The 67,944-nt window shown below is 51.5% G+C and overlaps 5 protein-coding genes across 8 annotated transcripts; 2 read left to right on the plus strand and 3 right to left on the minus strand.

Annotated features, from left to right (window-relative positions):
* Positions 1-699: 699 nt before the first annotated feature.
* ECE2 (endothelin converting enzyme 2) lies at positions 700-14,186 on the minus strand. 3 transcript variants are annotated; one of them, XM_045903247.2, is made up of 19 exons: positions 14,148-14,186; positions 13,782-13,868; positions 13,299-13,434; positions 12,862-13,077; positions 12,276-12,400; positions 12,026-12,172; positions 11,804-11,869; positions 8,027-8,215; positions 7,183-7,325; positions 6,686-6,800; positions 5,215-5,325; positions 4,138-4,236; positions 3,956-4,033; positions 3,304-3,407; positions 2,985-3,095; positions 2,792-2,859; positions 2,444-2,634; positions 2,222-2,317; positions 700-1,504 (listed from the first exon to the last, which is right to left on the minus strand). In XM_045903247.2, exons 1-19 carry the CDS (start codon positions 14,184-14,186, stop codon positions 1,328-1,330), a joined length of 2,298 nt encoding a protein of 765 aa, XP_045759203.1. In that variant the 3' UTR covers positions 700-1,327. The 3 variants fall into 3 exon arrangements, with proteins under 3 accessions (XP_045759203.1, XP_045759202.1, XP_045759204.1); XM_045903246.2 differs by having other exon boundaries at positions 13,644-13,868; XM_045903248.2 differs by lacking the exon at positions 13,782-13,868.
* A 7,995-nt stretch (positions 14,187-22,181) lies between these two features.
* On the plus strand, positions 22,182-24,619 carry CAMK2N2 (calcium/calmodulin dependent protein kinase II inhibitor 2). Its single transcript, XM_045903253.3, has 2 exons — positions 22,182-22,803; positions 23,676-24,619. The coding sequence occupies exons 1-2, from the start codon at positions 22,635-22,637 to the stop codon at positions 23,744-23,746; spliced, it is 240 nt and encodes a 79-aa protein (XP_045759209.1). The 5' UTR covers positions 22,182-22,634; the 3' UTR covers positions 23,747-24,619.
* Positions 24,620-25,307: 688 nt separating this feature from the next.
* On the minus strand, positions 25,308-31,685 carry EEF1AKMT4 (EEF1A lysine methyltransferase 4). Its single transcript, XM_045903252.3, has 3 exons — positions 31,376-31,685; positions 26,191-26,474; positions 25,308-25,666 (listed from the first exon to the last, which is right to left on the minus strand). Exons 1-3 carry the CDS (start codon positions 31,647-31,649, stop codon positions 25,379-25,381), a joined length of 846 nt encoding a protein of 281 aa, XP_045759208.1. The 5' UTR covers positions 31,650-31,685; the 3' UTR covers positions 25,308-25,378.
* A 590-nt stretch (positions 31,686-32,275) lies between these two features.
* Positions 32,276-37,681, plus strand: ALG3 (ALG3 alpha-1,3- mannosyltransferase). Of its 2 annotated transcripts, none has more exons than XM_054504299.2 (9): positions 32,276-32,516; positions 34,216-34,315; positions 34,401-34,548; positions 34,657-34,817; positions 35,303-35,423; positions 36,051-36,256; positions 36,399-36,474; positions 37,145-37,290; positions 37,431-37,681. In XM_054504299.2, exons 1-9 carry the CDS (start codon positions 32,321-32,323, stop codon positions 37,591-37,593), a joined length of 1,317 nt encoding a protein of 438 aa, XP_054360274.2. In that variant the 5' UTR covers positions 32,276-32,320; the 3' UTR covers positions 37,594-37,681. The 2 variants fall into 2 exon arrangements, with proteins under 2 accessions (XP_054360274.2, XP_054360275.1); XM_054504300.2 differs by having other exon boundaries at positions 32,277-32,479.
* Positions 37,682-37,759: 78 nt separating this feature from the next.
* Positions 37,760-49,793, minus strand: VWA5B2 (von Willebrand factor A domain containing 5B2). The gene is made up of 20 exons (XM_064584417.1): positions 49,647-49,793; positions 48,629-48,774; positions 48,364-48,534; positions 46,304-46,523; positions 45,966-46,123; positions 45,287-45,418; positions 44,928-45,052; positions 44,346-44,519; positions 43,862-43,972; positions 43,548-43,756; positions 43,352-43,463; positions 42,646-42,831; positions 41,651-41,822; positions 41,247-41,560; positions 40,551-40,740; positions 40,090-40,446; positions 39,158-39,295; positions 38,984-39,067; positions 38,681-38,904; positions 37,760-38,594 (listed from the first exon to the last, which is right to left on the minus strand). Exons 2-20 carry the CDS (start codon positions 48,765-48,767, stop codon positions 38,046-38,048), a joined length of 3,765 nt encoding a protein of 1,254 aa, XP_064440487.1. The 5' UTR covers positions 48,768-48,774; positions 49,647-49,793; the 3' UTR covers positions 37,760-38,045.
* Positions 49,794-67,944: the final 18,151 nt, after the last annotated feature.

Consider the following 67,944-nt stretch of genomic DNA (forward strand, 5'->3'; position numbering starts at 1 on the left):
AGGCCTTGATGAGTATGTGTGGTGAGGTAAGTGACTCTCAGGGGTACTGGGCATTCAAGGCCATGGGGAAATGCATGTCTTCTCAGCCAGAAGCAGGGGCGTGTGCTCTGAGCCGCAGGTAATGGCAGGCCGCCTTGGCCAGGGCTTCCCTCCGTTGCAGGGTAAGGGCCACCCCTCTTCCAAGCTGACCTTGGCCCACTATTAGCCAGGCTCAGTGTTAGGCCTGGCTGCATGCACCAGTGGAGGGCAGAGGCAAATCCTTCCAGCTGTAGATCAGCCAGTGATGGGGATATGACCACAAGGAGGTACTCCACCCAGGTCAACTCAACTTCATTCCATTCTTCCATCCTGCCTCTCCTTCTCTGTCTCCTTGAGGCTTCACATCTCAGTCCCGTGTCTGCTGACTGAGTAAATGAGTATCTAGAAGAGTGCCTGGCATAGAGTAGGTGCTCAATAAATATTGGTGGAATGAGTGAATGAGTCAACGAAAACAGGACTGAAGGAAGAGACAGGCTGACTGAGGTGTGTCTATTTATTGGCATAGGGTCCTACAGGGCCAAGACCCCTCCCTCCCCACCCTCTTCCCTGTAAAAATAAACTCTGTCCTTCTCTCTCCCTGCTCTATCTGCTTTTCTGCTTGGGCCAGGGAGGACCAGTACAGCCCCTATGACTTATGCCCCAAGACACAGGAACCAGCATTCCCCTTCACATACACACCATACATAGTTCCCCTCTGAGCCCAGGGAAACTGGGAGGCAGCAGGTGGGCTTGTAAAGGCCCTCAGGCTTCCACTAGGAGCTGAGCACAGCTGGTCTGTCAGTGAGGGTTGGCAGCAGTATTGGGAGAAGCAGCATAAGGAACATGGGTTGGGGGTAGCCCCTGAGAGTGGAGCTGAAAGTGGCTGGGTCCACTCCCAAGTGGGCACTGAGCGGGCCTCAGAGAGAAGTATGGGAGGCACACCACCCAGGCCCTGCGTGGTCCGAGTGCGACAGGCACAGCAGGCCCCGAGGCCACCAAGTCAAGTGATCTTAGGACTAGAAGAGGCAGACTCCTTTCCGTGGGAGCTGATGCCTGCCTCCCCCCCAGGCCTCTTCCAGGCAGGGTGACATGGAAGGATGTCACAGTGAATGGTGGGGCTCTGCTGGAGGCAGGGGGTACCCCCAAAGCAGAGGCACAATGTGGTGTTTGAGGGAGGACCAGGACTCATGTCCCCTGTGGTATGGAGGGCATACCACATTTGCCTTCTCTAAACCTGGAGCAAACAGCCTTGCTGGGCAAGCTGCCCCAGGTCCTGGCAACAGCGAGCTATTTCTCCCCAGCCCCAGGTCTACCACACCTCACACAGCTGCCCTGGGTTCATGGGGGAGCCGACGGGGCAGCCGAAGTGCCGCAGGAAGTCACGGGAGTTGGAGAGAGTGCCCAGCACGCGGAAGCGGGCAGGGCTGTGGGGGTCGGTCACCAGCCCCTCGTGAGAGCTCTCGGGTGTGCGGACTGAGCACCACACCTGCGGGCCAGGACAGACATGGGGACATATGGTGTCTAGTGCAGGTAGGGCCCACAGACTGGGCTGCAGCAGAGCCCTCCTGGGGACACAAACCACCACTACCCCAGCCCCTCCGCTCAAGAGTCCTCCAGGACACGGCCAGCTTCTCAGCTACAACCCCTTGCTCTCAGCAGCGAGGGAGGGAAACGTGCCCTCCCTCTCAAATTCCTTGAAGGCCTTTCAAAGCTGCCCTGGACACTGGGTTGCCGAGGATGGATGCAACTGAGGGGAATAGCATGCCCCCCAGAGACTGCCTGGAGTAGTGCAAAGTGCCTTGAAGAGACCCTACCTGAGTCCTTGCTCTGCCACTTGCTTTATTCCTGGGTAGCCCTGGATGGACCACTTTGTCCGCAAGCTTTAGTTGCCTCCTCCAAAGCCACCTCACAGGAATGTGGTGGGGATCAATCCTGTACCCTACCCTCTGCCCCTCAAGCAGGGCAGCCCTCCCCTTTGGGATCTACAAAAGCCTCCTGAAGAGTTGTCCTTCCTCGGGCCTCCTGGCATGCTTCATGAGCCCCCGCTGAGAAGCTCTGGGCACCAGACCTTCCCAGACCACCTTCCACACCCCACCTTCAGCCCCATTTCCCAGTCCGTTTCCTGCATGCCCCAGACGTCTAACAACATGCCCAGGAGGGAGTGGGAGAGGGGCAGGCCCCAGATCTCCTAGGAGGGCAATACCTGGGCAAATCCCACAAAGAAGAGCTGGTGATTGGTGAGCCCCACAGCTGGCAACTGCTGTTCCTCCCCGTGCTTTCTCAGCCACGCTTTGTAAGCCTGGAGTCAGGCACAGGGGCGGCAAGTCCGTCAGGGCTTGCCCACCACCTCCACCCACTGCCCAGCCCCCCCCACCCCCCCTGGGCAGGTGGGCCTCAGCCACCGGAGGCCGGCCAGGCCACTCACGTTATAGGCAGCCTTAAGCCCCCCGTTGTCAGCGATGTTCTCCCCCAGCGTCTGGCGGCCGTTGAGCCTCTCCCCGTTGACCTGGTACTGGCTGTACTGTTCCTCCATGCAGGCCGTGTGGTTCCGGAAGGCCGCCAGGGACTCGTTCTGCCACCAGGGCCGCAGGTTCCCTTCCTTGTCATATTCGCGCCCTGAGGAGAACTAACCTTTGCGCCTCGCCGAGACTAGAGAAGCCTTCCACCAGCAGACTCCAGGCTCCCGGGGGGCCTGCTCCCAATATTCCAAGGCCTTCCAAGAAACACTGGGAATTCTAAGCTGAAGGGGGCAACTAACTCCAGGGGCCTCTACCTTGGTCATCAAAGGCATGTGTCAACTCATGGCCCATCACCACGCCGATGCCACCAAAGTTCAGGGCCCTGGTGGGTGAGGAATGCTGCATGAGGACATGGTGGGGGGACTTCTGGACCCCACCTCCAGCCCTGTGCCCGGCTTCTCCACAGGCCCAGGCCCCAGCACCCAGCCCCTCCTGCCTCAGACACACTTGGGGTGGTTACGGGTGTAGAAGGGGGCCTGCAGAATGCCGGCAGGGAAGACGATTTCATTCTTGGTTGGAAGGTAGTAGGCATTCACTGTCTGGGGGGTCATGCTCCACCTGGGAGAGCAAGAGGGAGAGGCTGAGGCTCCTGAGGCTCCTGACGCCCCACCCAGCCCAGCAGCCCTGACCTACCTCCTGCAAAGACCTACCTCCTGCAAAGACCTTGTGCTTCTGGTTTGAGATGTCTTGCCACCCCCTTCCCCAGCCCTGGAACTCTCCCCTACCTCTCCTGCTGCCCCAAGTGTCTACAGCCCCCCATTCTCACTGGTCCCGGCTGGGAGGCTTGCGGAGCTGGTCAGCCATCACCTTAGCAGAGAAATTGTACAAATTCAACATGTTCTGGAAGAAGGAATCTTCAGAGACTTCATACTATGGGAGTGGCGGGAAGCAGAAAGCAAGCAAGACAACATGTTGGAGAAGAGAACAGTCCCGGTTTGGCTACTAATTAGCACCTCTCTGAGCCTCAGTTTTCCTCAACGGCAAAATAAGAGTAAAATATTTAGGAAATAATAAGTGCCAATACTTAAAAGAGTATTTATGTTGCTGGTGCTTTATTGTTTTACATCCTGCCTCCTTCTTTTCTCACAACAACCCTATGAGGTTGGTGCCAATAGGATCCCCGTTTTACAAATGAAGATACTCAGGCCCAGAGAGATTATATAACTTGTCCCAGGTTACACAGGTAGGTAGGAGTAGAACCAGGATTTGTGAACACTGCATTCTACTGCTGCCTAGCCTGCAGCCTGGCACAGAGCCAGCACGTGAACAGTGTCCATTGCCCACACTTGCCTCTGAAAGGAACCAACAGGCACCTCCTTCCCTTCCAGGGCTTGAGCCCCAATTACTGATGGAGAATAGAGCCCTGCCTCCCACCACCTCAGGGATAAAGTTCAGCACTGGTGAGCCCAGGTACTCACCCCATCATAAACATCATCCAGCTCTTTGGGCTCCAGGATGAAGTCCGGGAAACCAATCATATCATAGATAGCGTCTGCCTGAAGAGACCAGGTTAAGGGTTTCCCTCCCCAGGCTCCCCCCCAAAAAACTGTATCATCCATCTCCACCTGAAGATGGCACCCCAACCCTGGCCATGGCTCACTTTCTCCTTGGCTGCCTGGCGGGTCTTCTCATCCATCCAAACCAGCTGCCCCAGGGCCTCCTCAAAGGCGGTCCGGATCTCGCTGATCATCCCCTCAGCCTAGAAGGAAGGGGGCATAAGTTGGCCTCCCGCTGCACTGATGCATTCTATCCCCCGCCGCCCCCCCAGTCCACCCCAGTGCCCCATCCCTGTCCTTCCAGGGGAGTGTGTGGGAGGGCCCCCAGACTCGAAGTAAAGCTGAGCATCTTGGGAAGATGAGAAGGAAACACCATTTGTGAAGATACTGAGATGGCGGGTGACTTTTTCTCTAATTAATAAAAAAATTTAACTGACAATAAGTTGGTTGAATTAATATAATTTAATATAGTGCGTTGATTTTTATCTGATTATGGAAGAAGGCATTAATAGCAGAAAATTTGGGAAATTGAGAAGAGGCGAAGAAGGAAACAGACCACTTATAATCCCATCACTCAGAGATAACTCCTTTTAACATTTTGATTATCTACTTTGAGATTGAGAGTCTGTCCCTGCCCTGATGTACATATATAACATGTAATTATGTTGTGCAACATACAATGGTAGAAACATTACACTGGCAACAGACCTATCCACAGAGACCTGGTATCTTGTAAACTACTCTTTTTTTTTTTTCACTTAACAATATATCATGAGTTTTAGGCTGCCTCATAATCCACCCTAACCATAATCTTTCTTCCAGTCCCTATGATTAGACATTTCGGCTATTTTCATTTCCGCCTATTATAAACCACACTGCAAGAAACATCCTTGCAGATAATACTTTAAGCACACTCATTATCATCTCCCAATAAATAAATATTATTTTCCTAACTCTATAGGCAACATATACTCATTATAGAACATTTGGAAAACACAGAGAACTTTAAAAGACAAAAAGAACCCCTCCTAATCCTACCACCCAAAGTAATTACTGTTCATTTACTGATGAATTTCCATTCAGTCCCTGCCCCCTTCCCCCCCCCCCCAGGTACACACATGAATGAATAGTGGATTTGAACTAACACAAGAACACTAGTTAGAAGAACCTCGAAGACTCACAATTTCCTTGCTTTGCCGGTCGAACGTGGCCTTCACAAAGAGGGAGCCCAAAGCGAAGCCAAGTGCATCGTCTGTGTTGGAGATGCAGGTCTGCCACCTTGGCATGCAGGACTGTAACGGACAAAGAGCCAGGCCTCCCAGAGATGGCTCTGTTCTCCAGTCTGAGGGCCCTTCTCTTCTCTGTCTCTGGAGCCAGCCCTCTCGGCTCTGAGCAATGGCAACCTGGGCTTGGGGTGCTGCCATCTCTCCCTCAGACTCCAGGGAAAACAAAGGGCAGAACTGAAAAGTGTGTCAACTCCAGCAGCAAAACCTCAGGAGGAACATGTGTGCTGCCCATTCTGCGCTCAGTACTCTCCTCCTCTTAAGTGTCTAAGGGGCCCACCGGGGGCCAGAAGTTTCTTTGCTCAGCTCCATATCCCAGTCTTATAACCAGTCAGTCCCCCATGCCAGAAACCCGCAAGTCACCAGCTTCCTCCAGCTCCCTACACCTACATTCAATCTATCACCAGTGTCTACGACCCCGACTTCTTGGTCCTCTCCCCTATCCACCCTTTTGCCACTTCCCTGCCCTACAACACTATCATCTCTGGCCCAAAGATTGCAGTCACCTCCTAACTAGACACTCTGGCTCCACTCATCCCCCTCCCATGTCCCTCCCCTCCATCTTCCATTCAGCTGCCAGAAAGATCATCCAATACATAAATCTAACTGGGTTATTCTGCTTAAAATCATCCCATGGTTCCGCATTGCTGAAAGAATCAAGGCCTGACTTCTTACCAAGCATTCGGGTCCCTTCATGGCCTGCCCCAGGCCGACCTCACCGCCCTCAGCCTCTAAGTCGGCCTGTTCCCAAGCTCATAACAGAGCACATGCAAGCCCATGATGTTCCTGGCCTCTGGGAATTTGCACCTGCTATTCTTTCTGCCTAGAATGCCCTTCTCCCTTGCTCCCTTGGTGAACTAATTCTTCAAATGTCACCTCTTCATAAAGGACTGTCCTGATGCCTCACCCTCCCCCAGGTAGGATGTGCTATCCCTTCTTCTGTTCTGTAGCACAAAGGTCTTTCACACAATGTGAGCCCTCATCACCCTAAAATACAGTGTTTGTTTACACGTCCATGTCCCTCACTTCATGGGGCATCTTGAAACTAAGAACTACATTTATCCCTCTTCTTAGGCATCATCATCAAAGCTGAGTGCCTCTGCATACAATGCACTGGCGCTTCACTTACATCAGCTCAGTCCTCAAGACAACCCTGCAAGCTATTCCTATTTCACACACCAGGAAACGGAGAGACCGGGTGACATGCCCAACCAAGGTCCCGTAGGCCAAAAAATGAAGGCGTTGGGATGGCAACCCAGGTCATCTTGATTCCTATGCCTATGCTCCACACTCTACCATGAGGCCATGGTGCCTGACACACAGGCACATTAGGCTGGACTGGAAGGTGGGGCAGAGTCAGAAATCCCACCTTCTTGGTGCCATAGAGGGTCTCCAGCAGTTTCTCCTGTGCAGACTCAAAGCGGTGGTCCAGGCTCGAGGTTGTCTTCTGCACCAGGTTCCAAATCAGGTAATTGTTCAGGATGCTGGCATCCAGACCAGAACGTAAGGAAAGGGCAGGTGCGGTACCATTTCCACCCCAAATCTGCTCCACGAATGTGCAGGCAACAGAAGTCCTGAGAGGCATATGTAGGAGCTGTCCCAGAATCCCTCTGTCTCACCCTGGGACCACACACCTGCCTGCAGAAGTCAGCTTGGAGCAAGGTGTGGGAATAAAGAGTGTAAATGGGCCCCCTGAAGCCCCAGCCTAGGGGAACGGCCTGCAGACATTCTCTTCGATGTCTGGAAGGTCCAAGGCCTTGTCAAATGCTGCTCTGTGTCTGGCTGTGTCAGACCCCATGCCCAGTCCCTGCATGGACCTGCGTGGAGCTTTGAGCCCCACCTCCCACACTTTGGGCTCTTCCCAACCTTGGCTCTGTGTGGTTGATGAGCTCTGACACCTGCTGCAAATAATCCGTCCCATACACCACCACGGGCTCAGAGTCTCCCAGCTCCAGCGGTGACAGCAAGAAAGACAGAAACTCCAGCCAGTCTATGGAGGGCGCCAGGGCCTACAACCAAAAAAGAAAAAAAAAAAAAATCTCAAGCCTCCTTGCCTGTCCTCCTGGCTGCCAGCAGACCCCTCCCCCATTGATATGCCAGAGCCTGGGAACACTTCCCACTGCCATGGCAACATCTAGTAGCTGCTTGGTAGCCCCTTCCTGCAATAAACCTTTTTCCAGGCCCAAGTGCTCCTCAATCTGGGAGCCCCATCACTTATTATACAAGAAAAACCACCCTATATAATATTCAGCTAGGGCACATTCAAATATTTTCACAACAGTTGATAAAATCCAACTCCCTTGACACCATCCAGGGTCCCTACATAACCGGTCTCTCCTTCAGAACTCCCCACCCCCTTACCCAGCCTCTCCATCATCCAGCTGAAGGGTTGGTTCCTGGCACAGTAAGGACCCTCCAGGAGATGCTTCCAAATTTCTTTTGATTGTTTTGCGGACATCTTGTACAAACTGTTATAGATTTCTACCATGATCCCTCTGTGCATTCCCTAGGCAACACGAAAGGGGACCAGGGGATGGCCTAGTGAGAGGTGACCTAAACTGGATAGTAACAGAGTGGCTGGGAAGCTCTCAGGAAAGCAAGCAAATGCGGAAAGGCCTGGCTGCCACAGGAAGGCGGCAGGAAGGAGGGCGGGGAGGTCTGCTCCAGGGGCTGGGCCCTGCCGGCTGACTCTGCTCCCCGGCTGCCCCACCTGCAGCTCCACGATGCTCATCTTATGGTAGATCTTCTCCTCATCCCGCCTCTGGTCCTGGGGCACTGTGATGCTGGCCAGCTGCACCTCCAGCTCTAGCACCCGCCGCATCTGCTCCCGTGTGGAGGCGGGCCGCCCGCCCAGCAACATCCCCAGGTCCTCCATGTAGTCCAGGTAGGCGGTGAGGACCTGGCAAGGCCTGGAGTCATCCTGGGAGCCCAGCAACAGGTCCTGCCCAAGGCTGAGAGGGCCTGTTCTGGCCCCTGCCTCTACTTACCACCTCCTCTGCTGACCCTCCTCTCAGAAGCTTTCTTGGACAGTCCTGTTCTGTTTCTGTTATACTGCTTACCACCATCTGCTAGGATCTTGTTTATTTATTTGTGTACTTACTTATCATCTATTTCCCCAAAGAGAAGGTAAGTTCAGGAGAGCACTGTTGCAAGTTACAGCAGCTTATTCACCCCTCCACCCCTAGGGCCTAGAACGGGGCCTAGCACAGAACAGGTGTCCCGTAAGTATTTGTCCGGTGGATGAACCTGCTTCCCGCATTGCTCTGCCTTCTCATTTCCTAAGGCCCTTCTATTTTTTTCAGCACATTGATGACCACATGCCTTCACTTAACAGCTGAGTGGACCCCACAGGGAATTTGGTCCATAGCAGCTTTAATGGCCTTCCATCTCCCATCCAGCCAGGCCTCAACCTTGCTGCTTTCTCAGCTCCCTTCTAGTCTCCAAGTGGGAGAAAGGTGCAGAAGAGAAATACTTAATGACCACATGTATACACATGTATCAGACTTTGCTGGGGCCCTACAGGTAATGTATCTTTCTTCCCTCTCATAGCGACTCCATCAAGTGGGTATAAGTCCCACTTTACAGATGAGGAAATGCGCTTGAGAAGGTTACATGACCTGACTCCTACCACAAACTAGCAGGTGCCAGAGTCCGCATGTGGCTCAGGCCTGGCAGTTCCGGCCATGGCCCCAGCTCTACGTGGGCCCCGTGTGAACTCCTGTTGCTTCAGCACCTGCTGGCACTCCAGCTCAGGTGAGGTAGGGGCTGTTTTTCTCTGTTCTCCACCGTAGCCTTCGGCTCTAACATAGCATCTGGCACATAGTAGGTGCTCGATAAATATTTGTTGAATGAAGGGATGAGAATCCGCAAACAGACCCTCAGCACTGCTCAGCACCAGCTCCCTGGGGCCCTCCTCCCAGGGGCCACTACTCACTCTGCCCCTCAAGCCCCACCCTGGGCTCCCTTAATCGCCGAAAGCCATTTCCTCTTCTACTCAATTGAAAAGTTCCAGATCCCTTAACATCCATTCCCTATACTTCAAAATTTCTTTCTCCCACCTCTCCTCTTCCTTGCTGCCCTCTGATAGGTGTCAGAGAAAGAGATTTGAGGGCCAGTCCCGGTCATCCCAGCTCCCGAGGGGTTGGTTGGCTCAACCAGTCATCCTGACCGTGCCCTGCCGCCACCCACCTCACTTATCCCTTTTTCTCCCTGCCTTTAGCTGAAGACTTACACTGAGACTTTCCTGAACCCTGTTTTACTCCTCAGTTCTTCTCCTATGTGAACCTTTTATGCTGCAACTTCCCTTAGATGCTGGCCCAGGCTTCCTGCCTGAGACAACCAGCAACACACAGAGCTGAACTGAAGCTTTCTCCCGCCAATTCCCAATTGTTGAACCATGTGGTTCTCTCCGGCATTCTCAAAATTCTCTCCTGACTCAGGTGATGTTAAACCACACACCTGTTTGTGCCCCCCCTTTTCCATTTCTTTTGGGATAAATGCTAAATCTGATCCATGGTGTCCATGCATAATATGAATCTACATCCCTGCCCCAAAGGACTTGGCCCACCCACCCCCACCCCACTCCCCTCTCTGGTCCATCAATGGCTTATATGCCCTCCCACTTCAGAGTCTTTGCATATGCTCTTCCCTTTGCCTGAACCCTCTCCCTTCATGGCAGCCTGCCCTTATCCCTGGACGAGGCTGGTCCCCTGTGACAGTCTGGGAATGCCGTGCTGCCCCTCTGTGACAGTCCCAGCAACTGCGCACAGGATACACCAAGCTGCTTCATGGCTTCTCCCCCACTTAGAGGGCAAAGGCACTGTCTTGTTTACCACATGCCTGGAGGAGGGTCTGGCTGAGAAATGCTCAGTGTTTGAGAACCAAAGAAAGGGCAAATGAGTCTCCCGGTAGTGTTACTCCACAGCAGCCTACCTCGCTGGCTCTCTTCCTCCCACTGCCCTTAAAAGGCAAGAATCTGCTTCTTTCCCCTCTGTAATCTTCTCCTGCCTCTCACTTCTTCCGAGCCTTTGTCTACATTTTTAAGGAGATGCCCCACAAGCCCTCCGCTCCCTCCAGCCTCGTCCTCTCTCCGGGACTTCACCCAGCTTCCACAGTTGCCTGCTGACCTCCCCAGATAGACGGTACCCAGGCTGCTCACAATCACACATCTAAAATGAATGGCTCCCACTCCCTGAGTGTCTGCATAAGCTTGTGTACCCCCTTTCCCAGATAGATACCATAGGAGGTAAATGCTATGATCCCCGTTTTACAGATGAAGAAACCGCTTCACCTTGCACCAAGCCACAGGGCTGGAATCTAAATCAAGGTCTGACCCAGAGTCTGCCCTTTTCCTGTGATGTCACACTGTCTCCTCTTCCCCACTGTGCTCTGAGCCGGTTCTTCCTCCAGGCACCCCTGGTTCTCCAAGGACTCCTCCATTCCACCATCACTCAGGCTTCCAGCCTCATCTGTCTTTATCTCTTCCTCCTACTCCTCTCTTTGAACACCCAGTCACCCGCAATTCATGATTTGCACTTGGTTATGTCTCTTGCATCCTCCCCTTCCTAATATTCCCTCTGCCACTTCCCACATTTGGGCCCTTACAGACTCAGAGCCTAGAGTACTACTGCCTTAACTCATCTCCAGGCTCCCTCTCTTGCATCTACTTGTCACATCTACTTGTCACTCCAGGCTCCCTCTCTTGCATCTACAAGCACTACTTACTGGGTTGCTCCCTTCCTGCTTTGGAGCATGCAGCAGCTCTCAGAGGCCTATATGATAAAACTCAGTGTTTTATTGTATAGGATTCCAGGTCCCCTCCACAACTCGTTCCTACCCACCTGTCCAGCCTGTCATCTGCTTGGAGCTCTACATTTTGCCAGACTGGACCCCTTCTCATGGTCCAAACATGCCTTAGCTCTATCTTTCTTCAAGACTTTGTTTAAACTCTTCTCATTACCCAGCATGCCCTCACCCACTCTTAGATATTCTACGTGGCCCGGCTCAGATGCAATCTCATTAGGAAACCTCTGACTACCTGACTCTCTCCTAAAGCCTAGAGACCCCCTTTTGAGCCCGTTCTCAGCTGTCTAGGTCCATGAAGCCATCTACACTGCAAGCTTTGTGTGGCAGTGGCTCTGGGGGGACATCTCAGAATTCCCTCATTGCACCTGGCACATGGCAGAGGCCTATAAAATGTGGTCCTAGAAGAATAAGGGGAAGGAAGGAAAGAAGGGGAGAAGGAATGGAAGGGAAGGAGAAAAGGAGGGAGGGAAAGAGAGAAGGGTGAGAAGGAAGGCTGGGAGGGAGGGAGGGAGAAAATGAGGGAAGAGTGAAGAGATAAAGAAGGAAGGAAGGGTAGTTGGCTCACTAGGTGACAGGACAGGCTCACCTTGCCCACTATGACCCTGGGCAAAGGGAAAAGTAAACAAGCATCAGCCCAGCTCAATAGAGGGGTGGGGTTGGGTGTTCTGAGGATGCTTCTTACTTTCTCATTGGCGGTCCTGTTTAGGTAGTAATCTCGAGAGGGGAGAAAGAGCCCAGATTGGTCCACCTGCAATAGCAAGTCACGGGAGTGAGCCTTCCCCCAACACACACCTGGTCTCTTGTACAGGGGGGGAGCCACCCCAGCCTGCCTGTCATAGGGGAGGAGAGTCTGGGCTCCGCAAATGGTCCTTAAGTTCCCCCCAACCCTTCTCCAGACTGGTACCTGGATAACATTGCTGTTAGAACTCTTGGAGTCGGCACTGACGTAGACAGTGAAGAAGGGGGTGGCCCTGTAGGTCCCTGCTACTGCCTTCAGCACTTCCATGAAGTTGTCCTCGTCCCAGGGCCCCGTAATGTTCCAACCACCAATCTGAGTAGAGACCATAGTGGAAACTATAGCACAGGGGCCCCCAAAGCTTTCTGGGGCCACATCCTCTCCCAAGACCTATCCTGACCTCCCCCAGGGGTCCTACCTTGTCAATGAGGTCTCGCAGCGGCTGGGCTCCCAGTTCCTCGATGCGCTCCACCTGCAGGCAGGAGAGGTAGAAACGCTGTGTCTTCCGCTCAGCTTCGCTGCTGGAGTTGAAGGTGGTGTTTTCTGTGGGGTAGGACACAGGTCCAGTTGGCAACTATGCTAACTGCTGAGAGGGGTCCTGGGCCCTTGCTTGGTCCTTCTCCTTGCCTTGTGAAGGCATAGTCCTCCTAAAGTAGACCCAGGAAGACTGTCTGAAACAGCCAAGAGTGACTTCCTCTCCCCTGTCCATGGAAACCCTCAAAGATCTCTAAACACCACAGACTCCCTGGTGCCTACCACACCTCAGCAGTGATCCAAACAGAGTGCAGAGAACAGTCCCTTCTTTATATACTCAGAGGTCTGTCCCCTCAAACCCATCTCCACCTCTCAGGATACCCCTGCTCTCTGCATCCCCCACCCGAGGAGAGTTTGTAGTCATCCACTTATTCATTCAGTCACGGACATTTATTGAGTACCTAAATGCAAAGCCCTGTGCCAGGAGTGAGTTTTACTTGGCACAATGCCTCCCCGACAGCCCCACTCACCAAGCAGGTGCTTCAGTATGGCCTGGTTCTGGTCCCAGAGGCTGTTGAAGGTGTTCCAGCGAGAACGCCCATCAGGCAGAGGATTTCTCTGAATCCAGCCTCCACAGGAAAACTGGTAAAAGTCCTCACAGGGACTCACCCCACGGTCCAGAGACTCCAGGATTTTTCCAGCCACTCGAATGCAGGCCTCTGTGAGGCAGGTGCTATGGGATGGGTCTGCGGCAGGGAACATGGTGGGGGTGGGGGTAGGGGACTGTCGGTGAGTCTGGGAAAGGCAAATGCTTTGGGAAGGGCCATGACAACAAGAAGGTTGGGAGGAGAGAGAAAAGCTGGGGGAAGACTGGCCTGACCAGAAAAAACCTTAGTGGCCCTTGAGCCCCCGGACACCCCCACCCCCACAGCTAGGAGGGCTGGTGACAGGTGTGGGCCCACCCTACCTTTGTGGTACTGGACCCCCAGGGCCACCAAGCAGCCCAGGAGCAGCGCAGCCAGCAGCAGAGAGACAGCTGCTAAGACCAGCTCCAGTGGGGTGTGGGAGCCCAGGAAGTCTCTTGTCCTCTTCCGGAATCCCACCTGGGGAACACAGGGTGCCAGTGAGCTAGCAAGCTGCTGGTGGGAATCCAAGATCACAGAAGTCCTCCCAAAGGGTGAAGACACAGGCAGTTTCCAGAGCCATGGAGCAAAGACGCTAAAGGGGTTGACTTTGGGCACAGGGGCACAAGGCGGTCTGAGCTGAGTCCTGAGCCCGCTTTGTGCAACGTCATGGCTTACAGTCGCCTCACCATAGTTCTAGCGCAGAGGCCAGAGATGAAGCTGAGGTGGGGGCAGGTGACCCTCCAGGTCAGCCCAGAGCTCCTGGGTCTGCCAGGCGTCACGTCAGGGCTGGGGCCTGGCGAGAAAGGGGGAACCCCCTTGCCCACCTCCACAGCGTCCGGGGAGGCCCCGCCCTCTACGGGGGTCTCAGGTACGTCTTCCTCCCGCAGCGTGGTCCGTTTGTATTCCACCATCTGCCAGACAGTCGGGGGCGCCAACCGAGGTCAGGCAGAGAGGGCCCTTTGCCCACTGCCCTGCCCCAGTGCCCCTGGCCTGGCCGGGCGGGCCCCCTCCTGTCCGCAGGGAGGACCCCCCTCCCCTGCCGGGCTCTCCGGCCTGGGGCGCCCCCGACCCGCGCCCCCTCCGGCACGCAGCCCCTTCTCCGCCAGCCCGAGCCCCTGCCGACGCCTCCTGCCCGCTCGGCCTCAACCCCTCCACGCAGTCCTCTCCCGGAGCCCGGGGCCCCCACTCACGTTGCCGCCGCCGCCCAGCTCCTGCAGCGCGACGTTCATGGTGGAGTAGGGGCGGGAGGCACCTTAGGGCTCCCGGCGGCTGGCCCTCGCCCAGGCCGCGGCCTCGGCCCCCGGCCCGGTCCCGCCGCCGCCCGCCATCAGGCCGCCGCCGCCGCCCCTCGCTGCTCCGCCGCCGCCGCCCCCGCCGCCCCCGCCGCCCCGGCCTGCCCGCGCCCCCTCCCGCCGCGGCGCCGCGCCCGGGGGTGGGGGGTAACGTGGGGGAGGAGCGCGCCGGCCGCGGCCCGCCACCCGCCCTGTGCCCGGGCGTCGCTCCGGTGCCCGCGGCCGCCCTCCGGTGACGCCCGGACCCCTGTCCTCTTCAGGATCAGCCTGCCCCCCTCCCAGCATTACCCTCTTGCAAGCCACCCCTGATTTCCATGCCTTTGACCCAGGCCCAACCCCTGGTGATAGTTCTTGGCCCCATTCCCCACTTTGCAGGCCCTCACCATCCCCCTTAAACACCTTTAGGAAATGATGCTTTCGGGAGGATCATCTGCCCGCAGCAATCCACACAGCCCCTCTTCAGCCAGCGCACAAAGAGCAGCACACGGGGGTCGACCCACATACAGGCTGTGTACACGGCATCTACCCAGAGAGCACACAGACCCAAAGTACACAGGCAGGCACTCAGCCCAACACATGGTCCACACACACGCAAGACACACACACAGGGTACGCACTGCACACTCACCTTCTGTACCTCTACGAGGCACCCCGAGCCAACACACAAACTACACTGTCCTTCTGTACATACACACGGCCCACGCGGACAGCGCACACACATAACCCACACTCTGACTACTCTTCCCCGTTGCTTCCAGACTGCACTTTTACTCCCCGAGATAATCGTTGTCATCAGATCATCTCACAAAGGGAGGGTTACAGATGGTGACAAATTGGCAGGGAAAAAAACAGTCATGCACGGATATTTAAAGAAAAGACGTGCTAACACTTCTAACTTGAGGAAAGCAAACCATTTTATTTGGGAGGTTTACAAGAAAAAAAAAAAAAAACCCGAGCAATATTTAACTGAAAGGCAATAGTGTGGCATCTATGCATCTGCCATCTGCCTTCCATATTGTCATTCCTTAATCAGGCCTGGTGGTGTTGCAGTTGGCTGCACTGAAAGAGTGCCTAGTGGGTTTTTTTGCCACAGTTTTTAAAAAAGTGCCTCGTCCTCCTCCCTCTTCCCCCAACAGAGTACATGAGTTTGACCTGAGAAGGCTCAGAATGGTGGCAAATCCATAATCCATTTCTCGACACTCACCTCAGTCCTCAGCTTGCTGCATGAGGTTCTAATATGGGCTGCTCTTATGGCTGAGAAGGGGGGTGGATGATGAATTGATCAGGCTGAGAATGTTGGATCGCTTTCTTTGGCATTTACACACACACACACACACACACACACACCGCCAATTTCATGTTCTCAAATAGGAGACAGTATAGTGTTATAGGTAGGATGAAAGATTCTGGATTCACACTCAATGTCATCACTTGTAAAATTGAAATAAGAATAGTACCCATGTCAAAAGACAGTGTCTGGCATGTAAAGGGCACTCAATGTGTGAGCTGCTATTTTTGTGTTACTGTTGTTAAAATCCTATGGATAGAAATGAGAATTTTAAGGTTGGAGGAAGGCTGTTCTATTCCCTCCAGGTAGATGGGTTCTAGGTTAATTAGGGGTTCCCTGAGCAAGAAGCTTCACATTCAGCCATACTGGGGTCTGCAGCAGCAAGGCCTTGGAATATCCACTTGGGACAGTTTTCCGAAGTTGTTTGTGTTCACTCTGATGACAATGTGGCATCACAGCACTCACCTCTTTCCCTTATCACCCCCAAAGCTGGATGAAGGGGAATGTGGCAGCAGGGGCAGTCTGGCCCATGGGAAATTCCACCATGGCATGACCATGTGAGTGTAACCAAAGCTACTATGTAAGAACCTCCTGGCAACAGGCTCCTTAGAAATAGTCCTGTTGCTCCATGCCACAATGGAAATAGCAAGCTTATATAGCACTTTAGTATGTGCCAGCCACTGTTGTAAGTCCTTTACATCTAGGTTCTCTTTTACCCTCGTGGTGATTATGAAGCCATTTTACGGATGAGGAAACTGAAGCATAGAGAGACTAAGAGTCACATGGCTAGTAAGTAGCAGAGCTGGGATTCAAACCCAGGCATTCTGGCTGCTTTCTGGAGAGCACTTTGGCAACAGGAATCAAAAGGAGGATATACTTCCTCCCAACATTAGTTGCTGGTTTTCTATCACATTTTCTCTGCAAAGGTAAGGGGAAACACATCAGTTTTCAAGCCAGACAGAACTGGACTCAAATCTGGGCTCAAATCTTGATCAGCTGTATGATCTTTATCAAGTTACTTGAAAGCTCAGACCCTTAATTTTCTTCATCTGTAAAATGGGAACAGTCATCAGTGTCTCAGAGAGTTGCTGTGACAATTACATGCAACCACTTAGGAGAGAGCCTGGTACCTAGTTTTACAGTGCTCTCAGTTTCACCAGGCTTGCCCTAAATGCACATTTCCTTTCCATGTCTCTTTCCTGATTCAAATCATTTATTAGGCTCATAACTATTCCTGATTACATGTTAAATACCCTAGTATGAGAGGCTTGGAGGTTGCTCTACTCTATAATTCTATTTTCTTTTCTCTATGTTTAACACCTTTGTCTTTTTTTCTCTCTCATTCTATTATTTTCTTCCTCTCTATCTTTTCTGCTCTTCTTTTCGTATTCCTAAAATAATCTTTCTTTTGGTCTTTTTTTTTTTTTCCCTTCTAAATTGATTGTGAATTGAGAGGAAATGGACAACAGTTATATGCTAAACTTAGAAGGACAACGTAGTCGTCAAGATAACAAGACACATTAATGTCCAGTATTGACAAAGATGGGAAATATGGGCACTCTCTAGATTGTTGGTGGTTTATAAATTGATATAACTTTTTTGGCAATATGAGTCAAAAGGTGTAAGTGTAGGCGCCTGGGTAGCTCAGTTGGTTAAACGTCTCCCTTTGGCTCAGGTCATGATCCCAGGGTCCCTGGATGAGTCCCACATAGGGCTCCCTGCTCCACAGGAAGTCTGCTTCTCCCTCTGCCCCTCCCCCCACTTGTTCTCTCAATCTGTCGCGCTCTCTCTCAAATAAATCAATAAAATCTTTTTTTTTTTTTAAGGTGTAAGTGTATATACTCTGAACCAGAAAGTCTAATTCTGGGAAATTGTTCCAGGAAATAAGCATTATCTATAGGATGTTTGTATTAGTTAGCTTTTGCTGCAGAACAAACCTCCCCAAACTTTGTGGCTTAAAATAGCAAACATTTATTATTTCTTATGTACTTCAGGTTGATTGGATGGTTCTTTGGTTCCACATCAGCTCAGCAAGAGCTGGATGGTATAGCTGAATGGCCTCACTGCCATGTTTGGGCCTCAGTTGGGATGACTGGGCCCTGGCTCTATGTGGTGTCTCTTCCAGTAGTCTAGCCCAGGCTCCTTCATATGGTGGTCTAAGGATTCCCAGAAACAAAAAAACGGGGCAAGCCCCAGTATGTAAACAGTTTTCAAGCCTCTGCCTGTCCCACATATCCTAATGTCCTGATTGGGCAAAACAAGTCAAATGGTCAAGCCCAGATTCAGGGAGGGAGAAATAGAATTTACTACTTGATTGGAGGAGCTACAAAATATTGGGACCATTTTTCCCCTACAAGATTTATTCATCACAGCTCGGTCTGTAATAACAACAAAACCAAACAGGGGCACCTGGGTCGCTCAGTCGGTTAAGCGACTGACTCTTGATTTCAGCTCAGGTCATGATCTCAGGGTCCTGGGATGGAGCCCCACTTCAGGCCCCTGCTTCAGGCTCTGTGCTCAGTGGGGAGTCTGCTTGAGGATTGTCTCCCTCTCCCTTTGCCCCTCCCCCAGCTCTCTCTCTCTAAATTAAATAAATAAATCTTTAAACAAACAAAAGCTTAGAGGACTAGAAAAAAAAAGAGTAGAGGTCTTGTTGAATAAGTCAAACAACCATACAATGGGATAACAATGTAACATTTACAAAGGATGGAAAGGAAGAGTTAATGCTCTGGGAAAATATTCTCCATATAGAATGAAATGGGGGAGTAAAAGGGTTACAAAATCTCATTTTTGTGAAGCAAAAATGTATAAAAGCCCAGATTTTAAAAAAGAGATCGGAAGGACAGCAACAAAATGTTAACATATCTAATGATGAGATTACTTTTAATTTCTTCCTTATGCTTTCCTGAATATATAGCTAACAATTCTATTGTCTTGCACTTACCTAAGGACTTTACATATGTTAATTTACTTAATCCTCACAATGACCCAATAAGATATAGTCTAGCAGTATCATTGTCCCTATTTTACAGATGAGGAACCTAAGACACAGGGAAGCTTACCAACATACCCAACATCACACATCAGGTAGAAGGCAGATCCTTGATTTGATTCTAAATTCCATGCTCTTAATTAATATTCTTTCTTCTAAGTCAATTGACTTGTCTGGGACCAGAGTGTAATGATTGGTAAATGGTCTATATCATTAGTTTTAAACCTTTAAAAAAATCATCAAAAACTTTTTATTGTGAAAGTAATATACTCCATAAGTATATGGAATAAAAAGATGAAATTCCACCTGCAAGGATCCCAGTACCATCCTCAGAGAAAACCATTATTAGCAGTTGAGTATGTATCCTTCCAGATCTTTCTTTTATATGCATTTACATACCTAAACACACAGTGTGTATGTGTATGTGTGTGTGTGTGTGTAGGTGTGTATGCATAAATGTGTGTGTATACTTTTTCCCCCATATATGAAATCACACTCTACAGTCATTATTTGGTGACATTTTGGCAGGCTTTGGAGATCTTACTATGTCAATCCGCACAGATCTGCCTTATTCTTTTTTGTGATTTATCAGCCTCTGCTAAATAAAATAAGTCCCAGAAATACCCTCCTGGTATGGACTTCCTTCAACAGGGTGAGAGCAAAGGGCCCCAGAGAGAGTTTAAGGAAGGAGAAACATAGTCGCCAGAGATGTAAAAAGATGAATCCCAAATATTTGTAACAGGTTGCATTTGTTTCCTAGGATTGCTGTAACAAAGTACCACAAACTGAGTGGCTTAAAACAACAGAAACTTATTCTCTCACAGTTCTGGAGGTGAAAAGTCCAAAATAAAAGTATGGGCAAGACCATACTCCCTGGGAAGATTCTAGGGAAGAAACTTTCCTTGCCTCTTCCAGCTTCTTGTGGATCCCAGCAATCCTTGATGTTCCTGGGCTTGTAGGAACTCCTATCTCCCCTTCCTCACATAGCCTTCTTCCCTGTGTGTATGTGTCTTTGTGCATCTGTCCTCTTACAGAAACATCAGTGACTGGATTTAGGACCCACTCTAATCCAGTATGACCTCATCTTAATTTAACTAATTACACCTGCAAAGACCCTATTTCCAAATAAGGTTACATTCTGAGGTTCCAGGTGGATGTAAATTTTAGGGGGGCCCTATCCAACCTACTACACAGGCCTGAAGTTTCCACCTGAATAAAATTGCTATTATTACTCAAGTGTCAAAAAGCATAGTATTCTGTTTAGAACATATGGATCAAGTCCACTAGGTTTTGAGAGACTTTTAGTTGAGAAATTCAATGCATTGTCATGAAAGTCCAAACAAACATAATTTCATTTTAGCTGTGAAAATGAATTTTCATCTCATGGACAGTGATGCAGAACTTCAGAATTTTAAGTAGAGGATCACAATTTAAAGAACACCCCCCCCCCCCATTTTTACAACATAGCTGTAGCTTATATCATTCTGTATCTTTACAATTTTGTACTTAGGTCTTTTGCTTTAATCATGACCTACCACACACAACAGGGACAGGAATAAGATTATTTAAGAAGGAGTTAACCAAATGAATTCCAAGTTCAATGGTTATTTCTCCAATCTTTTCATTCTGGGAGTAGACAAGAGAATAATTTCAATTCCCCACCAGCGCTCTTATCTCATGCTTGGCAAGAACTCTCTTGGTCCCTTTAGCACTTTTGGTGAGGGACAGCTCATTGCCTCCTGAGACAATCCACTTCATGTCAGGACAACAATTTCATCTACAAAACTGTCCTTAATGTAGGTTCTATCATCTCTAATGCTTCAGACTAGAAAATGGAGGCTCAGAGAGGTATGCATATTATGCAAACGGATGAGGAAAAGCTTGGAGGGATATCTGTCAAAGGTTTCATGCAAGTTTCTGTATTTTCCTAAAATGTTACAAGTGAACGTGAACGAATTGTTTTTTAAGATTTTATTTTTAAGTAATCTCTACACCCAAAGTGGGGCTTGAACCTACAACCCCAAGATCAAGAGCGGCACACTCCACTGACTGAACCAGCCAGGCACCCCAAAATGAATGTACTTTTTAAAACTATAATTATGGGGCCTTCAGTTCAAGGTCATACAGAAAGTGGCAGAGCCAGGATTGGAACCCATTTCTAGACAACCTCTAGTGGGGGTAGAATTTTCTGGACTCTCTCCTAGTGACCCTGAGCTTCAGCATCTCTTGTCCCTCCAGATCTCAGGGCTCCTTTCATTCCAGCTGGGTCTCCAGGTTTGGCCCTCATCCCAGAGGGCAGGATGCAGCTGGGGAGGACTTGATAGGGATGGGCCTCTAGGTCTGAGGCCTTGAGTGAATCTTACACAGTCGTATTCTCTGGCACTACTCCCGTCGCCAATCCTGGTCCCTGAGGGCAGCCACCATGGCATTAGCCTCTGCATCCCTGGGACTAACACTTGGTGAGGAGTTGGAGGAAGGAGACCCAGCACCAGGCAACTTCACTAACTGTGTGATTTGAAGGGAAGGAGGTAAAGCGCTTCAGGGACAGTGGAGACCCCCTCAGCCTCGGGTATAGACTGAATGTACGGGAGGCTTATTACCCTAATCGTTGCTGTCGTCAGCTACGCCAAGTGTGGGACCTCCCCCCACCCCCAAGGCCAGTGATTGCGCCAGAGCCCCTGCGCGCTAGCAAGCAGGTGACGCGGCTGCAGACGGCCCGCTGCGGGTAGGAGAGAACCTTTCCCGTCTATGCAGCGGGAACTGTCACGTGACCCCCCACAACGCGGGCGGGCGTACCCTCTGTCCCTCGTCTTCTACCTCCGGATACCCACGGGCGCGCGCCGCGTCCTCAGGCGCTCACGGCTTCCCCCGCGTCACCTGCAGCCAGGGCGCCCCCCGCGACGCCTCCATTCATTCCTCCTATACGGCGCGCGCAGCCGGAACCTCCAGGGCCAGGAGAACTGCGGTGCACTGGAGGCGCTTTGAGCTCGAGTTTCGGCGCCAGCAGCAGGGGTGGGGGGTCTGCCCTGGTGCGCGCGCGTCGGCCCAGTTACCGAGATTCCTCCTAGGAGAGACCGAAATACACAGACTCAGGAGATGGTTACAGTGGCGCGTAGGTACGGGGGCCAAGCATGGAGACATACAGAAAGGTAGAGACACTCCTAAGAAACAGAAGTAGACAGAGACTGTGACACAAAGAGATACGGGGCGCAGAAACAGATACAGACACAGAGAGATAGACTGATACATAGATAGGCAGACACAGACACAGACCGGCAGTCAAAGAAACACTCCAGATAAACAGTTAAGACCCAAAGACCAATCCGACACAAACGCGCCAACCGCGGTGACACCACCCACCCGCCTGAGCTATTCTCGCGTCGGCGGGTTCGCACAGTCCAGCACACCTAACCGGTATGGGACCTTCCCCCCCCCCCAGCTTATTTCCGGAGTCCCCCCTTTGGAATGCTGTCCAGACTCCAGGCTTCTGGCCCCGCCCCGCCCCCCAATTCCCAGTTCCCCTTCCTCGCCTCTAAGAGCCTCCTTGCCTGACCCTCCTCCCGCCCCTCGGGGGCCGGTCTCCCTCCCGTCCCCCGCCCCACCCCTCAGTCCCGCCTCTCCCAGCCAGATCCTGCACCCGTTGGCCCGTACAATTCGTCCAGCCGCCTCTCCCGCCTAGTGCAGGACCCTCCCACTAACGCTCCCAGCCCTCGGTTGAGTGCTGGGCGCGCTCCTGTTGCCCGCCCCCTCCCCCGCCCCGCCTCTCTCCCCCGGCCGATGCCCGCTCCACCTCCACCGCGCCCCGCCTGCCGCGCTCTGCGGCAGTCGGGCGCTCATCGTCATTCCGCTCTTGCCGCCGCCGCCACCCCCGCCCCCCGCGCACCGCCCCCGCCCGGTCCCCATCACCACCTCCGCCGCCGCCGCCGCCGCCTGCCCAGCGGCCCGGGAGGCGGAGGCGCGGGGGAGGAGGCCCCGCTTGGCTCGGCAGCCCCGGATGCTGCATGACTTCATCCTTCCGCCGGCTCCCCTGCTGAGCTAGGGCCGGTCCGGCAGCTAGCCCGCCGCCCGCGCCCCGCCGCAATCCCGCGCCCACCCCGCGCCCGCCATGTCCGAGATCCTGCCCTACAGTGAGGACAAGATGGGCCGCTTCGCCGCCGACCCCGAGAGCTCCGACCTCTCCTTCAGTTGCCGCCTGCAGGACACCAACTCCTTCTTCGCGGGCAACCAAGCCAAGCGACCCCCCAAGCTGGGCCAGATTGGCCGAGCCAAGAGAGGTATGCGGCCGGGGCCCGGAGTCGCCGCTTGACCCAGAAACCCTTCGCCGGGCGCCCCCAGGCTGCCGTTCCCCGCCGAGCGCCCGCAGCTCTTGCCGCAGACCAGCGCAGCCAGCCGCTCGCCGGCCGGGGTTTGGGGGGGGGAATGCCCCCGCTGCAGTCTTGTGTCCCTCTCTTCCCCTCTCCCGGGAACGCAGTGCCCCGGATTCGATGCTCGCCACCTCTGAAAGTAGAGCCCTGACACCCGGGCAAGGGGGAGGGGCCGGCCGGGGCATTTGGGGCTGCCTGAAGTGGGAACGTGGGGCGACCGGCCGCTTCTTCGGGATCAAACGCTGAGTCGGTGGATGCTTCAGAAGAACCTTCGGGTGGGAAGGGACGTCCGATTGGAGAGAGGACAGGGGGCCAGGGATTCGGTTGTCCTCGTTGTTTGCATGGGGAGGGGACTCTGTTGGTGCCAGCATCGGAAGAGGGGTTCAAGCGGCGAGAGGGTTAGGGTGGGGAGAGAGTTGGACTAGGTGAAGATTCTGTTTGAGAAGGGGGGGTCTGTTGAAGAGGGGGCTCCCACGAGCAAAAGGATGATCAGCTTGGATGGAAGAGAGCTCAGGCGGCGGGAGGGTTTGGACTGGGAGGTTGAACTGCTGGTTGGAACAGGGGGCGTTCCTCCGTAGGGAGGGGAGGAGGGCCTGTGGGAGCTAGGCTCGGCGGTGGGTCCAGTCGGCAGAATTCGGATGGGGAGGGCACTGTGGCACTGGCGTCCGAGGGGCGTCACTGGGCCACGGAAAGTAGCTGTTCGGGGCGCGAGGACGCGGGGCCCATTCTCGCCGCCGCCGCCCCCTGAGGCCGCGCGGCTGACGCGCTTTCTCCCTGCGCAGTGGTGATCGAGGATGACCGGATAGACGACGTGCTGAAGGGGATGGGGGAGAAGCCGCCGTCCGGAGTGTAGACGCGCCGGCTCGGGCGGCGGGCTCCGGGCCCAGCCCCGCAGCGGCCAGGAGCGCGGGCCGGCTATGCGGCTGCCGGCGCCCCCCGCCCCGGCCCAGGCGCCCGCGGGCGGGGGCTGCAGGGCCGCGCCGCCTTCGGGTTGGAGTCGCTGCCGCCGCCGCCTGGCACTCCGGAGCTGTCCGCTTCAGCACCACGGCGGCGGCGGTAGCGGCGGCGCGGACCGGCCCGGAGCCCGCCGCCGCGCTCATGCACTTTAGAACCTCGGGCCGCAGCCCCACCCCGCACACCGGAACGGACACAGAGACCCGCGGCCCTCAGCCCCCGACCCGCCCCCTCCCGCACGGCTCCCCTGCCCCGCCCCTCTCGGCCGGTCTGGTCTGCAGAGCCGGCTGCCGGCCCGTGTCGAACCGCGCGCGCAGCCAGGGATGTGTGGCTGCGTATTTGCATGAGCTTCCCACCCACCTGAGCCCAGCCCTCCAGGCCGCTCCCTCACTCCCACCCCTGTCTGGCGTGACCCCAGCCTCAGCCTCTTTCTAAGGGACTTCCTCAGCACATTTGTATTTTTATATCCGACTCTTTGTTTACTGGCTCCCCTCATGGTTCGTGCCTCCCTCCCTCCCCCCCCAAGTCTCGGCCACGCTCTTCTGCGCCTGGCAGATAGGATGGGTGTTGAGTCTGAGATGGAACGAGCCCCCAACATGGTAACCAACCACATGGTCAGTCTGCTCAGGCCTGACCCCAGGCGACTCTCTGGCAGACCCCTCCTCTCAAGGTATCACCTCCCAAGGGCCCAGGTCTGATTTTACCTTGGACCCCTGCATCCTGCCCCTGGGAACCCAAGTGAGGACTGCTCGGCACCTTTGGATGACATCCGTGGCCCTGGAGATGTTTTCAACCCAGGGGTGTCCTTTGTAAATGTTCCTCCATCCTCACTGTACCAGGAGTGTGTGAATAAACACAGACCTCCCTGCGTGTGTGTGACCACTGCTTTGGTCTGCTCAGGAGCCGGGCTAAAATGGCTCCAACCCCTTCTGGGGAGGGGGCAGAGACTTGGGAGTCTCAGGTGCATGTTGCTGGCAGGGAAGGGTTGCCAAGTAAACAGGCAGGCCAGCCTGGTCTGAGAAGTTCATTGCAATGTAGCTTCCTTGGGTAAATATACAATCCAAGCAGGATAGGAGACTAGAGTTGGAGCTGAAGCTGGAATCAGAAGCATAAAGCAATCTTGATTCCAAGTCTGCAGCCTCCTTTGGATAAATCCAAGTTGAACGGGGGTCAATAATAGGCCCCAGGGATGCAGGTCTCGGAGTCTGGCTGGCATGTGGAGGGGTTGTGCTGAGCTTTGCCCTAGGGGATGAATCACTGGTGATTCAGTACGGTAAGGGAGGAAGTTGGGGAATCCAGGGAAAATCTGAGGAACCTAAGAAGGAAACCAGAAACCTGGGATCTGGGATCTAGTTTGACCTGGGCTGTATTGTTTCATGTGGGGTTGCTCCCATCAGCTCTATCTTAGGCATGAGCCCTCTGGGACTGTGAACACCTTGAATCAAACCCTAAGCCCTGAGTCAGGAATTACAAGTACTTGAAGAATCCAGGGCAGAAAGACAGGGAGGGCCAGAGGACCATGCCTCTGGCCTCACAGCTGAATGGCATTGAGGAAGTCCTCGTGATCTGAGTCCCGGAGGAAGCAAGGTGTGGTGGGAGGTCTAGGTGGTGAGAGGACCTGGGTCCCAACAGCCAGCTGGGCTATAGTGAGCTCTCTGCCCTTCTGCATGATGTAAAGATGGAAGTGGAAACCGTTGCCATAGGTTGCATGCCTCAGGGACCAGCCATATCGGGCTTGGGCATAGTGTCTGATCCGAAAGTGGGGAGCAGCTGAGGTCAATGAGATGAAACGGCCTCCATGGACCAGCACCCGGCTCACCTGCAAGGCAGACAGAGAAGTCACTGGTGAGGAGTCCGTCGCCAGGTTCTCAAAGGTCAGTATGGCCCCAGATATCCTCGCAGGTACCACCCTACATGCCATAGCTCAGGGCTCTCTATGGCAAGAGTGAGCCTCCTCTCTGCTCCTAGTCAATTCCTAGTCAATGGAGTAGGGCTATATTCTACCCAGGCAGGAGCATGGGAATGAGGTTAGGTGCAGGGGCACTGCTTTCCTGTCAACTACTCACTCTCCTAGTCTGTGTTACCTATCTGGAACCTGGCTGCTACCTCATCCCCGTGACAACCCAGTAGCCAATCATCTATATCTGTGAGCCTGGCCACTCCAGCCCCCTATGATCTTGACCCAGCTTAACCACCCCCTCCTTCAGGTAACTGCGGTCCTGAAGGTGACCCACCACCTGCTCCAAACTATGCCTCCTTCCGGCTTTTGAGTTCTTCCAATCTCCCGAAACCCCAATCCCTTCCTTCCCACCTCTCGGTCTGCCCTCCTTGTTGCTCCCTCACCTCACTTAGCACCTGGTCCACGGTGTGGACACCTTCAGAAGACACATTCCAGGGATCCTGTTCTCCAGCTAACAGGGCATCCAGCATGCCCTTCTCGAGCACCACTTCGAAGGAGCCACTGGGGAAGTCCAGTGCCCGCACATCCATGGTCTCCCAGCGCAGTGTGGGCACATGCGCATATTGAGCCTGCATCGCAGCCACCACTACTGATGAGTAGTCCACACTGGTCACATCAGGGAAGCCTCCAAGGAACAGCTCGTAGCTCAGGGCACTGTTCCCACAGCCTGCGGTGGGAAGGAACGGGATGGGTGGCACAAGGGCTAGGTTAGCTTTGGTTCTCACTTCCCCAGTTATCCCTCCTTTCTTGGCCCATTTGCTCTCAGCCTAAACCCTCCATACTGAGGGAGAAGCAGCATGTACAAAAAAGCACGAGCCTTGGAGTCATACAGAGCTAGGCCCATAGTCTGCTCTAACATTCCTAGCTACGTAGACTAGGGGCAAGTTGTTTTCATACCAGGAACTTAGATTTCCTATTCAGAAAAACGAAGATGGCAATACCTAGCCTACATGCAGGATGTGATACATTAAATTTAAAAACTAAAACAGCTGGAGAGTAGCTGAAGGAGCTCTGAACCTCCGAGTTCAAAGATCTAGATTCTGATATCTCTAGTCATACAGCCAAGGCAAGTCATTCAACTCTGAGCCTGTTTCCTCATACTCAGAATGGGGAATACTACTGGCATCGTTAGGACCACCATATTATTATTAGAATACTAGTAGTAGTATCCTAATCCCTAACCTCTCAGAGAAACTTTGATGATATCAGCCCTGGGAAGACTTCATGTGAGGGCTTACTACCCTACTTCGGTTTGCGGGGCAGAATTAACAAGTGTAGGGGAACTCGATGGGGACATACAGTGGAGCTGATTCCTTATAATTCCTTAATGTATTGAGCACTACATTTGGGTTCTGCAGATGAATAGGGAGCTCATGCTCTGGTGGGAAGAAAAGTGTGTTCACGTGATTGCCACATAATGCGATGAGAGTTTCAATAGGGATGGGCTGTGAAAACACACAGGATGGCTCCTGTCCCCTCCTCTGGTGGGTCGGCCAAGGCTTTCAGGGAAGTTGACAACCCAATCAGAGTCTTGAAGGATCCTAACACTCTGGTGGGAAGTCCCAGGAAAGCCATCCCGGGGGGCAGAGTATGGTGACAGAAGGAGTGGAGATTAGAGGACAGGATATGGATCCGCAACACAGTAGGTGTGACTTTCTAAGAAGGCATGCTGGCCCTCTTGTGGTCAGTCTCAGCCTGGGAATGGAGCTGGAGGACAGTTCTGGTGACCCCACAGGTGATCCCCAGCTCTTGGGATTAGATTGCCTTTAATCCCCATTTGCCTCCCTAAGAGGATCACAGGATCAGCTGTTAGGATAGCCCTAATCTAGTAGGGCTTGGCACCTGGACAGGGCACCCAGAGGCTGCTGGCTGGTCCTCGGCTGCCCCTTCCTGTGTTCCTCCTCAGGCCCTACAGCTGAAGGACAGTACTATCTTGCCTGGGAAAACCCAGTTCATGTTTTTCCACACTGGAACCATAACAAGCCCGGGGAGACACACCACATGGGCTGAGAGGTGAGGGTGGCTTTACAAGAGACCCTAAGTCAGTTCAGGTTGAAATTCCACTGGGTTCTCTGACCCACGATCCCTTCACCATCCCACACCTGACCTCATATGCCCTCAGAGCTCTGCCCAACTGGACAAACCCAAATTTCCTTCCTTTTTTCCCCTTGGTACAGGAATGGCAGCTTCCAAGAGAACTTTACTAAGGATGAAGTGAGAACAAAACCTGACCACAGAGCCAATCATGCTTACAAAGCAGTGATTTCTGATCCTGCTGCTTTAGTAATTGGAGGCTAGCAACTAAGAAGAGTCTTGGGAAAGTCACTGCCTTCCTGGGTGAAGCTTTAGGGAAGCAGAGCCCTGGAGAACTGAGCCACATCCAAGAACCTCTTACATGGGAGCCCAGAGCTATGTGGTTGCTATCCCAATACCAAGAGACAAATGTGTAAGCCAAAATGCCAATTCATTAACTTATAATAGGAAAATAACCATCACAGGGACTGAGTAGGCTGTCAATCCTCTTTGGTCAGTCCCTTCTCTTTCTATAGGAAATACAAATTGAAGCCAGATTAGGCTCAGAAGCATAGAATCAAACAAGGAGAGAGAATCAGAGTTGCATGATACTGGCAAAGCTGGGACAGCCATACGCCTGCATCTGCCATGAAGATCTTCCAGCCATAGGTACCAGACACACAAGCCCTCAGGCAAGGTACTCTGTTCTCTGGACAGTCCTGGATAAACTGCCCCTCTGACTCCTATTTTCAATAATAATGATAGTTAACAGTCACTGAACACTGGGTTCTATGCTAATCACTTTATAAGAATTCTCTCAGTTTATCTTCAAGGTAGCTCCATATAGAAGATACTGTTATTACCATGTTCTCGATGGGGGGAAAATGAGGCTGCCCAAAGTGGATAAGGAACTTTCCCAAGGTCACGCAATCAGTGGTAGAGCCAGAATTTGGATACAGGTCTGTCTCACACCAGAACCAAAGCTCTTAAACCACTCTGCTAAACTGTCTCCCAGTTTTCAAGAGGTCTACTCACCTTCGGTAGTGACATTCCGTCTTTAGCTACAACAGCATGACCATTAGGCTTTCATTCACAATGTGGCCATTTTATCAGTCTCAACAGAGTTCAGATGCCTCTCTATGCCCATCTGTGTTGTGCAACGAGAGAAATAGAAGCCCTGGAGCCAGATGGCACCCTTCACCACTTACCCGCTGCATGACAGTTGACACTGTCAGTGCCCTGATTCGATCCCCGTGGAGTGCTCCTAGGTTCTGGCCTGTTTGCTTCTGACATTTTGCATCTCTGACACTTCGGGCTGAAACTACCCTCAGGGATGCTTTGCCTATGATCACAATCCTGCTTGGCCTTTCCCACTTCCCTGTCCCCTCACTCTCTTACCAATTTCTCCTGCAAGCACTTTCCTAATAAATGACTGGGACGTGAATCTTCATCTTAGGATTTGCTTCTGGGGAACCCAACCTGAGACAATGACCTAGAGCAAGGTAACCAAATCCAGCTTGCCACCTGTTTTTATAAAGTTTTACTGCTACACAGCAGTACATAAGACATCCACTTATGTATTGTCTATGGCTGCTTTTCCAGTATAACAGCAGTACTGAGTAGTGGTGACAGAAACTAAATAGCCTGCAAAGCCTAAGATATTTACTACTTGGCCATTTTCAGAAAAAGTTTACTAACTCCTAACCTAGAGTAAGTCTTCTAATAACTATCACTCACCTCTACGCGTTGTCATGAGGACTAAATAAGTTAGAAGGGGCCCAGCACACTCCCTAGCACCTACCAGGTGCTCCACTTACATTTGTTGAGGTGGAATGTAACATAAGGTACTCCCAAGTCATAAGTCCTGTTCTTAGATTTGGGGAATCTTGCCAGGAAAGTTTTCCTCTGATTTTTAGATTTTTCTCCCCTCTATCCAGAAAAGGATACCTCCCGGTCAAGCAGATTTTAAGGCAGTTATTCTGCCAATCACCAGCATGAGAATCAGCTGTGGACCTGTTGAAACTACAGAATCCCGAGGCCCACCTGAGACCATCCCTAGAATTAGAATCTCAGGGTGGGGTCCACCTTTCCAGGTGATTTTGATGGACACCAAAGCTTGAAAAACATAGATCTATGGTAAATTTATAAATAAATACAATGGTTTAAAAGCACACAATTCAAGAGAGTTTTTACCCCTGGGGAGAAGGGGTTTGGGGGACCACACAGAAAACCTTGAATATACCTGGGGCCTTTTATTTTGCTAGGCATTGTCCCAGATATCTTTCATACTCAATCATTTAAAAAAGCCAATAAATAAGTACTCTTATTTTTTTTAGGCCGAGAAAATGAAAGTGCAGCAATTTAGGTGTTTTGTCCATGATTGCACAGCCAAGATTCTATGCTTTTGCCCATGATTCCACAGCTAAGTTTACATAAGCGAAGATTTCAACATAATTAACTCCCTCCAGGGTCCAAGTTCTTAAGCACTAGGTTATACGTCCTTTCTAGTCCTAGGAATGTTCTATTTCTCAAACTGAGTAGGGTATACAAACGCATTAGATTTATTATTTATACTTTACACATATACTGTATTATAGATGTCTCATATATATGAAATATTTCATTTAAACATATACATGCTTTTACAAATACCAAAATAAAAACTAAATTAGAAAGAAACCTGTTGCTCAAACTTCACTGGAGCCCTCAAGGCTGGCGGTGGGAGAGAACCCCAGGGTGCAGCTGGACCTCTCAGAGCCCCACCTTGCACCCCTGCATTTGTACATTTCGCTGTGGAGAATCCCACCAATTTTGGCTGCAATCTCCCCTCCGACCTCAGAGGGCACTGTCCTCGCCCTCACTGCCCAGGGGACCTAGGACCAAGTTTTCACGTAGGGTTGGGAGTGTGGAGAGAGGTCTCTCCAGGTGACAGTGGCTTCCGGTGTCCATGGCGGTAACAGATAAACGCTAGGCTGCAATCTCCCCTCCGACCTCAGAGGGCGCTGTCCTCGCTCTCACTGCACATGGGACATAGGACCAAGTTTCAGGTAGGGCTGGGAGTGTGGAGAGAGGTCTCTCCAGGTGACAGTGGCTTCCGGTGCCCCATGGCGCTAACAGGTAAATGCTAGGCATCGTGCTCGAGGTGCCTGAACGTTCCTCAACCGCCTTGAGCTCGCAGTTCCATTTGTAGAAGTGACTCTGAAGCTCAGAACTGAGTTCACAACTTGTCCTAAGTCATACAGCCAACTAGCACTGGGACTTGAACTAGGTCCTCTGAGCTCTCCAGTGCTCGGGGCTGTCTCCCCGAGGGTCTGGAACAGGGTCCTAGGATACCTACAAACTCAGACTCAGAGACTGTCTTTCTCCGGGGGCGGGGGGCGGGGGGAGCTTGGACTAAGAATCTCTTGGCTCCCGTTGCCCTGGCTAAATCCTGCCGAGATTCTGAAAGTACTGGATCTTGGCTCCCGAGAGGGACAAACAGACTCGAGGACAGCGGACAGGGCCGGGCGGCTCCAGCCCGCTCCAGCTGGGCTGGGGAGCGCCGGGACTACCCACCTAGCACGAGGATACGGTCTTCGGGCCGCAGCTCAGGCTCCAGGAGGGCACGGAAGGAGGCGAAGTCCCCGAACCACTCGTAGGGGGCAGAGTCAGCCGCATTCCGGTAGCGCTGGTCCCAGTACTGAACCTCACGGTACCTGCAGTTCTGCTCTGGTATCTCCGGCGGGGGGGCTCGGGCCCGTGGAGAGGCCATGCTTGCAGCTGCAGGGCACACTGCCAGCACCTTTGGACCGGGCTTGGCGCTCCATGTAGCCAATAGGGATGGTATCATTCGGGAGGCGTGGCCCTTGTGTCTCCGCCCACCACCTGCAGTTGCTCAACATAAACACGTGGAACTTCCGTCCTCTGGTGAGAGCTCTTTGAAGAATACTCCGGGTGGGAAAATCCTATCGTTCAGAGCTTGAATCCTCCAACTGTACTTCTCCCCACTTCTGAGAGCCAAACTCATAGTGTCAGACTCACTCGGCTCATCACTGCTTATTTTCAGTTTGGCCGGCTCCTTCCATTAAGAAGTCTGAAAGTTAATGAAAGATTCATTTCTACCCAGTTTTGAGTACGCGGAAGGCTCTCAGAGGAGGCAGGAGGGGCGCGGCCACAGGTCTTGCCCTCCAGGAGAGACTGGCATGAAACACAGACGAAGTGTGATGCCAGGCAAGGGAGAACACGAACAGGAATGTTGCTTTTCTGGGCAAACGTTCGATCTACTTTAGCGCCTGCGTGCTCAGAACCAAGTATGTACTGAGGAGTAAAACTATTCCTGCATGGCTGGAGTGTGTAGTGCATCAGAAAAGATGTGGAAGAAGTAAATTTAAGTGGAGCAAATAGGACACGAAACCGGACAGCGATCAGTCGGTTGGGACAGCCGGCGCGGGGAGCGGAACTTAAGTGCTGAGGGGCCGGGCTTCCGGGGTGGGGGGTCAACAGGAGCGGCGCACCGTCAAGATGGCGGCGGGCCTACGGAAACGCGGCCGGGCGGGTACGGCATCCCGGGCTGCGGGACTCTGCGGACAATGGCTGCGGCGCGCCTGGCAAGAGCGGCGCCTATTGCTGCTGGAGCCGCGCTACACGCTGCTGGTGGCCGCCTGCCTCTGCCTGGCGGAGGTGGGCATCACCTTCTGGGTCATTCACAGGGTGGCATGTGAGTGCGCCGAGGAGGAGGGGAGGGGGGAGGGGAGGGAGGGGGACCCGAACCCCCTACCCAAACTGGGACCCAGATTCGGAACTGAAATCCAGATCCAATCAGTCATCAATTGCAGACGATAATTTTTACCCACGTCCAAAGCCTGCTCCATAAAACCAAACCCTGTCTTAATCCCTCCCCGATGATGGAAGGGGCGACCCTAGAGATTGGCCCTCTGCTCTGACCATACAGCCTGCCAGGCTAAGAACATAAACTAGCCTGGAAATCAAAAGACCTGGGTCCGAGTTAATGTACTACTGCTCCTTCTTGTCTCTTGGCTTTGGACATGTCCCTTCCCCTGCTGGATCCAAATTGTCTCATCTGTTCAATTCTGAGGTCTCAAAGTTCTCTTGTCAACAATGTCATTTTGTGACCACTTGAGTCCTTTGGGTATTATTGGGAGCTCCTTTCCAGCCTGAATCTAGCCACTGGGCTTAAGGCTTTCTTGCTAAAGATGATTAATGTAACACATATTTATTGAATGTTTATTATATGCTTAACACTGTGCTAGGTGCCAGGGGTACAGTGGTGAAAAAATAGACACATTTTCTATTTGGGTGTATGGGCCTGGACAAAAAGAAGTTAGTAGAAAATGATAGTGGATCAGATTCATCATGATAGTAGGAAGACAGGGAGCCATAAAGGACACAGGAGGGCACTTAAGCCAGACTTGAGTCCCCGTTGAAAGGTAAGAGCGAGCCAATTGAGGAAAGAGAGAAAAGGAGAGGAGAAAGAGCACTCTAGGTAGAGAATCCTGTAACTAAAAACTTCCAGTCAAAAGAGAGTCTGCTTCCTTTGAGGAACTGAATTTTTTTTTAGAGCTGGAACAGAATTCAAGTGAGGGTAGCAGTGAGAGATGAGATTGCAGAAGTTGAGACCAGATTGTGAAGCAGTCTGTCAGTTGTGTTAAGGAGATAATTAGCATGGTGGTTAAGAATTTAGGACCTCACGGAGTTCCAATCTCAGCTTTACCCTTCTTAGCTCACTGATCTTGAATTAGTCACTTAACCTCATTAATTCATAGGTTCCTCTTCTAAAATTGGGAATAATGTGATTTGGTTTTTATCTTAGGAGCCTTGAGGAATCAGTGAAGGGTTTTAAGCAGAGAGATCTGACATGATTTCTATTATAGAAAGAGCTCTCTGGTTGCAGAGGTGGGAAATATATTGTAGTGAGGTAAAAGTGGAAGCTGGGAAACTAATTAGGAAACTGTTGCATCATTGAGGCTAGAGATTATGTTAGGTCTGAATATTAGTATGTAAGAGCAGAAAAGGATGAGAGATAGTGGAGTTATTTAGGATGAAGAATAGGCAGGATTTGGTGACTGGGTGTTGGAAACGAGAAAGAAGTAAGTGTCAAAGATGTTACCCAGGTTTGTGACCTGGGCAGCTGGGAGGCTGATGGTGCCATTCATGAAACCCAGGAAGGAGAGCAGATTTAGAGTGGACGGTTTGAGTTCAATTACAGACATGTTGAATTTGAGATGCTTGGGTTCACCCAGAGAATGCCAGATGAGCAGTGAGATAAAGGGTTGTGATAGAAGTCCTGGGAAAGAGCTGGAACTCTGTGTTTTGAGGGGCTGGAGGTGTGTGTGTGGGGGGGGGAGGCAGACAGGTTCTGAACTTGGAAGTAACCACACCGTCCTGTCCTTTTCCAGATACAGAGATTGACTGGAAGGCCTACATGGCCCAGGTGGAGGGTGTCATCAACGGCACCTATGACTACACCCAACTGCAGGGTGACACTGGACCTCTTGTGTGAGTGATGGTAAGGGGTTCAATGAGGACCTGAGGGGCTGCCTGGATACCAGGCTGGGTAGCCTGACCCAGACTCCTCTTCCAGGTACCCAGCCGGCTTTGTGTACATCTTTATGGGGCTATATTATGCCACTGGCCGGGGCACTGACATCCGCATGGCCCAGCACATCTTTGCTGTGCTCTACCTGGCCACCTTGCTGCTTGTCTTCTTGATCTACCACCAGACCTGCAAGGTGAGTCCATGCTACCGGGAGCAGGAGGCCCCAACTGGCAGGGCTGGGGAGTAGGGATGGCTCAGGGTTGGTGAGCTGACCTTGTTCCCCACTGTGCCCACCTCTCAGGTACCTCCCTTCGTCTTTTTCTTCATGTGCTGCGCCTCTTACCGTGTCCACTCCATCTTCGTGCTGCGGCTCTTCAATGACCCGGTGGCCATGGCGCTGCTTTTCCTCAGTATCAACCTCCTGCTGGCTCGGCGCTGGGGCTGGGGCTGCTGCTGTTTCAGGTCAGCACCCCTCCCTTCTCCCCCCTCCCCCTCTCTCATTCTGTATTTCCATCATTTCCTCCCCCAGTTGCCTGCAGCAGAGGAAGTAAGGGAGTAACCAGACAATATGGGTCAGTCAGGGCCCCACTAGACAAGTCTAGGATCTGTAGACAGTCTCTGCCCCCACCCCCCAAACACACACACCCCCTACCCTTCCTTCTAGACGGCATCTATTGTTGGAGTTGGTCCTTGCACATTCTAAATACTGTAAATATGTATTTGCTGGCCCAGTCTGAGCATAGAGACTTGGTATCTGCCCCCTGCCCTCAGCCTCCTCCCTGCTGCTTTACCCTCCTTCCAGCCATTCTGAGTGTGGGCCCCATCCTGGAGCTTGCTGGCAGGGGAGGGGAGGAGTTGCTGGTGTATGTCGAGGGGAGATGCATCTTTGGGTGGGGTAAATGGCCCTGGAGCTGATCTCCCCCCTTCATCTCCCTTACCTACCCCAGCCTGGCAGTCTCTGTGAAGATGAATGTGCTACTCTTCGCCCCTGGGTTGCTATTTCTTCTCCTCATGCAATTTGGCTTCCGTGGAGCCCTCCCCAAGTTGGGCATCTGTGCTGTCCTTCAGGTACCCCCACTACCTTCCCCTTCCTAATGAAGGGAAGGCTACTCTCTGGCCTCCTTCCATCGTTGAGACTTCCTCAAAGCTAACAGACAGGGTTTGGGAGTTGATTCTGGGCTTTCCTTTTATTAGCTGTAAAATAAGGGTGTTGAACTAGATGGTTTCTGAGGGTTTCTCTGATTCTGCCCATTTTTTTTAATTTTTATTTTTTAAAGATTTTATTTATTTATTTATTTGAGAGAGAGAATGAGATAGAGCACGAGAGGGGGTAGGGTCAGAGGGAGAAGCAGACTCCCCACTGAGCAGGGAGCCCGATGCGGGACTCGATCCCGGGACTCCAGGATCATGACCTGAGCCGAAGGCAGTCGCCCAACCAACTGAGCCACGCAGGCGCCCCTCTGATTCTGCCCATTTATGATGTGGTGAGTCCAAACTTAAAGGACTGTTACTACCTGCCTTCTCAGCTTCTTTGGCCCCAGGCTCTGGCCTGGATGTGGAGGCTGGCTTTCCTGCTATTCCTGGAGGAATTTGAGAACCTCTGAGACCTACGCACTCTGTCCACTCCCCTTGATGATTAGTATGAAGGCTCAGCTTGAGCCTGGGCACCTCTGCTGACATCACACCTACCCTCAGGTGCTGCTGGGGCTGCCCTTCCTGCTGGAGAACCCCACTGGCTACCTATCCCGCTCCTTTGATCTTGGCCGCCAGTTTCTCTTCCGCTGGACAGTGAACTGGCGCTTCCTCCCTGAGGCCCTCTTCTTGCATCGCGCCTTCCACCTGGCACTGTTGGCCGCCCACCTCGCCCTGCTCTTTCTCTTTGCCTTCTGCAGGTGGCACAGGTGAGAAAGGGGAGCAGTGTCATGGGCAGAGTTGGGGGAAGGATGAAGGGCCTGCTTGGAGGAGATGTTGAGTTCATGTGGGTGAATCTAGAGTTTGCCCTAGGATGGAGGCTTGATAAATGTTTGAATGGCTTCTCCCCAGGACGGGGGAAAGTATCCTGTCTCTGCTAAAGGATCCCTCCAAAAGGAAGGTTCCACCACAGCGCCTCACACCCAATCATATCCTTTAAATCATGGGAAGGTAAGTCTTGCCCTCTACAGGTACAGTTGGGGTCCTGGTCAGTTAGTCCTGGATGGCTGGTGACCTGGGGGAGGGAAAAGGAGATACCAGAAATAGCTACAGGCCCTGTTCATGGGAGTAGAGCTGTTCCTTCCACCACTCTGCACCACAGTGCTAAGCACTTTACATATTTAAGTGTGTTTTATTCTTAATTCTAAATATTATTTGACTTACCACTATAAGTACTCACTCTCTGCCTGGTGTTGTCCTAAGAGATTTACGTACATTCTAACATTTAAAGCTCACAAGAGACTCTGAAATAGGGAGGTATTTTTATTGTTATTATTATTATTATTATGCTAATTTTACAGATGACAAAATCAGGACGTTAAGGAGTTTAAGTAACTTACTTAGGTCACTCAGCTTGTAAGTGATGAATTTAAACTCAGTAGACTTTATGGCCCCAGTATTGTTGTCTCCACGTTAGACTGAGGAACAGGTCTGGAGAAGTTAAGAAACTCATCCGAAAGGATGCATCTCAGAATGGCAGAGCCAGGGGACTGTCTGACCCCAAAACTTTTGCCCCTTTGCTTTGGGCCCTCCCTACCCCCACCCCCATCCCAACTCCTGGCCCTTCTGCTCCTGCCCTTGGCCTTGACCACTGCCTACAGATCATCTCTACCCTCTTCACCTCCAACTTCATTGGCATCTGCTTCAGCCGCTCCCTCCACTACCAGTTCTACGTCTGGTATTTCCACACACTGCCCTACCTCCTGTGGGCCACGCCTGCACGCTGGCTTACACATCTGCTCAGGTACTGGCTGGGACAACCTGGATGAGTGGGAAGAGCTAGGGAGCTCCCCATCCCAAGGCTGACCGTGGAGGGTTGGGGGCGAGCTGAAGGGCTGCAGGCCTAGAACCCGGGCAAAACCTAAGCTTCGCTCTCATCTCCAGGTTGCTGGTGCTGGGGCTCATTGAGCTCTCCTGGAACACATACCCATCCACATCCTGCAGCTCTGCGGCCCTGCACATATGCCATGCTGTCATCCTGCTGCAGCTCTGGCTGGGCCCCCAGCCTTTCCCCAAGAGCATCCAGCACAGCAAGAAAGCCCACTGAGATCCAGCTCCCTTCCCCTCCAGCCCACTCGTAGGACCCTGGATGGGAATAGACTCTGTGCCCTTCCTAATAAACCATACCACGCCCACTTCTGTGCAGCTCGCATGGAAGCGCCTGCGCCAAGCTGTGAGGGGCATGCACACTGCAGATAAAGAACTCGTTTGGGCAGTCCTAGGAGGCACTTTATTGCATAGGATTTGGGGGCTGTGGCTCTCTCCTCTTCCACTGCACTGTAGGAGCTCAGAAGGGAAAAGGCATGGGTGGGGGTAGTGGGAGAGAGAGCGCACAGGCAGGCACTTTCTGTGAGGGCAGGGGGGTTCTGGGAAGGGAATGAGAAGCAGTGGGGGTCAGGCCGACAGCAGCCTGCCCCTCCCAGTACGGAGAAGCCCGCCCTGGGTGGCAGTGACTGGAGTCTGTGGGGGGCGGCGCCAGCCAGGGCAGCGGGCGGGCCCTCACACGTTCGCAGGGCTGTAGCACAGCAGGTGTAGCTGCAGGTTCTGGTCCCAGTGGCGGAGCAGCAGGAAGAGACCGCGGGCGGCCGCTTTGAGGGCAGCCAGGTCAAGGCCATCGGGCAGGCGCTGGGCCCGCAGCCAAAAGTCCGCTTTAGCCGCTGCTAGTTCCCACTCGCCAAAGGCGGCGGCGCAGCGGTGCTCCAGCCACGCGAGTGCCACGGCCGTGGCCCAGGTCCGGCCCCGCAGGTCGGCCCCGCCCAGCCCTTCCGCACCCTCCGAGGCCTCGGTGTCTGAGCCCCTCCCGCTGTCCACCTGGCCTGGACCCTCGGAGCCTGAGCTGGGGGACGGGCTGCAGGAGGCCGTGGCACTGTCCCCCTGGCCCAGCCCAGGTCCCAGGAGTGCCCAGGGAGAGGCGGCCGAGGTGGGGCTGAGGCTGGCGCGGTGCACGGCGAAGGGCGAAGCGCGGCACAGGCGTTCCTGCGGGATGCGCACGGCCGCACAGAAGGGCGCGTCCAGGCGGAAGCAGCCGGGTGCCTCCTGCAGCCGCACCTGAGGAGAGAGGAGGTGGGGGGAGAAGCGAGCTGAGACAGTGCCCTGGCCGTGGCAGCGCCACCCTCCACCTCCCGAGTCCTCACCAAGGGCAAGTAGTCGTGGCCGCCGCCTTCACTGTTGCTGCCGCTAGCCTGGCCCCGGTGGGGGCTGCAGAGTCGGGGGCCGTCAGAGCCTCTGGCCCTCCCACCGCCCAGGCTGAGCCTAGAGGGAGGCTGGCGGGGGAGGAGCTGAGGACTTCTGGTGGCCGACTTGGGCTTGCCATTTTGGTTCGGGTTCCAGCCGCCTACCAGAGAGCCTCCCTGAAGTCCTGCAATGGAGCCAGTCAGTGCCAGCCGTGGTCCCCAAGCCTGGCTGCTCCCTACCCTTGCCTGGACTTTGAGCCTCACCTGTAGAGTGCACAGCTGTGGGCAGAGGAGTTGCATCTAGATGGCCCTGAGGGGCAGGAGAAGTGCTTGGGGGCTCAGCTAGCTCTGTAGGGGCACAGGAGATGGGGGTGAACGGGGAGGGCAGCCAGTGAGATGAGGGCCGGCACCCGAGAGGTCACCCAGGAGGGACTCTACCTGAGCTCCGCACCTGCAGAGCTGAGGGTAGGACCTCCCTGGTGGTAGCGTCCACAGCTACCGGGCAGGTGAAGCAGGAAGGGGCCCAGCTGACCTTGCTTGTCTGAAGGGCTCGGAGCCAGGACCTCCGGGCGTGGCCTGTGAGAGCAGGAAGCAGCAGGCTGAACTGGAGCAGGGCACTTCCCCCACCCTCCCTGTACAGAGGGCTTTATAGAAACAAATCTCAGCGTTCCGCATAGCTTTTCCCTCTGTCCACTTTTGACCAGAGCAGAGTTTCTTCTAGGAGCCAGCTCAGACTCCCCAGCTTTGACAAGTAGTTAGGCTGAACCCTCAGCCCATAGCGGGGCAAGACCCTCTGGCCACCCAGAAATCGAACATTTTGTTCACCACCCAAAGGAAACACTAACTGTGGTGCCTTTTCTGTCCACTCATTTCAGCACTGTCCAATAGAACTTTCTGCAGTGAATGAAATATTCTAGGTCTCCGTGATCCAGTATGGTAACCACTAGCCACATGTGAGTGTTAAACACTTGAAGTGTGGCTGGTGCCACTGAAGAACTGAAATGTTCACTCTGATTTAATAGTCCTCCTGAAGGATAGGTTTGTTTTTATTTTATAGGCACTGTGAGTCATTAAGAAGATCACATTTCCCTCTGTGTTGGCTGCTAGGAAGCTTGCCAGTTTTGGGTCCCATGTTCGCAAGGGCATAGAACCTCATGGTGTGCATATCTTTAATATAACCTAATTCTCCACCTCCTTTTATTATCCCATTGCCCTACTTTTTTTTTTTTCTTGTCAATATGGGTGAGCCACCTCAAATTGTTTGTGAGCAAGATGAGGTATAGAGTGATCAAACACACAGACCTGCACCTCTGCCACTCTCTGCCCCCTACGGGCTCCCTGGGCCCTCCCTGGGCCCACCAGCAGCTCACCTCGGTCAGCCGTGGCCTCAGCCCCTCCACGGAGAGCCAGCTGCTCATTGTCCCGGACCACAGAGGCTGCTGTCAGCCGATGGAGTGCTTGGTCCCAAGCACCTTCTCTTTCAGGGGGTGACAGAGGCGGTGAGCCAGCATCACCAGGTCCCCATAGTGTCTCTAGGCCAACACCCACCTCCCAGCACATAGGCTGCTCCCCACACAGGGCCCGGATCACTACGTGGCAGCGTGGAGCCTGAGGAGACAGTGCCTCTGCTGGAGGGGCCGACTCCCCATTGGGGGGCATAGCCGTGAATAAGAAGGGGGGTTCCATCAACATGTCCCAGTCCATAGGGGCCGGGGAGAGCAGGTTTCCTGGAGGGAGACAACCATAAAGGCAGGGGCAGTGTGGTGCCCTAGGCCCCACCTCTCTGAGACCCTCCGTGGTCTCAGAACGCAGCTCCCCATCCAACCCTTACCTGAGTCATCCAGGCCCTGTGCCAGCTGCTGCCCTGGTTCGGGGCCTGGCCCACCAGCTGCTGTTCCCAGAGAGGGGTGCCGGGGACGGCCAGGGATTGGGTTCACCTGGCCTGGTGGGGATGAGAGGCTCCGGCCAGCCAGAGCTGCTCTGTGTCGACGACCCAGCACCTCAGCACTCAAGGCCCCAGACTGCACATAAGAAGTGGGGTCCACCAGTCAAGAAACTCAGAGCTCCTGGCCATCACACATGTAGACACAACTGGCCACAGAGCCCTTCGTCTGAAATGGTGGGTGGCTGCTCACCACCCTTAGGAGCAAGGCCACTCTTTATGGCCCCTGGCCCCTTCCCAGTGCTGTCTTACTCCATGCCCCGTTTCTCACTTGACATTGTTCCTTGTCTCTGATTTTGTTCATGTCTTCTCCCTCTTTGCCTGGCTAGCTTCTACTTGTTCTTCCAGATGTGGCTCTTGCTTTCCTGACTCCCTCACACAGGGTTAGCCATCTTGACTCTGACCCTCCCCATAATGCTATGTCCCTGTGCTCACCACTGTATGTCACATGGCATCCTTATAGATTTACCCACTTATCTCTTCAGCTGGACTTAATAGTAACCACTGCACAATTTATGGTATATAGCAGATAGTCAATAAACATTTGCTGGATACCTAGTAGAATGCACGTGGGCTGAATCTCACCTTGACTGGAGCCAGTGGGGGTGGAGGCAGGGGGCAGGAGCGGGAGCCCGCAGGTTCTCCCCAGGCCAGGCTGCGGCAGCCCTGCTGAGAAGGGAGATGCAGGGGAGCCATGCCCTCGGGGGAGCCAGGGCCCCAGGAGCCAGGGGACTCGCTGCTGCCTGTGGAACCTGGACCCGGCTCTGGGCTGGCGGAGCAGTGGGTGAGCACATACTGCTCCCGGATGTACGATGACTGGAAGATGCGGCGCCATATGGCTGTATCAGAGGAGGTGTTGGGTCCGGGGTCTGTGACTGGGTCTGTCAGAGCATCGGCACCTGCTGGGAGGCAAGAGAAAGGATCCCAGCCCCGGCCTCTCCCATGGCCCACTCCTCCAACACAGCTGCACACCACGACCAGGTCCTCACTCTGCTCTGAGTTCCCAGCAGCCCACAGGTTGGACAGCTCCGTTGACACAGTGCCTGTTCCCAGCAGCTCCGAGGTGCCAGTGGGCTCAGTGCCAGGACTGGTGGCAGATGGTGCTTCCTCTGGGGATGGGAACACAGAGCCTCCCAAGCTCTGCCAGCCAGGTTCTGGGCCCTAGAGAGCGAGAGGCATTGCAGAAAAAACTGATGGTAGTTATATGCTGCCTCTTTCCAAACAGGATTTAAGATGTCTCACCACAAGAGGCAATAAAGTTAATAAACCAGAAATGAAAGCCTGGTACTGGGGAAGGAGGAAGCATACATGCTAATCAGAAGGTTAAGAGAGCTGCTGTGGCTGAGCTTCAGGTTTGGCCCTGAGCTTCCTGGCAGGCAGGCAAAAAGGCAAACACTCCATTATACAGCGCTCGGGATCAAAATGAAGTGGGCTTATTTCTTCTAGAGAGAGAAAGCTTTTTACAAATCAAAATAACTACCATTTCTTAAACTCCTACTGCATGTCAAGTATCCTACCGAGTGTGCGCGTTGTGACCTCTAATTACAACAACCCTATGACAAGACTCAGTATGAGGAAATGCACTCCGAGAGGTGAAGTGACTGGCCCCAAATCAAATGGCTGGTACGTGCTAGAGTTGGGATCTGAGATTTCATCTAGACTATACTCTGTCTGAGTGTTACAGGAAACAATCCAGATGGTGCTTTCTGTAGGGCACTGTGTGAAGAAACGAGTGAGTTTCCACAGAACCCTCAGAGCGAATGCTAGAGCTGTCTTCTGTGGCCGTGTGCTTTAACGACCTCTGGTAAAAGCCAAGGACACTTCAGTAGAAGACCTCATGAAGAGGGCAGGGTGCCGTCACCTTGGGGTGCCCAGTGGGGTCCCTGGGGAGGCCTAGGGTGCAGTAGGAGAGTTTGGCAAGGAGAGGCACAGGGAGTGGAAGAGTTTTGAAGACATGCAGGGACTTGAGGCAGCCCAGGCCTACCCCTGGGGCGCGGGGCCGGAAGCCGTCCACCCTGAAGAGTGAGCAGTAACCGAGCAGCTGGTCCCCAGGGTAGAGTGCTGGGATCTCCCGGGGCGTCAGCAGTGCCTCCACTGCATCCGGCACAAACCAGTCCACAGAGATGTCGCTCAGAGCGGGCTCCAGTGCCTTCCGCAGAGCCTGCACCAGCTGTGAGGAGTGGCCAGAGGGAGGGCACGGGAGAGAGAGGTGCCACACAGCCCACGGCACGGGAAGGCCACCCATCCACTGATGCCACTTGCCCAGCCCCTGGGCTGAGGGGAGCAGGGTCAGGCTGGGGTCCGGGGAAGGAATGGGGGTAGGACTAAGCAAGGGGACTGAGTGCTCAGTCCTCAGGGTTGGGTCTGTCTCCTGGCCTGAGCCAAGGCTGTGGATGAGGCAGGATTTGTCAAGGATATGGCTCAGTACCAGGAGAAAACAGAATAAGATTTGGGGGGTGGTCAGAGGGCCACGTCCCCCACACCTTTGGCCTCCTACAGCACCCCACAGCAACCCCAGCAGCTCCTCTCCTGACTGGCATCTCAAAGGAGGGCAGGAATTGGAATGGGGGAGAAGTCCTGGTCAAGGGTGCCAGGAGACCCCACGGCTTGGCTGGGTTGTGTTGCAGGCTTAGGGTAACTTGGGGGAAGGACTTCTGGGAGCAGGGCCCAGGGCCCAGACTCAAGCTCACCATGGGCTGCAGCCTCTCCCCAGGCCTTGGGAAGTAGGCCCGGCCCCTGCTGAGGGCAGACAGACCCTGAAGCAGCTGGTGGCAGGCAGGCCCCAGCCCAAAGGAGAAGCACCTGATGAGGCAAGGGAAGCAGCTGTGATCTTCAGGAGCTTCTTGGGGGCGGGGGTCAATGTCAGGCACCTGGCTCAGCCCGTACCTGGCTGCCCCCCTGTGCCACCTCATGAGCTCCAGGGTCTGCTGGGTAGCAGCGGCCAGGGGCGAGGCAGCAGTCAGCAGGAAGAGCTGCCTGGGGTGGGCCCTGTGCTGGGGCTGCGCCACGGCCCAGGTCAGCGCAGCCAGCACATCTGGGGGGCCGCCTGCAGCCTGCAGGGTCTCAACATTCTCACAGATCAGCTGCACGGTGTCCTGGAAAGAAAAGGCATGCTGTGGCCACAGCCAGGCCGAGCCATCCTCACCAGCCCCCGCCCCCCCCCCCCCCCCCCCCCCCCAGGATCCCGGGGCCGTACTCACATCGCTGCATGGCTGGCTCTCTGGGAAGAGGGGCTGCACGGCCGCGCCAAACACGGCCAGGTTGATGAGCGTCTGTGGGGGCAGGGACTTCACAGCCAAAACAATGGCATCCTGGGGAGGGCCGGGGAGGGCGGCGTGAAGCAGGGCCCTGGGGCAGTGGTAGGGATGCCAGACTGCCTGCCTTCCGCAGGCTGCGTGAACACGAGGAGCTGGACGTGGGGGTGGGGGCGAGGCCGGCTGGGAGCGAGCCCGGGAGTGTGAGGGAGGCTGTGTGTGAGAGCCCCTGGACGGGGATGTGAGGCCTTGGGTTTGGGCTCCGGGGCGACTGACTGTAACCACAGGCGAGAGAGGCTCTTGGAGCCCAGGAGTCCGGATGAGTGTAAGGGGGGGTGCGCGCGCGTCTCCGAGAGGCTGCCCCCAGCCCAGCGCAGACCCACTGCGCGCGCTCCCGCCCCCGGCCCGCCCACGCCCCGCGCCCACAGGCCTTGTGTGCAGCACTGCTGCCGTCCAGCAGGAAGAGGAGCTCCCGGGTGGCTGTGCCCAGGTGGCCCAGGTGGCCCAGGTGGCCCGGCCCGGAGCTCAGGTCTGGGCAGAAGCTCAGCACCAGCACGGGATTCAGCAGGATGTCCTTGTGGAAGCGGCGTTGCAGGAACCACACCTGAGCATGGGGGCCCCGGGTCACCCTGGGCCAGGCTTAGTGCAACTCCAGCCTGGGCTGGCAGCAGGACCTAGCCCTCAGGGGGCTTCGATGGAATACACCCGGAGGGGGCACCTTTTTATAGTCCTTTGAATAAAGGCAAGAGCAAAGGCAGGTGGCTATGCTCTGCCTGTCAGTCTTGGCCCCCATCCTCGGAGACACCCCCCAGGGAGACTGGCATGCTCCCTCCTATGACAGTACTCATCTGCCCTCTGGGATGGCGGTGGCAGCTACTAGGAGGTCCAGCTAAGAGCAGAGCTCCCCCCCACCCCCCGCAGTCATAACACGAGCCTGCTTATCTGTTCCTTGTGCACAAATGCAGCCGGTGGTAGGGTCGGAGGCCAGGCCAGGCCCCCCGGGCGGCCGTACCTGCCGGTCCCCATCACTGTCCCTTCGCTGCAGCCTCTGGAAGTCCCGGCGGGCCCTCACCTGGGCCTCATATTCTGCGGAGCTCAGGCTGCCAGCCTCTAGCATCAGGTGTGGCTGGTGAGGCTCTAGGGAAGAGGGGACACGGCTGTTAGAACAGTCCCTGTCTCTGGACCCCAACTGCTCAGTCCCACTGTCCCAGGAGGACCTTGCAAGCCCAAGAGTCCCTGTACCATGGGGCCCACCCTCACAGATGACTCGATTCATCTGGCTTGGGACCCAGAAATCTATACTTGAAAAATGCTACCCAGGTGGTCCTGAAGCAGGTCAGAGCTGGCCCGCTGTGTGCCCCAGTCTCTCACCACTGGGGTACAGCAGGATCTCCAACGCCCGGTCACAGCGGTGGCCCTCTGCTAGTGTGACACAGATGGTGGCTGCAGAGCTGGCATGAGGTGGGGCATCTGCCCGCAGAGCATGAGAGGGGCTGTCCAGGCCTGAGGGAGAGAGAGGCAGGGAGAGGGGCTAATCGCCCCACCCCAAGCCAGTCCTAAAGCACGAATATCACCTTTCCAGACAACAGTGGTGTGGGCAAGGATCATGCCTGATTCAGCTCAGCTCTCAGAGCCTGATCTATAGGGTTGGGTGGACAAGGGGAGGGATTTTTCCTGCTTTCGTGGGCTGGGAGGTGGATTCCCAGTTCTGTTCCTGGCTGATCAGTGATATATCAACCAGCTGCTGATTTAGCGCACCCCACCCCCCCATTTCTTGCACAAGGAAACTCCACTTCATCACTTGGACAGGTCTCAATTTAATCATCTTTGTTCCCATTGGTGAGTGGAGTGGGATATAAATAAATTACACTGACAAACTTGGGGGGGGTGTTGTGTAGAAGTGTCCAGGGGATGCTCCACCCAAAACTGGAGGTTCCTAAGGCTTAGGTCCTTGGTTTTTTGTTTTGTTTTTTTTTTTTTGGTCCTGTGTTCCCCCCAGTCCTGAGCCCTGAATTATTCCCCAGTCAGCTATCCTAGGAGGGGCACCCACCTGCCAGCAGGCATGGCCCAGTGACCAGCATCTCGAAGGAGAAGGTGTATGGGGCAGGGCAGCGGGCAGGGCCTGAGAACACATCCTGAGGGGCAGCTGGCTCCTCCCCGGCCAGCCCTTCCTCCTGAGGGCTGCCCACCCCGAAGCAGCTGGTGGGGCTGGAAGGGAGCACGAGGAGGGTCACGGGGCCACCACCAAGGCCCCTAGCCCCTCTGGCTGAACGGCCCCCGCCCTTCCCCACCCTGCCCATCCCCCAGGGCACCCTACCAAGGCCCCCTCACCCGCACTAGACCCAGAGAAGCCGAGGGAGGGACGAAGAGAATCACCATAGGCCCAACCTGTCGTCACAGAGCCCCGGAGGCCTGGGGGGCCCCGGTGGGCCTGATGAGGCCAGTGGGGTGAGCACGGAGGGCAGAGCCACGCGCAGCACCCCATCGGGCCTGGAGGGCAGCTCCCGACTGCTGCACAGGGTCACTGTCATGGTGCCGGCCGCATTGATGAGGCCTGTGGGCAGCACCAGTGTGGACCGGGCCTGGGCCAGATCCAAGACAAGATGACCTACGGTGAGTGAGAAAAGGGGTCAGAGGGGGCTGGAAGCAGAGGAGATGGGGGAAATAGGAAATGGGAGCAGGCACTGAGGCAGGGGAGCCTGGGCCAGGGGGACTTTTCAAAGTTGGAGGGATACGGGGCTAATGTGTTGGTGATGCAGAATGGAGGCGCGAGCTGAATGATGGCTGAAGGAGAGGCAGGATGGTGGTAGAAGGATTTGGCTGTCATCAGGAAAAGTAGCGACATCCTGCTGATGAAGAGCTGAGGAGAAGGGGACATGTCCACACCACCCCCAAGATCCTAAGGGACCCATACCCTCTGTCCTTCTTCCCCTGCCTGCTCATTCAGCCCTTGGGTATTGTCTTCCTAAGGACCCTCCCTTGTGGACTGACATCTCCCATAGCCTGGGATCCAGCTTGCTCATAAATCCTCAGCTCATGAACAGTCAGGGTCTCCCCACTGCCCACTAGGAGTGGCCAGAATTTCCTACCCAAAAGGAGTTTAGGAGCAGTGATCTGCTTGGAACCTGGTTAGAGGACATAAAGCTGTACTTGCATACTGAGCACACCATTTTACTCATATTGTAGGTTTATCGGGGGACTGGTGGCATCATGGGAGTCACTGCTGCTGAAGGAAAAATGGCCAGGTGTGGACAGTGGCGGTCAAGGCCTTACATGGTCTGGCTCCAGTCTACCTTATAGCCCTTCCTCACAGTAATCATTTATCCATTCTTTTGAGAAATGCTTGCAGAATAAATGAAGGGAAGAAGATGGAAGGAAAGAAAAAAAGGGAGAGAAGAAGGAAGAAAGGTGCTTCTATCCTAACCAGCTGAGGCTTGGGGAAAGCCTGATACAGTGGAGAGCACAGGATCAGGTTTTGAGTCTCAGCTCTGTGACTTCTAATTCTGCCCTTTGGTAACTCTCTTGTTTTGAGGAGCCTCAGTTTCTTCATCCATGAAATGGGAGTCATAATAACTGTATCTCAAAGACTGGTGAGGAATGAGAGAATGTATGCATAGCATCCGACACGTAAGAGGCTGTTGCTATTATTTCCACACCTATAAAATGGGGATAGAGAACAGCACTTGCATTACATACCTCTCTGGATTCAAATGAAGTGGTATCAGTGACTGGACTTTGTCAACTGTAAATTACTACAAATACGAGGCATTTTATTACCATCACTCAACACAACTTCCAAACCTTTGCTTACACCATTGCCCCTGACTGAAGTGCCTTTTCCCTCCTCTCCACTTCACCAGTCATACCCTTCCTTTTGGTCACATGCCGGCTCCATTTCCTTCTGGAACATTCCTGGGGCCTCAGCCCAGAGTTCACTCTGGCCTCTAACTACCTGCTGGGCTTGTACCAACTCTCAACACCACTGGATTCTGTCTCTTACTGGGATGGTAAATCCCACGTGCAGGAATCAAATGAATGTACAAATAAATAAATGAAAGAATGAAGTGCAAGCCACAAAACCTAGCACAGGAATGGGCTTCCATTCCTCAACCCAGCACTCATATGGCCACATTCTGTGCTGGGGCTTTGAGATGGCCAAAGCCCGGGCCCAGGCTCAGGCGCTAACGCTCCAGCGGGGGAGACAGACGTGTGGACTGCCTGCTGCGTCTGCCTCCCAGGCCGCAGACCTCAGGTCAGGCCTGGATCACATTGCCCCGGCACCCGGCGCACGTCAGGCGCCTAGTCCGCGACTGTTGAATAAAGCCATGAATTAATGAATGAAAAAATCAGTGGCTGGAGGGGGCGCGGGGAGGGGCGGGACGCAGAGCGGGGGCGGGACCCCGAGTGCGGCTGGCTTCCGCGGCGGGGCGGGGGCGCCGGGCACTCACCCTGCGCGCAGCGGCGGGGCGTGGAGGCCCCCCAGCCGGGGCCCAGCGCGCGGCAGCAAGCGGCCTGCGAGCGTCGCCGGCTCTGCAGCTGGAACGAGACGCGCCGTCCGGCCGCCTCCGCCTCGAAGCCCGAGACCACTTCGGCCTCCGCCAGCGGGTACACGAACACACCTGGGGCGGGAGGGGAGGCGCACAGACGGCGTCGGGCCGCGCGGGGCCCCCGCTCCCCGCCGCCCCGCCGCCCCGCGCCCGGCCCCGGCCTCACCTTCCACCGGCTGCGGCTGCGGGTTGTGGTAGGTGAGCCGGGCCCGCAGGCTGAGGCAGGGGCCGTTGGCGCAGGCCCGGACCCAGGAGTCGGTGAGGGGCAGCGGCGTCCAGCTGGAGGGGCAGTACAGGCCGGGCATGGCGCCCCTGGGGAGGGGGGGCTCGATGAAGGGGGCCGCGGGGTGGGGCCCGGGCGCCCGACCCCGCCCTCCTGCAAGCCGCGGGGACAACCGAACTCGGGCACTGGGACGCGGAGCCGCGGGAGCGCCGGGCTGAGCCGGGGGCTGCGGCCGGACCGACAGGTGGCGAGGGGAGGGAAGAGGGGGGATGGTGTGATGGGCATCCGAGCCGGTTACCTGGGAAGCCGGGGCGGAGCGCGGCTCGGAGCCGCGCGGGGAGCCGGGGAGCGGAGGGTTAATGATTAACCGGCGCTCCGGGCGCCCAGCACTCCCGCCGCCTGCTCCTCCAGGGGCAAAGGGTGGGGATGTGGGGAGACGGGGGGGTCACAGCAGTTCCATCACCCGCTCCCGGGCCTCGCCGCCGCCCCCGTACCTGCCGGCCCCCCGGGGCTCCCCGCGGCTGCCAGCTGTCGGAAGTGGAGCGGGTAGCGAGATGGAAGATGCTCTGGGTGAGGAGCAGGGGGTTTAAAGGGCCAGCATCCTCCTGGGTGTCCCCAGCCCAGAGAGGGACGGCAGGGGCGGGGTGGGAGGGGAGCCGAAGGACCGTAGTCTTTCCCTCTCCAGCGCCTCACCTGACTGGGGCGCTGAGAGGGGCTGCAGGCCGGAGGGGAGGGGGTTGGGTGGCAAGAACGAGACAGGGAAGCGACAGGACAGGGTCTTTCGGAGGCGAGACCAGGAAAGGTGTTGGGGCAGATTCCGTGGGATCCGTGCCTGGCACCCACCTCTCCCCACCCTGACAGAACTGATCTGAGATAGGGGGCCCCACAGCCGAGCTGTCAGGGGATGCGGCGGGCTGGGTCTAGGGATCCTCACCCTCCCGGCGGGCAACCCCAGCCTCACCGTCGCGTCCTCTGCGGAGTTCTGGGCGCCACAACTGGAGCAGGATGGATAGGGCCGCCTCTGCGTTTCGGGCCGCACTCAGTCCCGGCACCTGCGGGGCACCCGCGCCGGACTCCCGCTGCGGCCGCTCTGAGTCCGCGCAGGGGCGTCGGCTCTGCGGGTGCTGGTCCCGCCCCGCTCGGGAAGGCAGCCCCTTCAGCCCGCCCGGGCCCCGCCTACCGCTGCGGCGGGGCCGATGCGCCCCCCACCGCCCCCGCTTCGGGCGCGGTGCCGCCTCCGCGCCGCCTCCGCGCCAGCCAGACAGGGCACCGCAGTGCAGGGACAGCGTCCCCGCCGCTGCACAGCCCCCCACCGAGGAGGGACCCGGGCCTCCGAAGCCCCACCCTTTCCGTCCTTCAGGAAGTGAAACGTTCTGCAAGTGCAGCAGTGGGCTCAGTCTGCAGACCCCCCCAACACTGCAACGACTCCAGCTTTTCCAGTAGCACCCCACTTCTCGCCCTGGCTATGCTTTCCCTCAGTGCAGTGACCCTCTTTCATCACTGCAGCGATCCCAGCGCTTCATCACCACAGGACTTCCCCACCCCCCCCCAAAAAAGCCAGCCCTTTTCCTTTGCAAAATACTCCTTCATCGCTGCAGAAATCTTCCCCCATCCCTGCAGCTATCTTCAGCTCTCGTGAACGCTTCAATGACCGCTCACTCCACGTAGGGATCCCCCATCACTGCAGCAAGTTCCCCCCACCCCCAAGCAGCCAGCATTCCTATCGCTCCAGTGCTATCTCCCCACCTTTTGTGTCGGTGGAGAGAGTAGGCAGGATCAGCCCCTCAGGCTTATAACTCCCTGCTACCTTCCGTTGCCCACCGCCTTGGAAGTGAGGGCTTCCAGCCTGCAGAGCCTTCTCTTGGCTTGAGACTGCCTGTCGTGGCAGTGGCCCCTACCCCACCCCATCCCTGCAGCACCCGCAGCAGAAAATATACCTGCTCATAAACAGGTCCCTTGTTATTGGCAGAATGTTCATGCAGCTGGAGTGTTAAAGTGCAAAAGATTAGAGAAGTCTGTAAAACCTCTCCCAGGATTCCTGAGGGAGTCTGGGAATCCTGGGGAAGTGACCATGTTTGGAGGTCACCCGTGCAAGCTTTCTTGCAGAGGCCACACTCAGATTCTGCAAAAAGAGCTTTGAGAGAACTGGGGGCTGGGCATGGAACAGCCAGTGGGAGTGGGCTTTCAAGCCAACTCAGGGTCCTTACCCCTCCCCTTTACTTTATCCTACTGATTCTGGTCACTATCACACTGCCTGGGGGGCATCCCCTGCCTCCTTGAGCACCTGAGCTCTCAAACCCAACCCTTTCTTTTGGGCAAACCACTTAGCATGGTGGAGATAGTTTGGCTTTTTCCCAGGGAACTTCATGTGTGGAAAATTCACAAGGACAGTACAGGAAGCATAGACATGATTGCAAGGAACCATACAGCTCACAGGGAGCTCCAGCTGGGTCCCAGCACTGTTCTTTCCACACCATTTGAACCATGGTTCCATTGACCCTTCCCCTCCCTTCTCTGCTGAACCTGCCCCCAGCCTCATTCTGAGTTAGGGTCCCTTTTCTAGGCTTAGGGGAGAAACAGTGGATGGCGAGTGGGCTGATTTGCTCTCTGGGGGGACCCAGGTCTCCAGCCAGGACCAGCCTGGCCCTGAGGTCTCCATGGAAGTCCAGGCAGTGGCCACCTCCTCATTGGCATTTTTGTGCAAATGGACCAAGAGCTACATGTGACCCACTCAGGCCAAACACAAAGCTGCAGGGAGAAGTCATTAGGGAGACTTAAATATATGGAAATGGAAAAAGACATCCTTGGTTTGGGTTCTGAGGGGGTCTGAGATGTTAAGACCTTCTCCCAGGAAGGTGGTGTCCCTGTCAAAGACGAGACAACATATTGGTAGAAGCCGAGCTTTGCTGGGAAGCTGGGCCAGCCCTGAAATCCTGCTGGAAAGGCTGTCTTAGTTGAGGCAAGTTCATCAAGAGGGCAAGAGGGCTAAAGCATCCTGCAGGATAGGGCTGGACAGTGCAGGCTGCTGGGCCCCCCTGCAAAGGGGGATCTGTAGGCAGAGTAAGAGGGTCTCTGAGGCCCAGCAGGGAGGTGCTTTGGTGGTGGGGCTGCAGTATGACAGGTAGCTGAGGACAGAAAGGACAGCACAGTCCCAGAGGGCCCCAGAACCAGGTTCCAGGAGATGGAGGAGATCCTTGGCAGGGGTAAGGAATGGCATGGAGTTTGAGTGGTTGGCTATGTGCCAGGAGGAGGGGAGGGAGTGGAGGATAAAAGGCATAGCCTCTGCCTTGAAAGGCTCTCACTTAGTGAAAAAGACAAATACATAGTTACTGTAGATTAAGATGAGTGCTGCGTTAGAGAAATACAAGGGCTATTATAAAGCTTTTAACAGGAGATTTTAGGAGAGACACCTAGGGGCGCCTGGGTGGCTCAGTCATGAAACATCTGCCTTCGGCCCAGGTCGTGATCCCAGGGTCCTGGGATGGAGTCCCGCATCAGGCTCCCTGCTCAGCAGGGAGCCTGCTTCTCCCTCTGCTGCTCCCCATGCTTGTGCTCTCTCTCTCTGTCAAATAAATAAAAAAAGAGGAGAGGCACCTAACTTGGTGGTGGTGGTGGGTGGGTTGCCATTTAAGCCAAGTCCTAAATAGAAGCTAAGCAGTGAAGGAGAAGATATTTCAGGCAGAGGAATCAGCTCACTAAAAGGTGAAAGAGCCAGAGGGACTAAGGAAAGTATAAGTACGTGAATGTTTTTCCTCATAGTTAATGTTTATCGATCACTTACTGTAGGCCAGGTACTGCACGAAGCATGGATTACCTCCTTGAATGGTCAAAACAGCCCAAGAGATAGGTATGATTATTATCTGACAGATGAGAAAACCCACGGCGGGACCAGATCAGTAACTTGCTCATCATAAGCTAGTAAAGTGGTGGAGCCAGGGTGTTGATCTCAGATGGTCTGGCCTCAGAACGCTTGTTTTGTTTTGTTTTGTTTTTAAGATTTTATTTATTTGACAGAGAAAGACAGTGAGAGAGGGAACACAAGCAGGGGGAGTGGGAGAGGGAGAAGCAGGCTTCCCGCCGAACAGGGAGCCTGATGCGGGGCTCGATCCCAGGACCCCGGGATCACGACCTGAGCCAAAGGCAGACGCTTAACGACTGAGCCACCCAGGCGCCCCAGAACCCTTGTTTTTAAACCACCACCATAGACAATATGGTTTTCTTGATGTTTATTTCTTGGTTTATTTCCCTTTGATTTTCCTGAAATCTCTTTTTTTTTTTTTTCAGTTTTCTTATTGAGATATAACTGACATACAACATTGCATTTGTGTTAGGTATATAACATACTGATTTGATATATGTAATATATATTACAAAATGATTACAGTGAGTTTAGTTAACATCCATTTAGACTCCCTATGTCTCTTTTTTTTAATTTAAATTCAATTAATTAACATATAATGTATTATTTGTTTCAGGGGTACAGGTCTGTGATTCATCGGTCTTATATAACACCCAGTGCTCATTACAACACATACCCTCCCCAGTGTTCATCACCCAGTTACCCCATCCCCCCACCCCACTCCCCTCCAGCAACCCTCAGTTTGTTTCCTATGATTAAGAGTCTCTTATGGTTTGTCTCCCTCTCTGGTTTCGTCTTGTCTCATTTTTTCCTTTCTTCCCTTATGATCCTCTGTCTTGTTTCTTAAATTCCACATATCAGTGAGATCATATGATAACTGTCTTTCTCTGATTGACTTATTTCACTTAGCATAATACCCTCTAGTTCCACCCACATCATTGCCAATGGCAAGATTTCATTTTTTGATGGCTTCTTAATATTCCATTCCGTGTATGTGTGTGTGTGTGTGTATACCACATCTTTTTTTTTAAATCTTTTTATTTATTTATTTATTTTAAAAAATATTTTATTTATTTATTTGACAGAGAGACACAGCGAGGGAGGGAACACAAGCAGGGGGAGTGGGAGAGGGAGAAGCAGGCTTCCCGCTGAGCAGGAAGCCCAATGTGGGGCTCCATCCCAGGACCCTGGGATCATGACCTGAGCCGAAGGCAGACGCTTAATGACTGAGCCACCCAGGCACCCTAAATCTTTTTTTAAAAAAAATTATTTATTTATTTGACAGAGAGAGACACAGCAAGAGAGGGAACACAAGCAGGGGGAGTGGAAGAGGGAGAAGCAGACTCCCCGCTGATCAGGGAGCCTGATGCAGGGCTCGATCCCAGGACCCTGCGATCATGACCTGAGCAGAAAGCAGACACTTAACTGACTGAGCCACCCAGGCGCCCCACATCTTTTTTTTTTTTATTTTTAAAAAAAATTTATTTGACAGAGAGAGAGAGAGAGGGAGAGAGCAAGCACAAGCAGGGGAACGGCAGGGAGGGGAGAAGCAGGCTCCCCGCTGAGCACAGAGCCCGATGCGGGACTCGATCCCAGGACCCTAGGATCATGATCTGAGCTGAAGGCAGCCGCCCAACTCATTGAGCCACCCAGGTGCCCTGTATACCACATCTTCTTCATCCATTCATCTATCGATGGACATCTGGGCTCTTTCCATAGTTTGGCTATTGTGGACATTGCTGTTATAAACATTGAGGTGCAGGTGCCCCTTCGGATCACTACATTTGTTAGAGTCCCTATGTCTCTTAATATACTTCCTTTTGAAAATATTCATCAGTCTTTGCTGACCTTAAAAAAAAAAAAAAGGAACCGGAAGAGAAAGGGTTTGTCCTGCTCTCACTAGGAAGACCTAGTGCCAAGCCAGTGGGCAGATGGGGAAGCTGGAGGGCCCCAGGCAGGGAATGAAACAGGCAGGGGTAGTTGAACCCGTGAGAGCCCCTAGGAGTGACTCCCTCATCCTACCACACAGCTGGGAACACAGCAGGTGCCCAATAAACGTTGGTTGACTCAGGTGCATTGATGATGTGAGGAAACCCACTGGCTGTCAGTCAACTTGACCCAATTTTCTAATCTCTGTGTAGGGTAGGCAGCTGGGCCATCAAAGTCCCTGTCTAGGACATCTGCTCACCTTGGCCCCCACCAAGCCGGCCTGTAGGGTGCTGCTTTTCCTCCAATCTGGCCCAAGAGGGAGGATGCAAACTCACTCCTCTACTCGGGCTAACAGTGCCCAGGTGGGAACTGGAACATGCCAACAAACTTTACCAAGGGGTAGGAGGCAAGGAAAGGGTAAACCCGAAGGGAAATGGCCTCAAAAAATGACACTCATCCAGGTCACCTGGTGCAAAGCACAATTCAATCGTCTTCTGCTTGTGGGCTGCCTCCCTGCCTTTGGGGACAGTGGTCTTGTTTCCCCAAATCTCAGAAGCATCTACACTCTCAGATTTGAGCTCTGGAAGAGTTAGGCTTAGAGAAAGAGAAGAATTTTGCCTCCTGCCTGTCATAAGCTTGATTCCCCAAACTCCAGCCCCAGTCTGAAGCCCAAATTGGAAGATGGCTTAGTTCACGAATTCACTTATTCACTCAATAAATAATTCTTGTTGTAGCCTCGTATGTTCTAGAGCAGACAATATAACGGGAAACAAGACGGTGGATCCTTCCCTTCATGAAAGACATCAAACAAATTATACAGTTCATTTTTAAACTTCCTACTTGGACATAATTTCAAAACTTATACAAAAGTTGCAAGAATAGGGGTGCCTGGGTGGCGTAGTCAGGTGTCTGCCTTCAGCTCAGGTCATGATCCCGGGGTCTTGGGGTCAAGGCCCACATCGGGCTCCCTGCTCAGCGGGGGGCCTGCTTCTTAAAGATTTTATTTATCTATTTGACAGAGAGAGAGAGAGAGAGCACAAGCAGGGGGAGAGGCAGACAGAGGTAGAGGGAGAAGCAGGCTCCCTACTGAGCAGGGAGCCCGATGCAGGGCTCGATCCCAGGACCCTGGGATCATGACCTGAGCTGAAGGCAGACACTTAACCAACTGAGCCATCCAGGCGCCCTATGTTTATATTTATATTACTTATTTATTATAAAGAATTAGCTCACCCAATTATGGAGGCTGGAAAGTTCCAATTTGCCCTGTGGGCTGGCGGGCTGGAGAACCGGGAGAGCTGATGGTGCAGATTTAATCTGAAGGCAGTCTGCTGGAGAATCCCCTCCTGCTGGAGAGGCTGGTCTTTTTGTTAAATTCAAGCTTTAGGGTGAGGCTCACCCACATTATGGAAGGCAGTCTACTTACTTACAGTTCACCAATTTATTTTTTTTTTTAAGTTTTTTATTTATTTGTCAGAGAGAGAGAGAGAGCACAAGCAGGGGGAGCAGCAGAGGGAGAGGGAGAAGCAGGCTTCCCGCTGAGCAAGGAGCCCGATGCGGGGCTCGATCCCAGGACCCTGGGATCATGACCTGAGTCGGAGGCAGATGCTTAACGACTAAGCCACCCAGGGGTCCCTACAGTTCACCAATTTAAATGTTAATCATGTCCAAAATCACCCTCCAAGTTGACACATGAGGTGGTCACAGGTAATGTCTGCCAGATTTTTCCACTCTATTGCTACTATTTTTCTTTGTGTAATTAGTAAGTATTTGTGAAGGGAGATAGGTTGGTATCTTCATTAAAAGCTCAGTTACAAGTCTTAGCATTTATGAATGTTCCAATTAATATTTTATGTCAGTTTTATTGAGGTATAATTTACATACAATAAAATTCACCATTTTTATTGTGGTAAAGTACACATAAATAAAATTTACCATTAGTGGTATTTAGTACATTCACAATGTTGTGCAACCATCATGACTATCTAGTTCCAGAACATTTTTACCACCCCAAAAGGAAACCCCAAAGCCTTTAGTCACTCTCCATTTCTGCCTCCTCTCAGAATGTGCTTTCTCTCTCTCGACCTCCCTATTCTGGATATTCCATATAAATCGAATCATATAATACATTACTTTTTGTGTCTGGCTTCTTTCACTTAACATAGTATTTTCAATGGTTCACCTACGCTGTAGTGTGTATCAGTCCTTCATTCCTTTTGGGGGCTGAATAATATTCCACTGTAATGATAGATATTCACATTTTGTTTATCCATTCATCAGTTGATGGACACTTGGGGTTTTTCCACCTTTCGGCTATTGTGAGCAGAGCTGCTATGAGTCTTTGTGCACAAGTTTTTGTTTGAACACCTGTCTTCTATTCTCAGTTCTTTTGGGTACATACCCAGAAGTGGATTTGCTAGGTCATATGGTAATTCTATGTTTAATTTATTGAGGTTTTTCATACCAGCTGAATAATTTTACATTCCTACCAGCAGTGTACAAAGGTCCCAGTTTCTCCACATCCTTGCCAAAACAAATAAAAACCTCAATTTATTGGTTTTTTTCTTTTTACATATCATGCTTTTGGTATTATGTTAAGAATTCTTCACCAAACCCTTGATCCCAAAGAGTTTCTACTATATTAGTTTATAAACATTTTATAGTTTTACAGTTTTGCATTTTAATCTTTGATCCATTGGAAAAAACTTTTTATAACGTGTAAGATTTAGGTCAAGATTTTTATTTTTCATTTCTGGCCTGTGGATGTTCAATTGCTCCCGGATGTTGAAAAGACCATCTTTCCTCCATTGAACTACTTTTGCATCTTTGTAAAAAATCAGTTAGCTTTACTTGTGTGGAGCTATTTCTGGGTTCTCTATTCTGCTTCATTAGCCTGTATGTCTGTCCCTCTGCTGATACCAAGCAGTCTTGATTCCTCTAGATATATAATAAATCATGAAATTGTGTAGACTGATTCCTCCCACTTTATTCTTATTTTCAAAGTTCTTTTAGTTATCCCAGTTCCTTTGCTTTTTCATCTAAATTTTAGAATAATCTTGTCTATATCTACAAAAAAATCTTGCTAGGATATTGAGAGGAATTACATTAAACCTGTATATCTATGTGGGGAGAATTCACATCTTTACTATATTGAATCTTCCAATCCCAAACACAATATGTTTCTCTATTTGTTTAGATCTTATTTATTTATAGATTTTTCAACCGTAATTATAATAATGGCTACAAGAAAGTACAAGTTTCTATGCAATTATCATGATAAGGGAACTTGACCTTGTCTTGGGGGAAGAGCCAAAGATAGCTACTCTGAACACTGAGATTTGAAGGAGTGAGAATTAGCTAGGTAAAGAGGATGAGGAGAAGGTTCCTGGAAGAAGGAACAGTATATGCAGAGGCCAGAGTTGGGAGAAAGCTTGGAGCCTTTACAGGGGATAAAGGAAAGTTAGTGCAGTTGGTGACCTGAAAGCAAGCAGTGAGTGAAGCTAGAGAGTCTGGAAGGGCCCCTGGGTGGCTTAGTTGGCTGAGTGTCCAACTCATGATTTTAGCTCAGGTTGTGATCTCATGGATCTTGAGATCAAGCCCAGTGTTGTGCTCCGTGGTCAGTGGGGAGTCTGCTTGAGATTTTCTCTCTCCCTCTCCCTCTGCCCCTTCCCCCTCCCCCACACACCTCACTCTTTCTCTCTCTAAAGTAAATAAATAAATCTTTTTAAAAAGAGAGAGAGGGAGTCTGGAGAGGTCAGTAGTTACTGGGTTGGTTTTTCAGGGCTTTAGAGCCTTCTTTTTTTTTTTTTTTTTTTTTAAAGATTTTATTTATTTATTTGAGACAGAGAGAATGAGAGAGAGCACATGAGAGGGGGGAGGGTCAGAGGGAGAAGCAGGCTCCCCGCCGAGCAGGGAGCCCGATGCGGGACTTGATCCCGGGACTCCAGGATCATGACCTGAGCCGAAGGCAGTCGCTTAACCAACTGAGCCACCCAGGCGCCCAGGGCTTTAGAGCCTTCTTAAGGACCTTCAAATTTACTTGAAAACTAGTGGAAAGGCATCAGAGGGCTTTTAATCTAGGTAATGGTGAGATCACACAGGGTTTATTTCAACTTAATCAATCAATTAATTAATTTTTATTCTTTACTTTTTTTTTTTATTATTATTATTATTATTATTTTTTTTTTATTCTTTACTTTTTAAAATTGTAGTAAAATATACATAACATAAAACTTACCACCTTAACCATTTTTAAGTACACAGTTCTGTAGCGTTAAGTACATTCACATTGTTGTGCTTTATTTTTAATTTTTATTATTTTTTTAAGATTTTATTTATTTGAGAGAGAGAGTGTGTGGGAGAGAGCAGGGGGGAGGGGCAGAGGCAGAGGGAGAAGCGCTCCCCACTGAGCAAGGGCTCATCCCAGGACCCTGGGATCACGACCTGAGCTGAAGGCAGACAATAACCAACTGAACCACTCAGGCGCCCCTGTTGTGCTTAATTTTTTAGTATTGTAAAGTTAATACACAGTCAGGATATAAAGCCTTTTTATTTTAAAGGTTTTATTTATTTATTTGAGACAGAGAGAGAGAAGCACAAGCAGGGGTGGGCAGAGGGAGAGAGAGAAGCAGACTCCCCACTGAGCAGAAAGCCCAATGCAGGGACTCCATCCCAGGACCCTGAGACCACAACCTGAGCCAAAGGCAGATGCTTAACGACCTGAGCCACCCAGGCGCCCCAGGATATAAAGTCTGGATGAGTATTCGGTGAAAACTAAAAAGTGAGCCTCTCTTTCTTTCCTCTGGACCACTCTTAGAAGTAACGACTGTTGGAGCACCTGGCTGGCTCAGTTGGTAGGGCATATGACTCTTAATTTGGGGTCATGAGTTCAAGTTCCATGTTGGGTGTAGAAATTACTTAAAAAGAAAAAATCTTGGGGCGCCTGGGTGGCTCAGTCGGTTAAGCGTCTGCCTTCGGATCAGGTCATGGTCCCAGGGTCCTGGGATGGAGCCCCGCATCGGGCTTCCTGCTCCGCGGGAAGCCTGCTTCTCCTTCTCCCACTCCCCCTGCTTGGGTTCCCTCTCTCGCTGTGTCTCTCCCTGTCAAATAAATGGACGAAATCTTAAAAAAAAAAAAAAAATCTTAACAACAAAAGAAGTAACCACTGTTACCAGTACTCCTTATGCATCCTTCTACCATACATCAGGGAAGCTATTCTACAGAAATAAATACACTAGTGTGTAAGGAATATAGTCAGGGACACAAACCTGTGTTTAGGAATGAAAAGAAAGAGGGAAACAACCTGAATGTCAATGAGGAGGAGAACTGTTGAGTAAGTGAAGGTGCATCCATATCATGAAATATTGTGTTGTTTTGTGATGTTATTAAGAAGACGGAGTTCCACTTACGTATACCAAGAAAAAAGCAAATTGCAGAATGATGTGTGCAGTATGACTGCATTTTTGTAAAAATAAGGAATTATCAAAATCCTCCACAGATAGGATCAGGTAGTGCAAAGGCCCTGCTAGGAGAGGAATTAGCAGAATGGAAGGGGACTGAATCACCTGGGCAGTCACTCCATTTCTTCTTTCTAAAACCCCAGGGCTGATAAATTACCACCTCCCCTCCTGCTTCTCCCTAAGGGGCTAAAAGTTTAAACATCTGGGTGGATGACAGCTGCTAGAAGTGAATAATTGTGGTGTTTGTGGTACTCCCTGCCCTGGAGTCTTCCCCTCCACTTTCCTTGAACTCACGAGGACCACATGGACTGAAGTGGACCAGCAGACTCTTCCCAAACCTTACTAGACAGAATGCTGGTACTCCCAGGGGGATAGGAGCTCCCAGGCCAAAATGATGGGACACCTGAGGAGTCCAGGTGAAAGACAGCAAACTAGACAATATATCCTTTCTAAAGGAGAAGTATTCAAACAGATGAATCAAGAATTTAGAATAGGCTTTGATAAATACGTAAGGAGAGAAAGGAAGATATCAGCAATATAAACGAAAGCAGGAAATCATAAAAAAAATAACCAACTGGAACTACTGATCCATAATCCCTTATCAACAATCCAAAATAAAAACAGCAACAACAAAACGCTAAAATCCCAGCCTTTTAGGAGCACCTGGGTGGCTCAGTTGGTTAGGCATCTGACTCTTGATTTCAGCTTGGGTCATGATCTCAGGATGGTGACATCGAGCCCTGTATCTGGCTCCTTGCTCAGTGGGGAGTCTGCTTGAGATTCTCTCTCTCTCCCTCTCCCTCTGCTCCTCCCCCTGCTTGCACTCTCTCTAAAATAAATAAATAACTCTCTTTTAAAAAGATATTATTTATTTATTTGACAGAGCGATAGAGAGAGGGGGCACAAGTAGGCAGAGCAGCAGGCAGAGGCAGAGGGAGAAGCAGGCTTCCTGCTGATCAGGGAGCCTGACTCAGGACTCAATCCCAGGACCCTGGGATCATGACCTGAGCCAAAGGCAGACGCTTAACGACTGAGCCACCCAGGCGCCCCAAACTTTTTTTTTATAGATTTTATTTATTTATTTGACAGAGAGAGACAGCGAGAGAGGGAACACAAGCAGGGGGAGTGGGAGAGGGGGAAGCAGGCTTCCCACAGAGCAGGGAGCCCGATGTGGGCCTCGATCCCAGGACCCTGGGATCATGACCTGAGCCAGAGGCAGACGCATAATGACTGAGCCACCCAGGCGCCCCTCTATTTTTTTTTATAAGAACAAAAACTAACAACATGTCTTTGAAAGATAAACATAAAGAAAAGTCAAAAGAAGTCGTAACCTAAGGAAAACTGGAGTCTCCATCTTAATATCTGACCAAGTAGAATTTAAATTTTAAAAAATTTACAAAGAGGGGTGCCTGGGTGGCTCAGTCAGTTAAGCCTCTGCCTTCAGCTCAGGTCATGATCCCAGGGTCCTAGGATCGAGCCCCACATTGGGCTCCCTGCTCAGTGGGGAGTCTGCTTCTCCCTCTCCCTCTGCCTCTCCCCGTGCTCGTGCTGTCATTTGCTCTCTCTATGTCAAATAAATAAAAATTAAAAAAAGAAAGAAACATTAAACATTAAAAAATTTACAAAGAGGGGCGCCTGGGTGGCTCAATCGTTAAGCGTCTGCCTTCGGCTCAGGTCATGATCCCAAGGTTCTGGGATCGAGTCCCACATCGGGCTCCCTGCTCTGCGGAAGCCTGCTTCTCCCTCTTCTACTCCCCCTGCTTGTGTTCCCTCTCTCGCTGTGTCTCTCTCTCTGTCAAATAATAAAAAAAAATTTACAAAGAAAATAATAAATAAATATAAATATAAATAAGGAAAAATAAATAAGGAAATAATTTACAAAGAACAAGGAAGGACATTGTATATTTATTAAGAAACCCAACAGAACAACAAGATATATATATAATACGAATATAACAACAAAGTCTCAAAATATACTAAACAAGAGCTGGTTGACCAACAAGAAGAAATAAGTATAATAACAATTATAGTTAGAGATTTAATACATTCTCCTTGTAAATTGATAGATTTATTTTTTAAGGATTTATTTATTTATTTATTTGAGTGAGAGAGACAGAGACAGAGAGCAGGGGCAAGTGCAGAGGCAGAGGGAGAGGGAGAGAGGGAATCTCCAGCAGACTTCCCACAGACCGTGGAACCAGGCTTGATCGAATGACCCGAGGTCATGACCTGAGCCGAAGTGAAGAGTCGGAGGCTTAACCAACGGAGCTACCCAGGTGCCCCAAACTGATAGATTTTAAAAATAAAAAGAAGGAATATAAAGGACTTAAAATATATAAGTTTAGATACATTTATTTATTTAACAAACACTAGATCACACTTATTATTTGTCAGGCATGGTTCTAGTGCTTTACGAATATTAGCTTGTTTAATCCTGTAACAACTCTAAAAGGTAAATACTGTTATTATTCCCACTTAGTAAAGAATCTGAGGCATGGAAATTAAATAAGTTTCTCTGAGCTCATACTGTCATTAACGTATAGAGCAAGATCTGAAATTAGGCAATCTGACTCCAAAGCCTGTGCTCCGAACCATCATGTTATGCTTCATTCCACAAACAGGGAACACTCTCTTCGTGTGCATTCAAAAGATTTACAAATACAAGTCATGTATTAGGTCACAAAAAAAGGCCAAAATTCATTCCAGTGTATCAATATTGTATGTTCCCTAACCACAATGCACTACAACTAAAAATAATACAAGGGAAATTTTAAAAATGCAATAAATAACCACCATATGCCTTTTAGAATGGATAAAATCCCCAATTCCATATTATACAGCTATAAGAAAGAATGTGGTCTTGGGCGCCTGGGTGGCTCAGTCGGTTAAGCGGCTGACTCTTGATTTCAGCTCAGGTCATGATCCCAGGGTCCTGGGATGGAGCCCCACATCGGGCTCCCTGCTCAGCGGGGAGTCTGCTTCTCCCTCTGCACCTGCACCTCCCCCCCGGCTCGTGCTCCCCCCCATCAAAAATAAACACATAAAATCTTAAAAAAAAAAAAAAAAAGATGAGGTCTTGTCTTTTGTGACAACATGGATGGACCTAGAGGGTATCATGCTAAGTGAATTAAGTGAGACGGAGAAAGACAAATACCATATGATTCCATTCATAAAAGGAATGAAAAAAAAAACACACACACATGGGGGTGCCTGGGTGGCTCAGTTAGTTAAGCATCTGCCTTGGGCTCAGGTCATGGTCCCAGGGTCTTGGGATCGAGCCACGCATCGGGCTCTCTGCTCAGCGGGAGGCCTGCCTCTCCCCCTCCCACTCCTCCTACTTGTGTTCCCTCTCTTGCTGTGTCTCTCTCTGTCAAATAAATAAATAAAATCTTAAAAAAACACACAAAAAACCCCATGTGATAAACAAAAAGAATCAGACATATAAATGCGGAAAACAAACTGATGATTGTCAGAGGCAAGGTGGGGTGAGAGGCTGGGCAAAATGTGTGAAGAGGAGAGTTAGGGAATGAGTAAGTCACAGGAATAATAGGCACATCATAAGGAATACAGCAGATGATACTGTGATAGTGATGTAATGGACAGATAGTAGCTACAGTTGCAGGGAACATAGCACAATGTTTAAACTTGTCAATCACTAAGTTGCATCCCCGCAAATAATGTAACATTGTGTGTCAACTACACTAACAAAACAAAGACCTGAACTCCAGTTGCTGACAAGAATGTGAAGCAGTAGGAATTCTCGCTGTTGGCAGGAATGTAAAATGGTACAGCCGCTTTGGAAGGCAAGTTGGTAGTTTTCTTACAAAGCTAAACAGTTTTACCCCACAATCCAGCAATCACGTGCCTAGCTATTTACTCAGCTGATCCGAAAACTAATTAGTTGTTATTGCAACTTGTGAGAGAAATCAGCAAGGTAGCCAGATATAAGATCAATCTACAAAAATCAGAATATCTCTACATCATCTATAACTAACTAAAAAATGCAATAAAAAAGATGTCTTTCACAATAATGACAAAAACTATAAAGGATCTAGGAATTTACTTAACCAAGACTATATGAGACCTCAATGAAGAAAACTTTAAAACTCAAAGGACACAGGGGCACCTGGGTGGCTCAGTCGTTAAGCGTCTGCCTTTGGCTCAGGTCATGATCCCAGAGTCCTGGGATCGAGCCCCACATCGGGCTCCCTGCTCTGCGGGAAGCCTGCTTCTCCCTCTCCCTCTGCCTCTTCCCTCTGCTTATGCTCTCTTTCCCTCTCTCTCAAATAAACAAAATCTTAAAAAAAAAAAAAAAAAAAACTCAAAGGACACAGAATGACTGTGAAAATAACTGGAAAGTTATTCCACTGTCTTGGAAGTAATGGCTTAGTAACTAACAATGTTAATTTTTTTCCCCAGTTAATCTATACATCCAATGCAATCCCAATTGAAATCCATGAGGATTTTCCGAACCATAATAAACTTACTCCACTATTAATTAATTAATTAAATTATTTTAATTTTTTTATTTTTTAAAGATTTTATTTATTTATTGGAGAGATACAGAGAGAGAGCTAGAGAGCACAAGTGAGGGAGAAGGAGAAGCAGGCTCCCCACAGAGCAGGGAGCCCGATGTGGGGCTTGATCCCAGGACCCTGGGATCATGACCTGAGCCGAAGGTAGACGCTCAACGACTGAGCCACCCAGGCGCCCCTAATTTAATTATTATTTTTTAAGTAGGCTTCACGCCCAACATGGGGCTTGAACTAACAACCTTGGAATTTAGAGTTGTGTGCCCCACCGACTGAACCAGCCAGGTGCCCCATTACTCCACTATTTATACAGAGAAATAAAGTTTCCAAATTAGTAAAGTCGGTATACAGAAAGTAGATTAGGGGCACCTGGGTGGCTTAGTTGGTTAAGCGTCTGCCTTTAGCTCAGGTCATGACCAGGGTCCTGGGATGGAGCCCCATGTTGGGCTCCCTGCTCAGCAGGGAGTCTGCTTCTCCCTCTCCCTCTGCCTGCCATTCCCCCTGCTTGTGCTCACTCTCTCTCTTCCTCTGACAAATAAATAAATAAAATCTTTAATATATTTATTTATTTATTTTTAAAAAGAAAAATAATGTGACAGAAAATCTCTGTTACCTAGGGGTAGTGGGCAAGAACTCAGACGCTTTATTGATTGATTGATTAAAAGATTTATTTATTTGAGAGAGAGTGAGAGGGAAAGAGAGAATCTCAAACAGATTCCCCACTGAGCTCCCTGCTGGGCGCAGAGCCAGATGATGGGCTGGATCTCATGACCCTGAGATCATGACCTAAGCTAAAATCGAGAGTCTGAGCCACCCAGGCACCCCAAGAACCCACACCCTTTAAAAGAACAAATCATTTTTGCAAAACATTGATGATTTTGCTGTATTTATTTGTTATTTTTTATTTATTGAGTATAGTTGACACACAGAAACATTGATAATTTTGATTACATAAAGATTAAGTATTTCTTCTCCACAAAATACTAATTAATTACAAAGGGAAAAAATGCAATTTACAGCATAGCAACCTCCAGATACCACCTTAACCAAGTAATCAAAATTAACATCACCAGTAATGGGACAAATTGACATCACATGCCTCCTGATAAGACGCACTGAGAAGGCACAGCCTCACTCCTGTGATATTCCTGCCAAAAATAATAGCCTGAATCTAATCATAAGGAAACACCAGACTAACCCAAATTGAGGGACTTTTTACAAAATAATTGTCCTGTACTTTTCCAAAATGTTAAGGTCATGAAAGATGAAGAAAGACTGAAGAGTTGTTCCAGATTAAGGAGGCTAAAGAGATAGGACAATTAAATGCAATGTGTGATCCTGGATCAAAAAAGTCTTGTTTTCTTTCTCTGTAAAGGAAATTGATGGTACAACTGGTAAATTTTGGATAAACTTTATCAATAATGATACTGTATCAATGTTTATTTCCTGATTTTGATAACTGTACTGTGGTTATGTAAGGAAAGTCCTTGTTTTTAGACAACAACATATTGGCGTATTTAGAAATAAAGGAACATCATGTTCACAACTTACTCTCATACAGTTTAGGAAAAAATTATACACACACATACACACAAATATACACAGAATGATAAAGCAAATGTGGCAACATGGTAACATTTGGGGAATCTGGCTGAGGGGAAGAGCAGAATGCTTTGTAACATTTTGCAACATTTCTCCAAGTCTGAAATTATTTCAAAATAAAATTTTACAAAAATTAAGGATTTCTGTTTAGTGAAGGAGAAAGTTAATAGCTGGCACAATGAGAGAGAGTGTTTCTGTGCATATAAATTTATATGTTTACATGTTCATATGATTATAGATGAAGTTTGGAAAGATGTCTAAGAAACCAGTAACAATGGTTTCTTTATGGAAGAGGGGACTAGAATTGGGAGGGAGTGGGGGTATTAACTTTATTTGAATATACCACTACATTCTTCAACTTGTTCCAACACTCATGTATTACTTTTATATTTTAAAGATATTTTTAAAATTTGAAACAATCTCAAGTATACAGAAAATTTGCAGTACAAAGACCCCCCCCTTGATTTAATGTGTATTTTCTACGAAGAGATTCTTCTACATAACTGTGGTACAACCATCAAAATAAGGAAATTAACTTGATATATTTCTACCATCTGATCCTCAAACCCCAATCCAGTTGTCTAGTGTCCCAATAATGTCCTCTGTAATAATAATAATAATAGTAGTAGTAGTATCCAGTTCAGATCATATGCTCCATTTTCTCATATCTCTGTAGTCTATTCTCTCTGGAATACTTCTTCAGTTTTTCCTTGACTATCATGACCTTGACATTTTGAAAGAGTACAGGATAGGGGGCCTGGGTGGCTCAGTTGGTTAAGCGTGCAATTCTTGGTTTTGGCTCAGGTCATGATCTCATGAGATCCAGCCCCGCGTGGGGCTGCATGCTCAGCGAGAAGTCTGCTTGAGATTCTCTCTCTCCCTTTTCCTCTGCCCCTCCACCCTGTGCTCTCGCTCCAAAATAAATAAATAAATAAATCTTAAGGAAAAAGAAGTATAGGATATTTATTCTGTAAAATGTCCCTCAGTTTGGGTTTGTCTGATGATTCCTCATGATTAGATTCTGGTTATGGCTCTTTGGCAGGAATATTGCAGAAGGGATGCTGTGTTCTTTTGACTGTATCCCATTAGGTGGCACAAAATTCTGATTTTACATTACTGATGATGTTGGCTTTGATTACATGTTCAAAGTAGTGTCTGCTAGGCTTCTCTACTATAAAGTAACTCCTTTTTCTTTTATAATAAATGTTTTGGGTGGAAGTAGTTTGAAAATATGTAAGTATTTCATTCCTCACCAAATGTTTTTTAAAAATATTTATTTATTTATTTATTTATTTATTTATTTATTTGAGAGAGGGAGAAAGCACAAGCAGGGGGAGCAGCAGAGGGGAGGAAGAAGCAGACTCCCTGCTGAGCAGGGAGCCCGACATGGGGCTCGATCCCAGGACCCCCGGATCATGACCTGAGCCAAAGGCAGATGCTTAATAACTGAGCCACCCAGGTGTCCCTCTTCACCAAACTTTTAATTTATTCATGTGTTTATATATATCAGTATGGATTCATGGTTTTCTATTTTATACAGGGGTTATAATCTCTTACTATCATTATTTATGCTGATGCTAAAATCCCTAATTTGTCCAGTGGAAGTACTTTAAGCTGACTTTTGTGTCCTTCTTACATGTCCCAATCGTTCCTTCCTCATGTCTTTGCTTTCTTTTTTTTTTTTTAAAGATTTTATTTATTTTTATTTGAGAGAGAGAGAATGAGAGAGAGCGAGTACATGAGAGGGGGGAGGGTCAGAGGGAGAAGCAGACTCCCTGCCGAGCAGGGAGCCCGATGCGGGACTCGATCCAGGGACTCCAGGATCATGACCTGAGCCGAAGGCAGTCGCTTAACCAACTGAGCCACCCAGGCGCCCTGTCT

The sequence above is a fragment of the Mirounga angustirostris genome, unplaced genomic scaffold, assembly GCF_029215605.1.
Source record: "Mirounga angustirostris isolate CCGP_5_RB_7025 unplaced genomic scaffold, mMirAng1.0.hap1 SCAF_1, whole genome shotgun sequence".
Classification (NCBI taxonomy): domain Eukaryota; kingdom Metazoa; phylum Chordata; class Mammalia; order Carnivora; family Phocidae; genus Mirounga; species Mirounga angustirostris.

What these genes read in the sequence shown, in the direction of transcription:
- ECE2 (XM_045903246.2), bottom strand. Translation starts at nt 14,186, where the DNA reads ATGAACGTCGCGCTGCAGGAGCTGGGCGGCGGCGGCAAC. An exon ending in GGGGGTCCAGTACCACAAAG is followed by an intron (nt 13,078 to 13,298) that starts GTAGGGTGGGCC and finishes TCCCTGCCGCAG; the next exon opens with ACCCATCCCATAGCACCTGC. An exon ending in TCTTTGTGGGATTTGCCCAG is followed by an intron (nt 1,505 to 2,221) that starts GTATTGCCCTCC and finishes CCTGGCCCGCAG; the next exon opens with GTGTGGTGCTCAGTCCGCAC.
- CAMK2N2 (XM_045903253.3), top strand. Translation starts at nt 22,635, where the DNA reads ATGTCCGAGATCCTGCCCTACAGTGAGGACAAGATGGGCCGCTTCGCC. An exon ending in GATTGGCCGAGCCAAGAGAG is followed by an intron (nt 22,804 to 23,675) that starts GTATGCGGCCGG and finishes CTCCCTGCGCAG; the next exon opens with TGGTGATCGAGGATGACCGG.
- EEF1AKMT4 (XM_045903252.3), bottom strand. Translation starts at nt 31,649, where the DNA reads ATGATACCATCCCTATTGGCTACATGGAGCGCCAAGCCCGGTCCAAAG. An exon ending in AGACCGTATCCTCGTGCTAG is followed by an intron (nt 26,475 to 31,375) that starts GTGGGTAGTCCC and finishes TTCCCACCGCAG; the next exon opens with GCTGTGGGAACAGTGCCCTG. An exon ending in TGGACCAGGTGCTAAGTGAG is followed by an intron (nt 25,667 to 26,190) that starts GTGAGGGAGCAA and finishes TCTGCCTTGCAG; the next exon opens with GTGAGCCGGGTGCTGGTCCA.
- ALG3 (XM_054504299.2), top strand. Translation starts at nt 32,321, where the DNA reads ATGGCGGCGGGCCTACGGAAACGCGGCCGGGCGGGTACGGCATCCCGG. An exon ending in TGGGGCTGCTGCTGTTTCAG is followed by an intron (nt 34,818 to 35,302) that starts GTCAGCACCCCT and finishes TACCTACCCCAG; the next exon opens with CCTGGCAGTCTCTGTGAAGA. An exon ending in CACAGCGCCTCACACCCAAT is followed by an intron (nt 36,475 to 37,144) that starts CATATCCTTTAA and finishes GACCACTGCCTA; the next exon opens with CAGATCATCTCTACCCTCTT.
- VWA5B2 (XM_064584417.1), bottom strand. Translation starts at nt 48,767, where the DNA reads ATGCCCGGCCTGTACTGCCCCTCCAGCTGGACGCCGCTGCCCCTCACC. An exon ending in TGAGGCCACGGCTGACCGAG is followed by an intron (nt 39,296 to 40,089) that starts GTGAGCTGCTGG and finishes CTGCTCTCACAG; the next exon opens with GCCACGCCCGGAGGTCCTGG. An exon ending in GCCACGACTACTTGCCCTTG is followed by an intron (nt 38,595 to 38,680) that starts GTGAGGACTCGG and finishes CTCTCTCCTCAG; the next exon opens with GTGCGGCTGCAGGAGGCACC.